The sequence below is a fragment of the Hypanus sabinus genome, chromosome 26 (assembly GCF_030144855.1).
Source record: "Hypanus sabinus isolate sHypSab1 chromosome 26, sHypSab1.hap1, whole genome shotgun sequence".
NCBI lineage: Eukaryota > Metazoa > Chordata > Chondrichthyes > Myliobatiformes > Dasyatidae > Hypanus > Hypanus sabinus.
Window position 1 is genome coordinate 9,032,667 of NC_082731.1, and position 72,089 is coordinate 9,104,755.

Genomic DNA, 72,089 nt, shown 5'->3' on the forward strand with positions numbered 1-72,089 from the left:
ATCAAGCATGATGTCCAGCAACCTGCTAATACCCTCAACATGTGTCGAATATTGGAAGTCCTAGTGGACATGGAGAAGATGTGTTCAATAGTTGAGGAATCTAGGACCAGACAGCACAACCTCAGAATATAAGGACATCCCTTTAAAATGAAGATTAGGAGGAATTTCTTTAGCAAGAGGGTGGCAAATCTGTGGAATTCATGCCAAGTCATTGGGTATATTTAAAGTGGAGGTCGATATGTTCCATATCAAAAGTTAAAGGTTACAGGGAAAAGGCAGAAGAATGAGGTTGGGAGATAAAATAAATCCATGATGATTGAATGGTATCACAGACTCAATGGGCTTGAATGGCCTAATTCTGCTCCGATGTCTTGTAGTTCTATGGTATGGATCCCTCAGCACTATGAAGACATAGATAATCCAAAAACATAAGGAGCTATGCCATTGAGAGCCAAAGCAAAACTGAACAGCATAGAGAGAAAGGCCAACATTGCTCACTGGAAGGAGAATTTTGAATAACTCCTTAACCACAATTCCACCTTTGACACTAATGTTCTTGGTTCCATTCCATAGCAAACTATATGTGTTAACATCAGTACAGACTAAGACTATCCATCTCACAATGTGATGTAATCTTTCATTTGCCTAATGTTGCTACATGATAACAATGTGAATTCAAGCAATCTGACCTTATCAGAGCCACCAATGGACCAAGCTGTTCTGAAAGCTACATTAACATCCTAACATTTTCCACAGTCCCTCTTGCATTACTACTGCACCTTGCCTCCAACAGCTGTCCAGCTGCATTGGAACAAAGTAAATAAGACATAGAAAAGTACTCAGACAATTTGCCTCCACAAAGATCAGGAGGGAATAGGGAAAGCTATCACAAATGGAGTTCTGCTCCTCGAAATGGTATCCAACACCAGAATGAATGTCATTGCAATCATGGTTGTCAAGCTGCAATATACAGTTGACATTTGAATATGCACATGTTCTGAGGATAAGCTACAAGCTTCACCAACTTGCTCAGTGAAGCATGTAAGGGACATGTAAATCTCATACTTAAAATCCACAACACAAACATCTGATAAAGTCCCCCACTCTTTAAGAAAAAGCCCAAGACAATAGTAGTCTCTGAAAACTCATTTAAAATGGGATCTTTCCAATTCTTGGTGGGAAGGTAGGTGTTGATGATCATCACTTCCAGGATTAATAGTTATTGTCCATTGGAACAAATGAAATGAGCTCAAATTCTGCTAAAGCTCCTGGTCTAGTGGACAGCAGTGATCCCTATCTCTCTGTATAGAATGAGATTTGGACTGCTTACAATTGGCACCTCTATGCACTTGAAGCAAAAGCAAAGCTGTTGGTACACCCATCTTCACCAGCAGGGTAAGGGAATCAATGCTGGCATCCTCTTCCAGGCCAAAGCGCCAGCACTAAAAGCTCTAATTTCATTAATCCTGCTCCAATGGATAAACCCTAATCAGCATCCCATGGCTCAGTGACCAAAACTACACACAGTCTGCCAAGTGCAGTCTCTTCAGCATCTTTGCAGTTTATTTACTTATTTAGAGATATGGTGCAGAGCAGGTCTTTCTGGCCCCAGTGAACCACATTGCCCAGCAACCAACCTATTTAACATCAGCCTAATCACAGTTTCTGTGGTGTTAACCCTCAAACTGTATTTAAGATTGTAGTATATTGTGAACATAACCTCCTAGGGGAGCTTTAACCACAAGATCTCTTACTAATCCTTCCTGTTTAGTAATTGATAAATTGAAAATAGTTGTTCCTGTGTAGGTTCTGATGCATATTGCTCTAAGAGCAATTCCCGATGTAGTTCATAAGTTCTACTTCTAAAATACACATGGCCAGTTTGGGTTATCCGCTTGGCATGTAGATTAAAATTCCCTTTAAAACTTCCCTTCAAAGATGTACTCAACGGGGCTGGCAAACCTGTGTCATGCACAAAATTTTTTTGGCATATGGCATGGAGTGTTACTGCTTGATTCTTTAAACTCCACCTATAATAATAAGATATATAATAATTATCCATACTGCAAAATGGAGCAGTAAATTTTGTTTTACAACCCGAGAGCAGTGGGATGACATCACAGGAAAATCTCACACCAGCTTGGCATCAGCTAGACATTTGTGAGACGCTTGATATTGGATGAAGCAACTTGAAATCCTTACAGACCTCTTATACACATTACTATTTAGAGAGTAAATGGTTACAATAACAGTACTAATTAGAAATAATGTTATTTTTCAATTGTCTTTTCAAAAGATTAATTCAATAATTTTTACATTTTCCAAAATGTTTCATTTATTTTGTTCTCTTTGCACTATATTTATATTAATATTAAACAATGAATACATGTAAATGAGCAACTGGACATTATTTTACCTTAAAAAAGCTCATAGTTATTGTAACTAATTCATCAATCAATGATAATTTCTGCTCAAAACTATCATTGCATGTGAGAGTGTTTTTTTTAGATTATCACCAGTTGGGCACATGCTCTCTAAAAGGTCTGCCACCTCTGCACTAGATATTTCCTCCATTTACATTCGGCCAAAAGACCATAAGATATAGGAGCAGAAGTAGGCCATTTGCCCCATCGAGTATGCTCCGCCATTTAATCATGGGCTGATCTGATTCTTCCAGTCATCCCCACTTCCCTGTCTTCACCACATACACTTTGATGCCCTGGCTAATCAAGAACCTATCTATTTCTGCCTTAAATGCCCCCAATGACTTGACCTCCACAGCTGCTCGTAGCAAGGAATCCCACAGATTTACCATTCTCTGAATATCAAGAGGTCACTTTGGCAGGCTTTAAACTATTCCAATCTGTACCATTGTTGTACCAGACCATGATGCAACCAGTCAGGATGTCTTCAACAGTAGCTCTGTAGAAATTTATTAGAGCATTTTGTGACATGCCAAACCTCTGCCTTCATAAAGACACTGGTGTATCTTCCTTGAGACTCCACTAGTTGTGTTTGTGTTCCAAGAACCTGAACCCATGTTTTGCACACTAATTTTTGTTTATTTGCATATCTGACCCCATTTAGTATTTGCCAATTTGCATGTTGCTCAGGTAATAATCCAGAAATTATTAGCCTTGTGGTTCTGGTTTTCAATTTTATCCTGATTGCCTAATAACGCTTTCCTGGTGCTACCTATGTCATTAGTGCTTATCTTGATGACAGCAATTAGGTCCCTCTGCTCCCACTTCAGTTCTTCTCAAAGCCAGAAGAGAAGTCCTTAATCCCAGGACTGAACAAATAACAGACCATTTAATACTTCTGCCATTTCCTGCATAGACATACCTCTCTCATCTCCTTATCTGCAGCTTGGTTAAAGTGTCTGTTCTTCTTTTTGATCTGTCTGTAACTAAGAAGGACAAGAGAAAAAAATGGTAATGTCTCTGCTACCTAATTCAGGGATTGAGCAATGCAAAAAACTGTACTTCTGTTCCTTCTCACCACCCGACTGATCTTGGGACAAAACCTGCCTCTTGAATCAGAGAGGAGAACATGGAACACAGTCTCTTTAATAGTTCTAGTCACTGAAAGCTGGCTCCTGTAAGTGGACAGACAGAACAATAACCATATAACCATATAACAATCACAGCATGGAAACAGGCCATCTTGGCCCTCCTAGTCCATGCTGAACCCTTAATCTCACCTAGTCCCACCTACCCGCACTCAGCCCATATCCCTCCACTCCTTTCCTGTCCATATACCTATCCAATTTTACCTTAAATGACACAACTGAACTGGCCTCTACTACTTCTACAGGAAGCTCATTCCACACAGCTATCACTCTTTGAGTAAAGAAATACCCCCACGTGTTTCCCTTAAACTTCTGCCCCCTAACTCTCAAATCATGTCCTCTCGTTTGAATCTCCCCTACTCTCAATGGAAACAGCCTGTTCACGTCAACTCTATCTATCCCTCTCAAAATTTTAAATACCTCGATCAAATCCCCCCTCAACCTTCTACACTCCAATGAATAGAGACCTAACTTGTTCAACCTTTCTCTGTAACTTAATTGCTGAAACCCAGGTAACATCCTAGTAAATCGTCTCTGCACTCTCTCTAATTTATTGATATCTTTCCTATAATTCGGTGACCAGAACTGCACACAATATTCCAAATTTGGTCTTACCAATGCCTTGTACAACTTTAGCATTACATTCCAACTTCTGTACTCAATGCTTTGATTTATAAAGGCCAGCGTTCCAAAAGTCCTCTTCACCACCCTATCTACATGAGACTCCACTCTCAGGGAACTATGCACAGTCATTCCTAGATCTCTCTGTTCCTCTCCATTCCTCAATGACCTACCATTTACTCTGTATGTTCTATTTGGATTATTCCTGCCAAAATGTAGAACCTCACACTTCTCAGCATTAAACTCCATCTGCCAACGTTCAGCCCATTCTTCTAACCAGCATAAATCTCCCTGCAAGCTTTGAAAATCCACCTCATTATCCACAACACCTCCTACCTTAGTATCATCGGCATACTTACTAATCCAATTTACCACCCCATCATCCAGATCATTTATGTATATTACAAACAACATTGGGCCCAAAACAGATCCCTGAGGCACCCCACTAGTCACCGGCCTCCATCCCGATAAACAATTATCCACCACTACTCTCTGGCATCTCCCATCTAGCCACTGTTGAATCCATTTTATTACTCCAGCATTAATACCTAATGACTGAACCTTCTTAACTAACCTTCCATGTGGAACTTTGTCAAAGGCTTTGCTGATGTCCATATAGGCTACATCCACTGCCTTACCCTCGTCAACATTCCTCGTAACTTCTTCAAAAAATTCAATAAGGTTTGTCAAACATGACCGTCCACGCACAAATCCATGCTGGCTACTTCTAATCAGATCCTGTCTATCCAGATAATTATAAATACTATCTCTAAGAATACTTTCCATTTCCATAACTTTTACCAGAATTTGAAGAACTTTAACTATTAACTCAGTGGAAAACAGGGGTTGATGCCAAAATTTACTAACCCTGCTTCATAATAAAATGATGTCTAAATACAAAATAATGGAAACACTAGTCTTATTAAAACTTTTCTTCACAAATTAAAACTTAATGGTGTTACAAGGCTGCAACATCCTTGAAGAAGGAATTGGTTCTCTGCAGCTTCATATTTCTGATCAGTTCCTTGTGGAGCTCCTTGTAAAATGAACGGAGTTGATCTCATTCTCTCTTGAACTTTCCATCCTGGGCGCAAGATCCATGTTCTTAGTTTTACATCCTTACAAAGAAATCCTCCGCTAGCTGTTGCAAAAACAACTGACTTAGTAGGCTCCATTCTCTTCCTCAAAACACTCAGAGTGCAAGGAAATAGGAATTGCCTATGCAGACATTAATCTTTCAATATTCATTCAATATCATCACAAGTCAACTATGACTGCCTCAATATCATTGATGGAAGAAGCAAGCTTTTGATGTTCATTTTGGTTCCTGTTGGAGGGACTCAATCAATTCAACCTCCTCCCTATTCACAAAGTCTTCAAACCTTGCTTCTCCTAGCTGCTGGCCAGTCTAACAATGTCCTGATGTGGTCTCCTCTACATTGGTGAGACCAGATGCAGACTGAGCAACTGCTATGGATACCCAGCAATCCCAGTGGCCAGCCCTTTTAATTCTCCTCCCCATTCCCACACTAGCATGCACATCTTTGGCCTCCTCTTCTGCAAAGATGAGACTAAATGCAAACTAGAGGGATAGGAATTTTGCCTGGGTGGTCAACAACCTGGTGGAATGAACATTGAATTCTCCAACTTATGGTAAACTCCTCCTTTGTCCTCTTTTTCTCTTTCCTGATTCACCTAGTCCTCATTAACTTCCCTTCCCCCAACCTCTCCATCTGCCCTTCACCCACACACTCTCTCACTGGATCACCTTCCCTAATACATCTGCTTGCATTCTTCACCTATGTTCATTGATTCTATATTCCATCTTCCTCATCTTTTAGATTTCATTATCTTTAGTCCTTTCTCACTTCCACCTACCACCTCCCGCTCCGTCTTCTCCCATCTAACATCCCTCGTCACCAGGATCCACAAGCTGAAAAAGGTGGAGGGGATGAAGCAAGACCTGAAACATTGATAGTCCATTATTTTCCATAGACCTTTAACCTGCTGTATTTCTCTGGCATCTTGTGTTGTCTTCCTGAGCTGGTGCCATTTGTCGGTGTGGCCAATATCTCTCTAAAGCTTTCCTATCCATGTACCTGTCTAAATGTCTTTTAAACTTTGTAAATACTATGATCTCCTCTGACAGCTCATTTCATATATCCAGCCCATTCTGTGTCAAAAACGTGCCCTTTAGTTCCCAAGTAAATCTTTCCCCTTTCTCCTTTAAACCCCCATACCTTCTAATTTTACCTTACACTGAGAAAAAGATTGTGAACTATCTTTACCGAATATGATTTTATAGCCTTCTGTCAGATTCCTATGCTTCAGGGAAAAGAATCCAGTCTATATGATCTCTCCTTTTAAGTCAAACAGACTAGTCCTGGAAACATCTTTTCTTCATCTTTTGCATTTTAATAGCAGCCTTTGTATAACTTAATGGGAACTGCACACAATACTCCAAGTGTGGTCTCACCAATATCATGCACAGCTGTAATATGATGTTCCAACTCTTGAACTTAGACCTACTATTGAAGGCACCATGCATGCCACATGCATTCTTCATCACTCTGTCTACTTATGTTGTTACATTTGGACAACTGTACTTGTACCCCACTACAACTCCAGCTCCATCTTACATGTAGTATCCATACCCTGCAATAGTGAATTACCAGTCTTGCCCGGCCCTCAACCATATTTCTGTAACAACTGTAATATCTCAGTCCTCTGTGTCTATCTGCTCTGCATCGCCTTGTTGTTTGCATTCCATCTTCCCGATGCAGTTCTGATGCTGCATGTGATGTCATACACACTACCAGTGCGAGATCCCAGACTCATAACCCAATACATTCATTGCAGTACCGGAAGACTTCAACCATGCTCCTTGCTTGACAACCCTATCCACCTCTGAATAGGCTTTTTAAGTGTCACACAAGACAAAATAAAACATTGGATATCTCCTGTATGCAAATATTAAAGATGTATACATCTCCACAGCTCTCCCCCCACTTGGCAGATCAGATCACACCCTGGTTCCCATCATGCCCTTGTATAAGCCCAAAGTACAAAAACAGCTAGCTGCCACCAAGATAGTAAAGAAATGGCCTCCAAAGGCCATCAAGAGCTTGAAGGACTGCGTTGAAGTTACTAACTGGGATGTCTTTTGTGAACCATATGGGGAGGACATTAAAGGACTTACTGATTGCATCACGGACTACATCAACTTCTATGTGGATACTATAATATCATCAAAGACTGTTTGCTGCTTCCCTGACAACAACAGACAGACAGACAGACAAACTTTATTGATCCCGAAGGAAATTGGGTTTCGTTACAGTCACACCAACCAAGAATAGTGTAGAAATATAGCAATATAAAACCATAAATAATTAAATAATTAAGTAAATTATGCCAAGTGGAAATAAGTCCAGGGCCCCAGTGCTGCTAACTACTCTGTCTGACACGCAGTGTTGCAAGCGCACGTACTGTGGTCTGCCAGTCAGGTAATCAATAATCCATGACAGTAGGGAAGCATCCACCTGCATCACTGTCAGCTTCTCACCCAGCAGAGCAGGGTGAATGGTGTTGAACTCACTGGAGAAGTAAAAAAATATGACCCTCACAGTGCTCACCGGCTTGTCCAGGTGGGCATAGACACGGTTCAGCAGGTAGACGATGGCTTCCTGAACTCCTAGTCAGGGCTGGTAGGCGAACTGGAGGGGGTCTAAGTGTGGCCTAACCATAGGCCGGAGCTGCTCCAGAACAAGTCTCTCCAGGGTCTTCATGATGTGGGAGATCAATGCCACTGGTCTATAGTCATTGGAGCCATTGGGGCGCGGCTATGGGTTCACAAGGGATCTAAAGGCTTTTCTCAATCACAAAAAGAGAACCTTTAGATCAGGAGACAGGGAGGAAGTGAAACATGTGCAGAGGGAGCTAAAGAAGGAGATCAAGGTGTCTAAAGAGGAATAGAAGAGAAAGCTGGAAAATAAGCTCGGGCAGAGTAGCACATAGGAAGTGTGGGGAGGCATAGAGGACATCACTGGCTTCAATCAGCCTAGCTGTAGAGCCTCTCAATGGGTTAATGAGATAAACCAATACTTCAATAGCTTTGACAATTGCCCTCCTGTTCACACCCCCCCTCAGCACACCAGTCCAGGTGCCAAGGCAGCCAATGCTCCAACACCAATGCCTCCTTTCCTTCACCCTCCCCCCACAAGTTCAACACGTGGATGAACAACACAGGTTACCACTGTCTACATCCCCTCCTCGCCCTGCACCTACTATCCTCAAATCCGCATAGCAACTGCTATCGCCCCAATCTTCACCTCCCCCAGAACCCACCTCCCACCAACTCACCAGTCTTCCCGGACTCACCTTCACTATGAGCAGGTGAGAAGGGCTCTGGGGAAACTCAGACATGGCAAAGCATTGAGATGGGATGGTGTGAAACCCATTGTCCTCAAGGAGTGTTCTGAGCAGCTGCGTGGAGTTCTCCAGTGCATTTTCAATATGAGTCTCCATTTGAAAAGGGTCACGACTGTTTGGAAATCAACATGTCTGGTCCCAGTACCCAAGAAGAGCCAACCAAAAGTCTTGAATGACTACTGTCCAGTGACCCTGACCTCACACATCATGAAGACCCTAGAGAGGCCGGTCCTGGCTCAATTGTGACCCCCTGGTCAGATCAGCCCTCGATCCCCTGCAGTTTGCCTACCAGGAGCACACAGGAGTCAATTTACCTCTTGTCATCTACCTGCTGAATAAAGCCTGCTGACATTTGGATAAGCAGGGCAGCACTGTGAGGATCATGTTTTTTAATTTCACAAATGCCATCAATACCATACAGCCCCAATTGCTGGGGGGGGGGGGGGTGGGGGAAGCTCAATTCAAAGCAGGTTGGAACTTCCATTGTTTCCTAGTTAATGGACTACCTGACTGGCAGACCATAGTTTGTGCAGCTTCAGAGCTGTGTGTTAGATGTGGCTAAAAGCAACTGGGGACCCACAGAGTTCTGTATTAGCTCCCTTCCTGTTTACCCTGTATACCTCGAAGATTCGATACAACACAGACTCATGTCATCTGCAGAAATTCTCTGATGACTCAGCAAAAGTTGGGTGTATAAAGGGAGGATGGGAGGATGAATACAGGGCCCTGGTGGAGGACTGCTAAATGCTTTAAACTGCATCATCTGCAGCTCAACACAAAGGAGCTGGTGATGGTCTTTAGGAAGACTAAGTCTAACTGTTTCCTGTTACTATTGATGGTGGGGTCGTGGATATGGTGAGGACCTACAAGTGCCTGGGGGTTACACTTGAATGTGTACAACAAAGGCCAGACCCACCTCTACCTCCTGAGGAGACTGAGATCCTTTGGAGTATTTAGGCCTCTCCTTCACATGTTCTTTCAGTCTGTTGTCACCGGTACAATCTTCTATGTGGTGGTGTGCTGGGGCAATGGCATCAATGTGGGTGATGCTAGCAGGCTCAGTAAACTGAAAAGAAAGGCTGGCTCTATGTTAAGAGTTAAACTGGACACACTGGAGGCTGTGGTAGAATAAAGAACCCTATTGGAAATCCTGGCAATTCAGTATTTCTCACCCTCTGCATGCCACCTTGGCCCAACAGAGGAGCAATGTTAGTAACAGACCAAGACAACGGTGCTGCACCAAAGAGTGTTATTTGAGGTCCTTACCCTTGGCCATTAGGCTCTATAATGAGTTAACTTATAGCTGGGAAAGTAATGACCCCCTCCTGTTGGACTGTTTGAGGTAACTTATTTTTTATTCTTTACTTGTCTATTAATATTTGTAAATCTGTGCATTTGTAATGCTGCTGTGACTCTGTAATTTCCTTTGGGATCAATAAAGTATCTAACCATCTGTCAAGCTTTTTGTATTAAAATAAATGCTGTTTAGTCTGGCATACCCTTCTCGCTCCATGTCCTGGACTTGTCTATCCCACCTTCCAGACTTATCTGCTTTAACTACTATATTTGCCTCAACTTTCTCAGCTGCCACTCTATTACTTTGTTTTCCAACCCCTTGCTCAACATATTTAACCCCTTCTCAGTAACTCAAGCAAATTTTCCTGCTAGTATTTTGGTTTCCCTCCTGATCGGCTGGGAAATAAACTATTCCCACAATCTACAGGTGACTTTCCAGGACTCTTCATCTCATGTTCTCAATATTTATTGATTATTTAAATTTTATTATGTTTGTTATGTTTTACTTTTGTATTTGCAATTTGTTGACCTTTGCATACCGGTTGTTTCTTGGTTTGGTTGTGCATGGTTTTTAATTGATTCTACCGTGTATTTACTGTGAATGCCCACAAAAAATAAATCTCAACTTAGTATATGGCAGCAGTAGTAATTTGATAATAAATTTACTTTGAAACTTTTACCGCACCCCTCATTCACAGGTCATCTTAGAGGAGATCCTGCCGGTCCAAGATCATGAATCTCTCTCATGCAGCAGCGGGTTAGTCACACATTTGTTTGCCATTTTTTTCCCTGATTTAAAACTTACTAGTACTGTATATGCCACTGAGAGTAATTGAGGCACCACAGCTCTGTAGGTTCTGCTTTGTCACCTTCTGGCAAACTCCCTTTATTCACTCTGCAGGTCCTGATCCATTTCCATACGAGTGTTGTTGGTACCAATGTGTACAATGACTTCTGGCTGCTCACAATGTCATTGAGAATGTTGTGGAACTGGTTGGAGATATCTCTGAACCTGGAAGCTAGGAGGAAATATAACATTTTGGAGTTCCGTTCGTAGGCAAGAATCTCTTGCCTGTTTCTCTAACTATGGGGTATGGTATCACTACAACTCTCCTTGGCTCCATCCTCCTCTGCAGTGCATCAGAGCCAGTCATGACACAGAACTAGCTACTGCTGCTGCTTTCCTCTGAAAGGCCAACCCTCAACGGTATCAAAATAATATACTTGTTACTGATGAGCATAGCCACAATCCTGCACTTTCTGCCTCCCCCTCTAATCAGCATCACAAATGCCCCTTAGTCAGCATAGCTGCAGCCCCTTCCCCACTTGATGTGATCAGTGAGGAACTACAGCCAGATGCACTTTAATCACCAGGGATACTGGAAATTTTCCTGATCTACAAGAGGAACAGAATTAAATAACACAAAATTATTTAATTAACATCATGCTGGGAGACAAAAACAACATTTAAATTTTGGTATCAGCAATCCTGTATGACCTGGCAGATTGTCCATCAAAAGGAAGACCCTGAAGGAGAGATCCTTTCCCCAAAGGAATTTCTTTTACTTGTCATCCAGCACACAGGTTTTATGTTAAATTTTTAAAATTATATTTGTTTTATTACTGTTAAGATTTTGCAGCTATTTGCAATTCTCTTTGTAATTTTGCGATTTGTTCTATTGGAGCTGGACACAGATGTAAAGCAAATCACTGCTGGCTTAAGATGTTACCAGCCACTTCACACAGTGACAAAGCACAAACACAAATTATTTTAACTAAAACCATATAATTATCTACAACAATCAAAGAGGAATAGATAGAGTGGACAGCCAGCGTCTCTTCCCCAGGGCACCACTGCTCAATACAAGAGGACATGGCTTTTCAGCTAAAGGGTGGAAAGTTCAAGGGGGATATTAGAGGAAGGTTTTTTACTCAGAGAGTGGTTGGTGCATGGAATGTACTGCCTGAGTCAGTGGTGGAGGCAGATACACTAGTGAAATTTAAGACACTTCTGGACAGGTATTTGGAGGAATTTAAGGTGGAGGGTTAGATGAGAGGCAGGGTTTAAGGGTTGGCACAGCATTGTGGGCTGTAGGGCCTGTACTGTGCTGTATTGTTCTATGTACTCTATTTAAAACAATTCAATAATGAATAAGAACAGGAGGAGAGTAATAGTCAGAAATTGTGACGTAGACTCAAAAGTTATTTTGAAGATTACAACCAAATAATACAAAAGACCAAGGGCTGAAGAGTGAACTTTAACAAATGAATAACAACAAATTGAATGAATTTCAAGTCTAAATTTAATTTGAATTGCTTTTGCATTGTTGTTAATTGGCTGCAAGCACAGAACACTAAATATACAAATTTGTAAAAGCTACAAGAAAGGTGGGGTTGATTGCAAGCAGAGATGGGGTGGGGGGAGTGGATGCCTTGGTGACCTACAATCAAGAACACCTTAATAATAGGTAAGCAGGCAATGGAGACATTAAGTAAGAATATGATAAAGAAGACTACAAAATTTAATTATGGGTCCTCTAGTAGAGTCAAAACCTTAGGCTGAACATCTATTGTATAACCATGCATAGTTAATGTTAAGAGGAGCTCTTGACCTGTATTCACTGAAATTTAGTGGAATGGAGAACAGGTTTCTCATTGAAGCTTATCGAATTTTAAAAGGCATAGACAGTGAAAGTGGAGGGGATTTTCCTGTCATGGGGAAGTCTAGAACTGATAGGCACAACCTCAGAATAGAAGGATATCCGTTTATAACAGAGATAAGGAGGAATTTCTTTAACCAGAGGTTGTTGAATATGTGGAATTCACTGCCAAAAAAAGTCTGTGGAGGTCAAGTCATTGAGTATATTTAAAGGAGAAGTTGATAGATTAGTAAAGATGTCATGTCAAAGGTTATGGAGAGAAGGTAGTAAAAGGTTGAGAGGGATAATAAATCAGCCACAATGAAATGGTGGAGCAGACTTAATGGGCCAAATAGCCTAATTCTGCTCCTATGTCCTATGTACTTGGTAGTCAAAGGAAAAGCACTGCTTTTCAGATGAAGGATGAAACTCATAAATAGAATCTTAAATATTGAAGAAGATATGTAGTCCAATAAGATTTAAAAATGTATGTTTATCAGAAATATTAAGAGCCTGTTATGTACACACAACAGTTTAAATAAACCAGCAGCATAGACCATGCCTGGAGTCTGGTTTTGATGCTAAAAACCACTATTTATTAGTAACTACTTAATATAGTAACTTAAACCAGGTAAATCAAAAGTTAGCAGTGTTATGCCTATATATGTGTGTGTAAATGTAATTCCCAAACTCGTTTAAGTTTGGGTGGCAAGGTTTAAAGTCTTATGATGGTAATGTGAGAAAGTTCAGTTCAATGCACGGAGTTGGTGGGGAGAGAAGAGAGGGGTATCTGTAAGCCAAGGTGAAATCCACAATAGGAAAAGAACGAATAACAGGTGCCGTCGGTCTTCCGTTGTCAGACTCTGAATCCACTCGAGTTAACCAAACATAGCTTATCACAAAGGGTACTGTCTTCAAGGGAAGACTACCACCTAGGCAAGGGTAAACACACCGGTAGCCTCCAGAGGGTCTGCCCTTCTACACACCGTGGTAGCTACTGATCGATCCTCAACCCATCCTTGTGGGCAGTCGAAAGTTTCATCCAGTGATTCTTCTGTCACTGGTGTCCTTCCACGGTCGATTCCAGCTGTGTGTCCATGAGAGTCATCTGACCTTGATTAATTAAACACGTCGCGAAGCAACTGTAAACATCAACTGTCATATTGTCATAACTCCACCTCTCTCTCACCATAGCAACCCAGAAGCAAGCAGTAGTATTGTAGTCAGTGTCTCTCTCACTCTTTTTTAAAAGCCCAGTCATTGCCCAAGATTGCAGAAAACTCCTGGAGTATCAAAAATTGAAACTGAAGGAAGTTGTGATGACTAGAAAGAGGGAGGAAGTGAGAAAAGGAGGAAATAATGGAGACAGACAATTATTTTTTACTTGTTCTTGGCCACATTGAGACTGTCAAGGGGAAGGGTACGAAGCTAGGTGTTTTCCACATCAGCACCAATAACAGGGAAACAAAAGAAATGGAGATCCCACAAAGTGAATACACCAAGTTAGGAAGATTAAAAAGCGGGATCTCAAGGGCTTTATCACTGGGTTACTCCTGGTATTATGAACTACTGGGGATAGGAATAGAGAACAGGGCAGATTAATGTGTAATAGAGCTAGCGCAGGAGAAAGGGTTTCAGGTTCTTGAACACTGGGATCTTTTTTTGGAGCAGAGGTGATCTGTAAGAGAGGTTTACACTGGGGCTGGAGGGGCACCAATTACCTGCCAGGGAGAATTACAAGACATACAAAAAAGCTGGATAAACTCAGCAGGTTGGGCAGCATATGTTGAAAGAAGCAGTCAACGTTTCGGGTCGAGACCCTTCATCAGGACTAAAGGAGGGGGCAGGGGCCCTATAAAGAAGGTGGGGGGAGGGTGGAAAACCAATCAGAGGAAAGATCAAGGGGTGGGGGAGGGGAAGCAGGGAGGGGATAGGCAGGACAGGTGTAGAAGGAATGTAAGGGGAAAGCACTATGGATAGTAGAAGGCAGACTCATGAGAGGTGTTAGGCAGCTAGAAGAGGAGACAGAGTGAAGGTGGGACAGGGGAAAGGAGTGGGAGGGAATTACCGTAAGTTGGAGAATTCGATGTTCATATCAAGGGGCTGGAGACTACTGAGATGGTATATGAGATGTTGTTACTCCAACCGAAGTTTGGCCTCATCATGGCAGTAGAGGAGGCCATGTATTGGCATATCCGAATGGGAATGTGAAGGAGAGTCGAAGTGAATGGCAACCGGGAGATCCTGTCTGTTGTGGCAGACTGAGCATAGGTGCTCGACGAAGAGGTCCCCCAATCTGCGTCGGGTCTCGCCGATGTAGAGGAGGCCGCATCGGATGCAATAGATTACCCCAACAGACTCACAAGTGAAGTGTTGCTTCACCTGGAAGGACTGTTTAGGGCCCTGAATGGTGGTAAGAGAGGTGGTGTAGGGACAGGTGTAGCACTTGCGCTTGCAGGGATAAGTGTCAGGTGGGAGATCTGTGGGGAGGGATGTGTGGACCAGGCAGTCATGGAGGGAACAATCCCTACAAAAAGCAGAGAGGGGTAGAGAGGGAAAGATGTCCTTAGTGGTGGGGTCCTGTGGAAGGTGGCGGAAGTTGCGGAGGATAATATGCTGGATCCGGAGGATGGTGGGGTGATATGTGAGGACAAGGAGGACACAGTCCCTGTTGTGGTGACGAAAGAATGGGGTGAAGTGTGAGAAATGGAGGAGATGTGGGTGAGGGCATCATTGATGATGGCAGAAGGGAAAACACGATTCTTAAAGAAAGAGGACATTTGGGATGTTCTGTAATGGAAAGCGTCATCCTTGGAGCAGATGTGGCGGAGACAGAGGAACTGAGAATAGGGAATAGAATTTTTGCATTTGGCAGGGTGGGAAGAGGCATAATCAAGGTAGTTATGGGAGTCAGTGGGTTTATAGAAGATGTCAGTGGACAGTCTATCTCCAGAGATGAAGACAGAAAGATCGAGAAAGGGGAGAGAAGTGTCCGAGATGGACCAAGTGAATTTGAGGGCTGGGTGAAAGTTAGCGGCAAAGTCGATGAAATTGACGAGCTCAGCATGGGTGCAGGAAGCAGCACCAATGTAGTTGTCAATGTATCGAAGTAAAAGTTGGGGAGCAGTACCAGTATAGATTTGGAGCATAGACTGTTGCACATAACCCACGAAGAGGCAGGCATAGCTAGGGCCCATGCGAGTGCCCATAGCTAGTGGGAAGAGCCGAAAGAGAAGTTATTAATTGTGAGTACCAGTTCTGCCAACCTGAGGAGTGTGGTGGTATTGAACTGGTGAGGTCTGTTGTTCAGAAAGTAGCGGAGGGCTTTGAGGCCTTCTTGATGGGGAATTACAAGATACTGAGGAGGGTTTTGACTAGTCTTGTAGAGGGGTGGGGCCCAAAGCAGTAGATTGACAGGTGAAGAAGTTGAGAGGAATATAGACATTAAACCAAACAAGTTCAGTTGGCAGGAACAGGACATGGAGAATGGACGGTCTGATAAGCTAAACTGCATAAGTTTATTGCAATGAGTCTGACAGCTAAGACAGTTGAACTTGGGATATGTACACGGGACAGGGGTGTTATAGCTATCACAGAAACATGGTTGATGAAATGGCAGAACCAGCACTGCAATTCTTCAGGTAAGAGATGCTACCAGTAGAAGTGAGGGTAAGAGAAGAGGGAGAGTTGGTTATTATTGTCCAGAATTCTTCTGTTTCTGAATGGCCCATATTAATTGGAGTGTGGCAATTGTAATGTTGGAAAGTTGGGTCTCTGGCACTGAGTCCACCTCGGTGACTCAGAAAGGAAGGGGCAGCGGGAGAGAAGGCACATTGTGGTAATAGGGAATTTGTTAGTTAGGGGAATGGACAAAAAGTTCTGTGGGCAAGAATGAGATTCCTGTATGGTACATTGCCTTCCAGGTGCCAAGGCCTGGGACAACTCGGATCGAAGACTCAACATTCATAAGTGGGAGGGTGAACAGCCAGAGGTCGTGGTTCATGGAGGTGGCAGTGACATGGGGAGGATGACTGATGAAGGACTTATGTGCTAAGTTAAAGGGCAAGACCAGGGTCATGATCTCTGGATTGCTAATATACTAACAGGAAGGTTTGTTAATACTGCATGGCGGGGTTTCAACTAGAGTTGCAGGGAGATGGGACCCAAAATCCCAGACCGGTTAGAGTACAGGTTGTGGAGGCAGATGTTGGTAATACCTCAGACAAATTTAAGGAATCAAAAGATTGAGCATGGATTGAGGATGTTTTCTGTGGTGGGAGAGTCTAAGACCAGAGGATATAGCCTCAGAATAGAGGGGTGTCCTTTTAGAATAGAGATGAGGAGGAATTTCTTTAGCTAGATTGGTGAAATAGTGGAATTCTTTGCCACGGGCAGCTGTGGACGCCAAGTCTTTATGTATATTTTAGGCAGAGGTTGATAGATTCTTCATTGTCAGGACATGATGAGATACAGGGAGAAAGTAGGAGATTAGAGCCGAGATAGGCCTAATGGCCTAATTCTACTCCTATATATTTTATTAGACTGAACACAAATGAAGATTGCTCCAAAGTCAATTAACTTCTATGAAAATAGGAAAGGGTAACATTAGTTTACATGGATTTGAGCAAGGTTTTGACCACATCCTCTATGATAGGTTGGTGAGGTGGTTAGGCACACGGGGTCTAAGTTGTCATGCTATAAAATGGTTCTGACTAAGCTACAGGACACAGAATAGGTTTACAAGGATGCTGCTGTGACTGTGGGGCTGAATTGTGAAAGACTGAAGAGGTGGGACTGTTTTCTCTACTGTCAAGGTTGCTGAGGCGTTACCTGAGGTTTATAAAATCATAAGGTCAATGACCACACTCTTTTTCCCAGGTTAGGGGATTTCTCAAACTAGAGGTGAGGTTTAAGTTGAAAGGGAAAAGATTTAATGGGGAACCAAGGGGAAGGTTATTCGAATAATGGGTGCTGGACATACGGAATGAGCTGCTCAAGGAAGTGCTCGAAGCAGCGAGAATTATAGCAATGATATTTGAACAGGTCCATGGATAAGAGGGATGTGGAACAAATGCAGGCAAATGAAATTAGCACAGGTAAGCACCTTGGTCAACAAGGACAAATTGGACCAAAGTGCTAGTTTCCAATGCCGTGAAACTTTATGAAATCTTAATGTTTACTGATGTTGTATTATATCCATGCTAAACAAAATGCTCCATCCAAGCTAGCCCAGTGATTTAACCCTGCAGACATGGGTAGTGCTACACCTGCCCCTACACCGCCTCATTCACCACCACTTACAGCCCCAAACAATCCTTGGCAGGTGAGGCAACGCTTCACCTATCTACCAAAATCATCTATTGTATACAGCGTAGTCTTTTTTACATCAGAGAAATGCAGATTTTGGGACAGCTTTGCTGAGAATCTTTGCCCTCTCTGCTGCAAAAGACAAGATCTCCCTGTGGCTACCCATTTCAATTCAACTTCCCATTCTGGATATTCTCCAACTTAATAGAACACACATCGAGTTTTCCAATTTTTGGTAATTTCTCCCAATCCCCTATCCATTCTAATTATCCTCTCACCCCTTCTCTTATCAGTCCATTACTGCCCTCTGGTTCTCCCCTCCTGCCCTTTCGTCCACTGTCCTCTCCTTATTAGATTCCCTCTTTTTTAGCCCTATTCCCCCTTCCCCACCCACCTTGCCGCTTACCTGGTCACCTGCCAACTTGTACTTCCTCTCCCCCACCTTATTATTTTGGCTTTGCATAGCCCCCCCCCCCCACTTTCCTTTTCAGCCCTGATGAACGAGACGTTGACTGTCTATTCCCGGCATAAATACTGCCTGATTTGCTGAGTTCTTCCGCTATTTCCTGCGTGTTGCCTATACTTAGAGTTTCACCGGTCATTTTTTTTTTCTCCATACTCTTCCGATCTTTCTGTGGCACAACACTCTTGTCAGCTGACGTACAATTCCCATTCCCTGTCCTCTGCACCCCGCCGTCAGTTCTCGTAGTTTTCTTTATGGATGTATGAGTCTCTTTAAATGCTTCCCGATATTTAGTCGTTACTTTCTCTCACATCTGCATCATTTTGTGTCGCAACAACTCGCCTCTCCGGCGCTGGACACCGTCCTGCCACGGCAACCCACGCCGGCAGCCCAGCGGCTCGGGACCCACGCCCGCCCTCACACCCGATTGGCGCAGAGGGCAGGGGCCGCTGGGTCGGCTGACGCCAAGCGGGCTCCCCATTGGTTCTCGCCCGAGTGACATCGGGCGGCGGCGCGCAGGCCCCGAGACGGTTGACGGTTCGCTGGCGGAGCGAGCTGCCTCCGTTTCCGGTCGGTGGCCCAGGGCAGCAAGGAGCCGGAGGGGGGCGGGGTGCGATCGCAGGGCGGGGCCAGGGCGCAGGCGCGAGGCGCGGTCCGCTGTCGGAAGTCAGCGTCGGACAAAGAAAGCGGTGCTGCGGGACCGCCACCGAACAGGTAACGAAGACCTGCGGGGCACGCTCGAACCGTCTGGCTGTTATCCGTATCGTCTGCGAGGTTTCGGATTTCCAGCTGGCTGCAGGCGATGGCGGCTGGTAGTTTGGAATGTGGGAATAGACGGGTTCTGGGGGATGGGGGGGGCAACTTAGTCGCCATGTTTGAGCAGGACGGGCGGCAAGCAGCACGGGGCATGCGCATCGCCATCTTACTCCGGTCACAATGAGAGGCGTGACTTCTGGTGACGTCAGAAATCCCGCCTCCCTCACAACTTTCTCATGGTTACTGGGCAACTAGAGCAATTAACTCAAGGACCGTCCAAAAAGCACAGGAGCAGACTGCTCTGCCTTCACTGTCAGAAACTGGAGAGGATTGTGGACAAACTTAGCACATCCATGCAAGTCTGTATGGAACAGTACAGTCTATACAGTAACTACAGTTCTCAATGCCTCAGCAATGAAGTTCAAGTTTAAAGTACATACCACTGGGCTGCAAGACAGTTTCCATTTCACAGTTGTAAAGCCATTGATAGGTTCCTGAGTATGTTAAGTATTTTTGACCTCACAATCTACCTCATTGTGACGTTGCACTTTATTGTCTGCTTTGCTCAGCAGTTTATCTTTAACTTTATTCTGCATTCTATTCTTGATTTCCCTTGTATCAGCTGTATGGATGGCACGTGACAATAATAAGCTAGTATACCAATTGGCTCCTGGCCTGCCCGAGCACTGAGTGTGATCATGGCCGGTCTCTGCTGGCCTCAGTTCCTGTTGTTCAAAGTAAATTTGGTCAAACTGCATATATGTCACCGTGCACAACCCTGAGGTTCATTTTCTTGCAGGTATACTCAATAAATCCATAATGAAAGAATAGCCATAATAGAATCAGTGTAAGACCACTCCAACTTAGGTGTTCAATGTGTGCAAAAGACAACAAAAAGAAAGAAATAGTAATAACTATTGAGAACATGACGAAGAATTTTTGAAAGTGAGTCCATTGTGGGAGCATTTCAGTGATGATGATGTGATGAAAGTTGAAGAAACTTGACGTCCTTTGGTTCAAAAGCCTGATGGTTGAGGGTAATAGCTGTTGCTGAACCTGGTGTTGTGAGTCCTGACACTCCTGGACCACCTGATGGTAGTTGCGAGAAGAGTGCATGTCTTGGGTGGTGGGAGTCCCTGATAATGGATGCCGCTTTCCTGAGACAACGTTTTGTAAGGATGTGCTCAATGGTGGGGAGGACGTTACCCATGATGGATTGGGCTGCTCTATCAAAGACTCTAAATATATCTGGTTATCTGGCCTCCACGACCCTCAGGCATACTACTCTCCCAGGAAAGGAGTTTCTGCAACCTTCAGTTTTAAATTACTAATCTCTTCTCCAGGGCCCTGAACAGCCCTTCTTGCTGAGACAAGCCTACACCTAGGTCTTGCTTATTGCATCTGGTGTGGCCTCCTCTAAATTACTGACACCAGGTGATTGCTCAGCACTTGCTTCATGCACCGTGGCCACCCAGGTCTCCCACTTGCCAGCCAATTTAATTTTCCTCATTTTGACATGGACATGTCTGTCCTTGGCCAGTTCCATTGCCAGGATGAAGCTATATACAAACTGGAGGAACAACGTGTCTTGTTTTGTGTGGGTAGTCTGCAACACAATGGCATAAACATAAAATTCTCCAGTTTTAAGTAACTGGCTCCCCCTTGTCTCTCTCCTCCTGATCTACCCAGTTTTACCTACACATTCCCCATTCGTCCAGCACCCTGTTCTTTTTCCCCTCTTCCACCAACTCCATTGGCCCATCACCCATATGCATCAGGTTTTCAGCATCTGCAGATTTATTTAGTCTCTTTTTTACTATTTGGATACTGTTTCATATCTAGTTGAATGGAATTGATTTCACTGGGAGCTTGTTGTAGGTCAGCTGCCTTTCCAGGGTGCTTAGAGTGAGATGCATAATGTTACTTGATTTGTAACTGCTGAAGTAACCTGGGAATTGAAGAGTTTCAGTTGTAATGTCATTCCACATCATCTAATTTTACTCTTTTGCAGAATTCTTCTAACATTTTTTTTGTTTTCTGATCTCAAAGTCACATTAAGTGTTTTTGCATTGATAACATTTGCTACTTAAGTTCGTTTTCTTACCTTACAAGTATATGTATGCACAGATGCAATGAAAAACAATTTGGCATCAGCATCACAAACACATAGCATCAAATAAGTAGCATTCGTAAGAAAAACTGATGTAAATTATACACAAATTTTGCAAGGAAGAACAAAATTAGAAGAACATCCAATCGAAAGTGATCAAAATGGCCGTAGTGTTGCTGTGCTGAGATAGTAATTGAATTGTAAAAGTTGGTTCAAGATGGCATTCTTTTATCATCAAGTGCAAGTGTTTTTTATTGCCGTAAAGTACTGCTGATAGGGTTTGGATATGGGTCCATGTATGATAGCTTGGTGAGTGGCATTTTATCCAATGTATCTGTGCCATTGTTTTGAAAGAACTTTTACACTGGTCTTACTTGTGTGCTCTTCCCTACAGTGCTAGAGAGTTATTCTCCTTTTGCACTGTTTAAACCACCTTTTTCACCCAATGCATTTAAGTTTAACTTGCATTTTTACCTGAGGTGTCTGCTTTCAGCTTTAACTTGCTTCTTTGACTTTAACTTACTAATTTGCAGATGTGTTTTCTCATCCTTGTTGTTTTGGTAATTTACATGCCTTAAGTACTGAGCACTTTTCAGAACTACATTCAGACTTGGACTTAATATTCCAGTTATAGCAAAGATTTATAAAGATTTTGTATAAGATACGTCTTTACAGTTTGTGCCTCTGTATATGAAGTCAAAGATTCTATGTAAACATTACCATTTTGTGTTTCTGGTGTTAGTGTATGAGTATCAACAGGTTTCTGATGTCCTGTCTTTGGAATGAGTTCAGACTTGTACAGAGCTTGGGTTTAGGACTTTGTGCTGCAAACGTGATTGTAGGATGCTTTGATGTCTCATGTTCAAAGTTACAAGATGCAAGACATTCTGGAGGGTGAAGGTAAACAACCACAGTCCATGTTACATATAGAAATTAAGGTTGTGTATTGCAGGTAGACTTTAGAAAACCGATTAATAAGCAGAGCCTGATCTGTGAATACCTGCCATTACTTGCCAAAGATTAAAGAAATAGAAGAATTCAATAAATATTCTGATAATCCACCCCAGCTGTTTCAAAATCAAAATGATTTTTGCATCTAGATCACTACTGATAGTTCCTCCTCTCCACTTTGTGCTCCACACCCTGAGCTCGCATGGTTGAATTAGTGTATTAATTTGTAATAACCTCCAGTAGTCCAGAATGTCTTCCAATCCAGCATCTTCATAATCCTGACTGTGCCAGATAAGTGAGTTTTTACTGATGCATAAATGTATGGGTGACTGGAGAGATGTACTAGGATGGAAAGCTTTAGATTCCTGCCATCGGGACCTGTACTGGGGAAGGTGGGATATGTACAGACAGGTGCATGGCACTTCAAAAGAACTGGAACCAAGATTCTACTAAGCAAGTTTAATAGTTTGTTAATGCTTTGAGAAGAGCTTCAACTTCATTAATGCAGATGCTGAGCAAAGACTTTGGGGAAATTGAAACAGAAAACAAAGAAAAGTTAATGACAGCATTGCGTGGCTTAGTAATGTAGCTTGTTGAGTGTGGCTTTGCATCTCTGGTGGCCTGAGCTACCAGTGTAAAAATCTTCTCATTCTCCCTTTGACTGAAAGAGCTTCCTCAGGGTTTTATGATTTCCTCCCACATCCCAAATACAGTGGTTGTAGTTTAATTGACTACTTGAAAATACCCTTCTTATAGGGGAGTGTTGATGGGAATATGGGGAGAATAAAATGGGATTAGTGCTGATTGATGCTTATCATTCTGTGTGAACTCAGTTGGCCTTATGGCCTCTTTCCACAATGTATAATTCGGGTAATTTAAAGACTTGGCAGTCAAAGGAGCTTGTGAGCAGTATAGAGAACAGGTAGAGGAATTGAGGGTACTTGTGGAATTTTAAATCCCGGATGGCAGGATTTTTGGATGAGGTAGAGAGGGATATAAATAGAGGTGGTGGTGGCATCATAGGTTGAAGAAGCAAACATGCACAACATGGAAACAGGCCCTTTGACTTCACTCATTCGTACTGACTAATTTCCCTAACTAAGCCAGTCTTATTTGCCTCCATTTGGCTAAAATACCCTCTCGATCCTTCATATCCATATACCTGACCAAATACCTTTTTGAATGTCATAATTATACCTGTCCTGACAACTTTCTCAGATAGCTTATTCCATATACTCACCAGCCTCTGTGTGAAAAATGTTGCCCCTTATGTTCCTTTTAATTATTTCCCCTCTCACTTTAAACCTTGTCCCTCTGGTTTCGGATTCCATGGGGAGTAAGATTTGGTTGTGAGCAGGAATGATAGTTTAGTAGGATCATCCTGAAGAAGGGTCTTTGTCCAAAACGTTGACTGTTCATTTCCATGGATGCTGCCTGATCTGCAAAGTTCCTTCAGCTTTTTGTCTATGTTGCGTTGGATTTCCAGTATCTGCAGAATTTCTGTCTTTATCAAATATCTGTGTTGACTGGATTGGAAGACAGCAAACTGGGCAATCATAGTGGAAGGTGTTTCCTATAAATTTCTGAACAGTCCAACAGTGATTGAAGAACCAAACTGTAAGCAAATGTACGGCATGTGTGTGTTTATATAAAAAAAACAAAAAAAACCATGAATTGAAACATTTCTGTGTATCAGGCTCAACATGGTTGGTGGATGCAGAATATAGTTTTATGGATATGTAATAGCTGACAGTTCCTCTTTGTTATTGAAGGCTGTTTCCAAAAGGATTCCTAAAAGCTTAAAACTTGGTCTCATACTTCATGTAGCATATACAAAATGAATATAGGAGGAATGATAAAAGTTTGCAAATGACAGCATTGTCTCGATAGAAAAAACAATTACAATAATTGCAAACATGAGGAAATCTGCAGATGCTGGAAATTCAAACAACAACACACACAAAATGCTGGTGGAACAAAGCAGGCCAGGCAGCATCTATAGGTAGAAGTACTGTTGACGTTTTGGGCCGAGACCCTTCGTCCGGACTATCCGAAAGGAAAGATAGTAAGAGATTTGAAAGTAGTGAGGGCAGAGGGAAATGCAAAATGATAGGAGAAGACTGGAGGAGGTGGATGAAGCTAAGAGCTGGAAAGGTGATTGGCGAAAGTGATACAGAGCTGCAGAAGGGAAAGGATAATGGGACGGGAGGCCTCAGGAGAGAGGAAGGGGGGGAGCACCAGAGGGAGATGGAGAACAGGCAAATAACTAAATATGTCAGGGATGTGGTAAGAAGGGGAGGAGGGGCATTAACAGAAGTTAGAGAAGTCAATGTTCATGCCATCAGTTTGGAGGCTGCCCAGCCGGTATATAAGGTGTTGTTCCTCCAACCTGAGTTTGGATTCATTTTGACAATAGAGGAGGCCATGGATAGACGTATCAGAATGGAAATGGGACGTGGAATTAAAATGTGTGGCCACTGGGAGATCCTGCTTTTTCTGGTGGACCGAGCGTAGGTGTTCAGCGAAACAGTCTCCCAGTCTGCATCGGGTCTCGCCAATATATAAAAGGCCACACCAGCGTCGCCTCACCTGGAAGGTCTGTCTGGGGCCCTGAATGGTGGTGAGGGAGGAATTGTAAGGGCAGGTGTAGCACTTGTTCCGTTTACAAGGATAAGTGCCAGGAGGGAGAATTTCAAATCTCTTACTATCTTTCCTTTTGGTTAGTCCTGACGAAGGGTCTCGGCCCGAAACATCAACAGCGCTTCCACCTATAGATGCTGCCTGGCTTGCTGTGTTCCAGCAGCATTTTGTGTGTGTTGTTATTACAATAATTGATCTGGATAGAAAGTGCTGACATTGTAGTTGATTTCTGGAAATGTCTATATTGCATTTAAGTGATATGTGCAGGAATGCATTTTGGCTCTGATGTAGGTCAGGATCCAGATGTGACCTTGACTGAGCACAGACCCTTAAACTATGCCATGATTTGTTGGTCAGGGTTCATAGTTTTATGTGTAAATGATCGAAAATTCTCAACTGTTGTTTCCTGCAAGATGTCTGAATAGATTTCCTACGTGAGACATAAACATATAAATCAGATATTCTAGATAAAGAAAGCCCTTATTACAACATCTTTGCTACTTTCGCAAAGTGTGACAGAGGAGAGGAGCCTGCGAGTTGCAGTCAACGAGTGCGAGAGGGGTGAAGGGAGGGAGCTGCTATTCCTTCTGACAATATCAGCTATTAACACTCCTGAGAGGAGTACAAAACACAGCTAATGTAACTGTTTCCATTTTCTTCCTTTGATCGAGGTAGAATTTCAGCTGAGGGAGGCAGAGTGAAACAATGGATCCTGAAAGGCCACCTGAAACTGTCGGTTTGAACACCAGAGAGAGTGAAGAAGATCCAAAGAAGCCTGCAGGTTCTAAGGAGTTACCGCCAGCACCGGCAGAGTCTGAGTCAGAGCCTGCCGATATCAAAAAAGATGAGGAGGGACAGAAGAGTGCAAAGGAAGATGAAAGACAACCATCGCAGCCGCAGACCAAGTAAGCAGCTGCTGTTGGTGTTTATCAGCACTTTGAATGTTATGATTCTGCAAGTGGTTGTTGGGGAAGCAGTATGTATTCAAGTTTAAGTTTAATTATAATTCAACCACATATGAATGTAGCCAAGCAAAACAGCGTTCCTCTGGGGCCCAAGTGCAAAGCACATTACCAGCAGCACGTAGCTCAATGCAAATAGCACATTTGTCTTTTGGATTTTAGAAAAATACACAGCCATTTAAAAAAACAACACAAATATAGCCCAAGCCCCTTAGTGGCATAACTATAAGTTAATGGTTCTCAGTGTGGGCCATGTGGTCCACTCGGGACCATGCCAGATTTTGTAGGAGCCACAAGTTTAAAAAAAAGAAATTAGAGAGTTTCTGAATGGGCCATAAGTTGACTGTTTTAATAAAATGTTAATATATAAATTAAAAAATGAATATATGTCATTTAATTGGAACTCTATATAAAATGAGTGGGAAAACATACTAGATAATGCAAATGAGGCAGCAATATAACTTGCTTGTGTGGGGGTTGCAGCACATCAGTCATTATCTCTGTTTCTGCCTGATCATGTACAGTTCACCGTTCATACCTATAGGGTAACCTGTGCACCCTGCTCCACATCCACTCCCAAGTTACCATTATAGAGTGAGCAGGTGGGCATGAGCCACCAGGATGTTCTTCACCAGCTAGTGATTATAATTACTTTTTGTGTGGGAACCATCCACATTTAATTTCAACTGAAAGACTGTCAGAAGCTGCCAGGTTGTACATATCCAAACCCTTATCAGAAGGAGATTACTATGGAAAGTCTGGCATGGACAGTCTTCTAGTAATCTAATTATAACAGTTATAGGTATTATGAACAAATTGAATGTTGGGTGGACTGTTGGCAGCAAGGCCAATCAGAGAATATGCAGCAGGAGGCTGATTCTGCCTTCCACTAACCTGTGCATGTTATAATACTTACAAAACGTACCACTACAACTTTCCTTAAATCCCCGATATTTTGAAAGGAAATTCAATTCGCTTTCCTTGGTGAGTACGCACTCTTTATTGCCGCACAGAATTTCCATTATAATTACATTTTTAAAAGAAATATTTATGACATGTATCTAAGAATTGCCTAAAGAGTTTATTTCACTTTTACATGTATATTCAATCAATTTGGAGGACAAACTTCTTATCTTGCTGTTGTGCAGCTAGTTGTCTTTCCATATCATCTGGCATTTCATGAGTACTCATTAATACAATTAGTATTAAAAGCTCAAGGGGATGGCTTGAACAGTTTTATATACACTGATTCATAGAAATTATTGCAGAAACTGCAGACAGAAAGTATTATGGCTTGTGCCAACTGATGGTTCTGCATCAATGATAGGAAGATACAGAGTATTCCTTGCTCATTTTTTAAAAATGCTGTACCTGACATTTTTTGCATACACTGTGTCATCCATGGTCAGCATTCAATTGCAAAAAAAATTGGGAGGACGTTTGCATAACACCCTGCTGCTCTAATAATGGCTGTCAATTTCGTTAAATCAATTGCATTTCGAGATTGCCTTTTTTCAACCACTGCGAAGAAATCGAAGAAGACTTTGAACAGCTACTAATGCATACAGATTCGATGGTTGTCAAAAGGTAATTGTCTTTGTTGCTTTCTTTCACTTTGGGATAGTAAGTGATGAACAGTTTGGAGAATAAATTGTCACTGACATATTTTACCTGTCACATATATTTGAAAAACTGAATTTATTAAACAGCTACAAGGAAAAAACTGCGATCTCATATCATGCAAAGAGGCTGTTACTGCTTTTCTTGGAAAACTTCAACTTTTCAGCAGCAATGTTGGACATCGTGAATTTAAGACCACGTGATGTAGAAGCAGAATGAGACCATTTTGCCCATCGGGTCTTCACTGCCACTTCATGACTGATTCATTTTCCCCCTCAACCCCAATCTCCTACCTTCTCCCATATCCCTTCATGACCTGACTAATCAAGAATATATCAACCTCTGCCTTAAATATACTCAATGCTTCCACAGCTGCTGCGGCAACAAATTCCACAGATTCACCAGTCTCTGCCTAAAGAAGTTCCTCGTCATCTGTGTTCTAAGAGGATGACCCTCTATTCTGAGGCTGTGTCGTCTGATCTTAGACTCACTCGTCATAGGAAACATCCTTTTCACATCTACTCTGTGCCTTTCAACATTTGATAGGTATCAAAGAGGTCACCCCTTGTTCTTCTGAATTCCAGTGAGTAGAGCCCAAGAGCTCTTCATATGTCAAGCCTTTTCAATCCTAGGATCATTGTCATGAATCTCCTTTGAACCCTCTCCAATGTCAGCACATACTTTCTGAGTCAAGGGGCCCAAAACTGCTGACAATACTCCATATGAGACCTCACCAGTGCTTTATAAAGCCTTAATCTTTTTTTTACTCTAGACCTCTTGAAATGAATGTAAACATCACAGTTGTTTTCCTTGCCACTCACTCAACCTGCAAATGAACCTTCAGGGACTCCTGCACAAGGTCCCTTTGCTTCTCAGTTTTTTGTCATTTCTCCCCATTTTGGAGAGTCTAATACAATTTCTTTCTCTGGCCACTCTTAGAATAGAATTGCAAGGTGATGATCTGAAAGTATACCATTATCATTTGAAACAACTGCACACTGATAAGGAATTTCGGTTCCGAGACTTTCTGGAGATTCCTTTTCCAGATTGGATGGTGGATCCATTTGGAGTGGATGTGAAATATGCAAGAATGTCTTATTGAGTGGTATAACAGCTCAAGTAAAATCAAATGCAGCAATCAGTATTTCTGGATACTAGTGATATTCAAAATAAGTTTTCACAGCTCTGGGAGAAAGCAAAGTTGCTTTTAATTGGATTTCCCACCTCTTATCAGAATTAGGCTTAATATCACTGGCATATGTCATAAAATTACAGCAGAGGTACAGTGAAATAGATGATAAATGTAAAGAAAAACAGCAGCTTTAAATGTATATTTGTGTGTGTGTGTGTATGTCTGTGTGTCTATGTGTTTGTGTGTATAAAAAAAGTGCGTATCTGTGTATGTGTGTGTGCGTGCGTGTCAGAAGGGCAGATGCTGCTCCTGAATTGCAGTGTTTGCCTTCAGGCTTTTGGACCTCCTTTCTGATAGAAGAGGGCCTGTCCTCGGTGATGGGGATCTTTACTGATGGATGCTATCTTCCAAAGAGAGTGCTCCTTGAAATCATCTTGGATACTACAGAGGCCAATACCCATGATAAAGCTGACTAATTTTACAAGTTACTGCATACCATACCAGATGCTGATACAGCCAGTCAGAATGCTCTCCACAGTACATTTGTAGAAGTTCAAAAGAGTTTTAGTTGACAATTCAAATCTCCTCAAACTCCAAATAAAACGTAGCCGCTGTGCTGCCGCCTTTATTGCTGCATCAATATGTTGCATCCAGGTTAGGATCTAGAAAATATTGATACCCAGGAACTTGAAATTGCTCACTCTCTCCTCTTCTCTCATCTCAATTGCTCATCGCTCTGTGAGGATTGGTTTGTGTCCCCTTGTCTTATCCTTTCTGATGTCCACAATCAGCTCTTTGGTCTTACTGGCATTGAGTGTAAGGTCAACTCAACTAACTGGTATACCTCACTCCAGTATGCCCTTGCATCACCTTCTGAGATTTTGCTAACAATGGTTGTATCATCAGCAGATTTATACAGTTAATGAGTTGGCCAACAACACTAAAGTGGGTGGGGTTGTGCATTGTGATGAGGTTGCAGAGGTGTTTCAAGGCTGTTTAAACATTATGAATTGGGGCAAAACTCAGTAAATATAGTATAATTTTATTTTTATTCTACTTATTTAGAGATGCAGAACAGATCAGGTGTTTCCGGTCCAATGAGCAACACTGCCTGGCAACCTACCTATTTAACCTAGTATAATCACAGAACAGTTTACAATGATTGGTTAACCTACAAACCAGTTTTTTGGACTGTGGGAGGAAGCTGGAGCACCCTGAGGAAACACAAATGTTCATGGGGAGAATGTGCAAATGTCTTACAGACAGCGGCCAGAGTTGAAGCTGGGTCACTGGTTCTGAAATAGGTTTAGCTAACTGCTGCCGCCCATGCTGTCCTATTGTGTTTATGTCGATAAATACAAAGTTATTCACTTCAGTAAGGAAAGAAACAAAATGGCAGAATAATATTTAAATGGTGTTTAATTGGGAATTGCAAGTGTACAAAGAGATTTAAGGATTCTTGTACATCAGTCAAGCAAAGGGGAATGTGCATCAAGGCAAATAGTGTACTGACTTTCATAGAAAGAGAATTTAATTGCATGAAAAGATGCATTGCTGCAGTTACTGAGAACTGTGATGGAGTGTTATAGTCTTGCCTGAGAAGGGATATACTTGTGGAGAGGAATGCTACAGAAGTTGGTAAATTGGTTTATTATTGTCAGATGTACCAATTTAAAGTGAAAAACATGTTTTGCATGCCATTAATACAGGTCATGCCATTAATACAGGTCATTCCATTACAACATGAGGTAGTACAATAGAAACAATAACAGAATGCAGAATAAAGAGTTACAGTTACAGTGAACATGCAGGGCAAGTAGACAATAAGATGCAAGTCTACAATGAGGTAGGTTGTGAGTTCAAGAGTCCTTATATGAGGGAACTGTTCAATTGTTTTATAATAGTGTAATGACATAGGCAATTAACATTTTTATAATCTAATTAATTATTTAAATAAACAAGGATGTTTAATTAAACAATGTAAATACTCGATATAGATTACTCAAACATAATTGAATATTAAGGAAACAACATTCCTCCCTGCTTAGCTATAAACTCCAACACAGTATAGAATGCAACTCAACTGTATACACAATATACCATTCAATACAACTACTATATACATAAATCCACAGCATAGTAAATTTTTAATTGTCCCAGTCAGGCTTAAAGATTCAATCGCTGTGGAGGATTTCTTCCTCTTGTGGGATAATGCCTTTCCTGACAAGGGAGGTCAATCTGCTTGGCAGATGCAGCTGTGAAACAATCTCAGATTCTGGGGCCTGTTCTGTGGTGGTTGCAGGAGTTGACTCTGAGGCTGCAGGAAGTGGTTCTGATAGTGGTAGCCACATTACTATTTCCATTTTCTTCTTAAAGTTTGTGTATCTTGATCTTGGGAAGGTGTATTTAGGTCACTGGAGTATTCTCTTATTAGTCTTCCTATTGTTCCTTTTACGATCTGATTTCTCCTTTTGGTTTCCTCATCTACAGCATCATCTGACAAATCCTCTGGTTTTTATATCTCCATCGACCCTAGCTGAGCATCTACTGTTGCAAGCTACTTGAAGTTCATGCAATAACCTTAAAGCACATAGAGTAGATTTGGGTTCTTGGTACTCACAAACGCTGAATGCTTGCAACTTTCTTGAAGCTCCTTGAACTCTCTTCCAGCTTAAAACCAAGTCATTTTTCGCAGTTAACTACTTGATCCAAATGACTTTTCATCACTTTCATGATTCCCTTGAGCAGCATGGTCCTTCCTTGGTCCAATAAGCTTTCCAACCAGAGGCACAGAGACTGTCACCAACACCTGTTTGTCCTCTTTTAGGCAACGTTCATGGTGTTTGACATGGAGACGGCTGTTGCATCATCCAGTACCTTTACTAATTCCCTTTTGTATGGCTTCATGGGAGGGGATGTGGTGTGCAAATGGTGGACGGATCTCCAATTAAGTTTTAGTTTTCCCAGCCAATCATGCCCCCCACAATACTGCTCCTTCTGTTTTTACCACATACAAGCTCAATGTGGCTTGACGGGTGTTGTGTTTCCTGGATGTCATTCCCACAGGAGTTATCTTTTCTCCAGTGTAAGTTCTTAGTTGGATATCTGCTGGGTTCAGTTTAGCACGTTTGAAATGCTGTTTAAACTCGTTTTGAGGAATGAGTGAAAAAGCTGAATCAGTATCCAATTCCACTTTAATTAATTTGCCATTCATTTCTGGTGTAAGCCATATTGCTCATTGGTTGTTAATTTTTACTCTGTTATTTCAAGGCTACACAATCCTGTGTCACTCTCATCATTAACAGATGCTCTTTTTGAAACCGTAATTTGACTTTTTAGTTTTTTCTCTTCACTGAGTGGTGCATTTATTTTTGTCTGCCTACTTTATTGCATTTTCTGCAAGATTCATCTTTAAATCTGCACTTGTTTTGTGTATGTGAGCCCCTGCCACAACAGTAACACAATTTGTTCAGCCAGGCCAGTTTCTGTTGAGATGATGCAACTTTGTTCATACCACTTTCTTTCCTGACTGCAGCACCATTGCGTCTCTGTCAGCGGTTTCTATTGAAACAGCAATTTCCACTGCTCTTTTAAATGTAAGCTGTGCTTTAGTTAGGAGCCACTTTTCAATGCTTTCTTGTACGGTTCCACAAACTAAGCAGTCTCGTAGTACAACATTCAGACAACTACTGAATTGACAATGCCTAGACAATTTCTTCAATTCAGTCACGTACACTGAAATGGACACTCCTTCCTTTTGATTTTGCTTATGAAACCTAAATCGTTCTGCAGTTAACAGTAGCTTTGGTTCAAAATGTCCCTGCATCACATTGACAATATCAGGAAAGCTGATTTTTGCGGGTTTGGCTGGAGAAGTTATGTTTCGAAGCAAACTATGCTTTTAATCCCAATGAACTCAACAAAATTGGCACTTGCTTCTCACTGGCTACTTCATTTGCTTCAGAATACTATTCCAGTAGCTCAGTATGCATGAGCCAATTACTCACTGATCAAACTCGTCAATCTTTGGGATGTAGTCAGCCATGTCTGATTTTTTTAAATGATTATTATTACTTGGTTACTATTTATGAACCTTGGATTCTTCAGTTTGTGTTCTTTTGTTTTTGAACTTGATCATGTCTTCCCTTCCAAGTAACATGTGCTACTCTGCCTTACTGTAACCTTGATAAGTTAGTTTTTATTTTGAACATCTTCCTTGCTTTAACAGGTTGGCAGTTGTCTCAGGTTCTTTTTAAAATTACCTCTTTGCCAGTGTTATGTTTTATAATTTCAAAACATTAAATTAATTCAAAGGACACAGGAATCCAGGAATATAGATTAACTTCATCTTTACTTTAAGTGATGAATGCACATATCACTTTGTAGCATGATGACATATGAAATTAACATTTTTACATATAACCTCTAATTATTTAAATGAACGAAAATGCTTATGATCAAAGAAAATATATACAAGATTACTCAAATATTATTGAAATATTAAATACACAGCATGATAGATATTTCATATTTTATCATGACATAGGAGGCATATTGCCCATTAAGTCTACGCCACATCTCAGAGAATCCCATTGTCCCTTTCCCTCTTTTATTTCATAGAAACATAGAAAACCAACAGCACAATACAGGCCCTTCGGCCCACAAAGCAGTGCCAAACATGTCCTTACCTTAGAAATTACCTAGGGTTACCTGAGGCCCTTTATTTTTCTAAGCTCCATGTACCTGTCCAGGAGCATCTTAAAAGACCCTATTGTATCCAGCTCCACCACCATCACCAGCAGCCCATTCCACACATTCACCACTCTCTGCGTATAAATCTTACCCCTGACATCTCCTCTGTACCTACTTCCATGCATCTTAAAACTGTGCCTCCTCGTGCCGCCCATTTCAGCCCTGGGAAAAAGTCTCTGACTATCCAGGTGATCAGTGCCTCTCATCATCTTATATACCTCTATCAGGTGGTACCTCTATAGGTGATACCTCTATCACCTCTCATCCTCCATCACTCCAAGGAGAAACAGCCGAGTTCACTCAACCTGTTCTCATAAGGCATGCTCCGCAATCCAGGCAACATCCTTGTAAATCTCCTCTGCATCCTTTCTATGGTTTCCACATCCTTCCTGTAATGAGGTGACCAGAACCGAGCACAGTACTCTAAGTGGGGTCTGACCAAAGTTCTATATAGCTGCAACATTACCTCTCGGCTTCTAAACTCAATCCCATGATTAATGAAGGCCAATGCACCATATGCCTTCTTAACCACAGTCAACCTGCGCAGCAGCTTTGAGTGTCTTATGGACTCGGGCCCCATGATCCCTCTGATCCTCCATACTACCAAGAATCTTACTATTAATACTATATTCTGCCATCATATTTGATTGTAAACTCTCTTTGATATAATCTTCAATGCCACATAGATTCTCCTAGCACCCAGCTATAGTGGAAGCAATTTACAGTAGCTAATCTACTTATTGGGCCAGCTGGTGGTGTAGTGGCATCAGCACTGGACTTCAAGGCAAATGGTCCCGAGTTCAAATCTAGTTGGGTCCCAACTTGGGCAGCAGCAGTATCTGCGTGGAAGAAAGGTCTGGCAATCTACTTCTGTATCTTGCCATGAAAACCCTTTGGTCCATGAGGTCAAGAAGAGTTGGACTTGACTAAACGATTGAACAACAACAACAATCTACTTACTACAAATGTTTGGGATGTGGATGAAACAGGTTAATTGAATTATAGTGTGGAAACTGGCCCTTTGACTCACTATGTCCATGCCAACTGTCAAACACTTTTTACACTAATCTATACCAAGCTAATTTATTCTCCCTCATGTTCCGACCAATAATTCCAGATAAATCATTAAATTATGTCACTCATCTACACAGTATAGACAACTGATAATAGTAATACCGTAAATCGGTAATTTATTGGCGTGGCCGAAGATTCTGTAGTGTGCTGTACTGTTCCGTGTAATTTAACTAAATGCTCACAATGTTCTTGAAAATTTATCTAGAGTTAAGATCAGAAAACACAGAGTTACTGGACACGTAGGAAAATTAATTGCTAGATGACTTCAAGAAAGCAGAAAATGGAGCAAGACTTTATTTTATTGTGGAGGTAGGTTGGAAATGGTGTTTCACCACGATCTATGCTGGGATCACTCATTTTCAGAATTTAAAATGCCAATTAAGACTTCGGAATTAAAAACACCATTTCTAAGGTTGTGGATGTGACCAAATTGGGGTGATAGCCAATTCTGACACAACTGCAATAAATTGAAAAATTAACACGGAGAATGGGGAAAAAAGGAAAATGAAGTTCAACAGAAATGAATGCAAGGTAATGTCGTTTGGTGGGAAGAGTGAGGAGGCTATTAATACTTAGAGGATGGGAATCAAATGCGGTAGTTAAAGGAATGAACAAATACACCAATCTCTAAAACTCTTTGTACAGTTCAGCAAAGTAAACCAAGGACAAGGATTTATTTCTGGAGGGACAGAATTGAAAAGCAGCACAAACCTGTATTGAACCATGGATATTGCAGCAAGCCATCTTTATTCATATACAGTGGATTCTGGTTAATTGCGATACATTGGGACCAGTACCAATTATGTGGCTGCCCCAATTAGCCAGAGTTTCACAGAAATATTTAAAAAGATATAAAAAAGACAGCCTACCATGTAACTGAATAACAAATTATGTATTTAAATGTAATACAGAACAAATTAGAATACTGCAAATAGGGTAAAACTTAGTGTTAGTTCTTAATAGTTACTGATGGTACACTGCTATGTCCTTTTTAAATGAACAAAATCAACACTGAAACTGGTGTAGATAATGGACTGCCTTTATTACAATGCGTCCTCTAAATCCTCATGTTCATTGTAACAGACTATGATTGTTCATGCCTTCAAATTCTTCATAGTTCCTAACTTGTTGAAGTTGTGAAATTGTTCCATTTTCACTCCTGGCTGTTTCTGGCATATCAAATCTTAAATGCTTGAAACTGCAGTGAGCAAAATGGAACTGAATTGTCTTGTTGCTCATTTCTTGCCAACTATCAGTGACAAAAATCCCTGCATTTTGAACTAAATACATGCAACTGATAGTATTTAAAAATTGTTCAGTCTAAGCACTGCCACACAACTGCATGTGACTGATGTAAGTTAGAAACTGTCCATCAACAGTCTTTGTCCCAATTGAGAACCAAATAAACGAAGAGAATTCCGGCAATTTTCTTTATTAGTTTTTGTTCTTTAAGGGTTATCCCAAATAAGAGGCTGTCCCGATTAACCGGAATTTAACTGGAATCTACTGTACCTAGATCCTCTTGCTATGAAGAGTAATATACTATTAGCCTTCTTGCTGCATCTAAGTGTTTGCTTTCGGTGGCTTATGAATCTCAGGATTGCATATGGTGACATATGTGTACTTGGATTATAAATTTACTTTGAACTAATATACAAGAACACCTCTGTACAGTAATAATTCTCAAACAAAGTTCAAAGTACTTTTATTGTCCAAGTTTGTATACATTATACATCCTTGAGATTTGCCTCCTAACAGCCATGAAGCAAGAAAACCCAAAAGAAGCTATTTAAAAAAAGCTGTCAAACACCCAATGTGTAGAGACAGACAGAGAAAACAATCATGCAAACAATAAATGCAAGCAGATAGTGTTCTGAACTGAAGTCCACAAATGGCGTCTATCCACAGTCCCTGGGTATAATGTAGAGCAGAGCAGTGACGTGAACCAGCCCGTCCCTGAGCTTTTCAATCTGGTACTAGCGCCTAAATAGTCGTCCAAGTATTGAGTTTGGTTGCTTTGGATATGCTCTGGAGCCTAGACTCCACTGCTTCAATTTGGCCTGGCATTTAAATTGTAAAGCAAACATTGGGTTAAGTAGCTTCAGTATGCCCTGGTGTCTGGAACCTGCTACCTTGATTCAGCCCAAAGTTTAAATTGATCGAACCTTGGGTCTTCCTTGCTCTACGTGACAGGACCGCTGCCTCACCTTGGTTCTGTCACATCGAATTGCCTCCAAGTCCAAAGGGAAGTTATGGACTACTGCTTGTGATGATCGTTTACCAGAACAAGATTGATGAACATTGTATTTAGTTTTCCTTGTTTCATCGGTCACCAGCCAGAAGTTGTTGAGATTCACCAGTGCCACCTTAAACCAGACTATTATCTACTATTGTCAAATTGAAACATATACCATATTTGCCGCTATCTCCTGCTTCTAATTTTATTTGCTGTGGCTCATATCCCATTTGTAGATCCGGAAATGCAGTATTGAAGTTTGTACGTATTGAATTAGACAGAGGTCCTAAATCCATTTTATGAACTTTATTGCCTCATTCCCTTCTATTAATACTGGTAGCTGGAATCCCCCTTGCCTCCCCGAATATTATTTGTGTTTTCTTTATTTATTTCCCCAATCTGTGTGTGTTCTTCTAACTGTATAAATAATACATAATTGTGAGATAAATCCTTTATTCAATCTTTGTAAATATGGATTCTGTCTTACTTTTTTTTCTTTTATTTGATGAAGTGCACTGCAATTCTCCCTCCACTTTATCTCTTACCTGTTTTCCAAATATGTTGTATCCTGTAATGTTTAATATCCTGTCCTGATATTTCTGCAGCCAGATCTCAATTGCCTTCACAATGTCTAGCTCTCCAAATGCAAGAACTCCTCCTGTTCCTGTTTTGCTATGGGCATTGTGCATTATCGTAGAATTTAACTACTTGTTTTTCCAGAGGATTTCCTTTCACCTCATGGTAAACCATCTTTTAAGATTCTTGTTCTAGAACAAGAATTTGCCCTCTTGTCATTAATCATCCTTTGTTCTTTTCTATGATTTCCTCATCTATTTTCTTTTTGTTTTTATTTAAGCTGCTTACATTTCTTATAAAAGGTATCAACAAGGAGTAAGGAATTCTGTTATTTTCAAGATAACTTCCCATTTTTCTGGATTCATGTCCCTGCTTATAATGAAAAGGAATGCTTATTTCTCACAACAATCCTTTAACCACCTGATCTCTTTCATTTATTCCAATTTGAACACACCTTGAACAAGAATATTGAGATCATTTGCCTCAAGGCTCTGGTTTTCTATTGTAACCTGTAGTTTTTGCAGAGTATCTTCTGTGTTATTGGAACTTGTGTTTTTTTTCATTGATTTTAATAATTTTCTCCCTTTGGAAGCTGATTGACAGGGTCTAGAGTAATACAGGACTTTTCTGAGCACAGGTTCAGGAGAACCCAGAATGACTTTGGCAGCCAGTGAAACCAAGCAGTAGCCAACACTGAGATCAAAGATATCACCTTATAGCTATCCTTTCACTCCCCCCATCGTTTTATTCTGTTATTTTCCCCCTTCCTTTCCAATCCTGAAGAAGGGTCTGGGTTCACAACATCATGAGCTTATTCATTTCCATAGATGCTGCTGACCTGCTGAGTTCATCTAGTATTTTGTGTTTGAGATTGAATGTTTGCAGATGTTTCAGACATTGATAAATATACAAAAATAAAAGCACACACATTGTAAACTGTAAAACACGTGCTCTTTTTGAACAGATGGGTTTATTCCTGATGCTCTAATTTCATTTCATTTCATAAAGATGCACAGAGGAGTAGAGGTTAATTGAACCTACTGTACATTGTAGATCCTGACAGTGTGTAGTGATTGTAATGTGAGAATTAAAACAACAAATAGGATAAGTCCAGATAGTTCTTGAGGCTTGACATGGACTCAGTGAGCTACAGGGTCTGTCTGATTCCTTGAGTGTTTTGCAGGAAATCTGCCTAAATGTGTCCACTGGGGTAGAAAAATATCCCTCACCTAATTGTATCCAAGTACCATCTTTTCTTGCGTATGCAATGAAAGTGATGAACTTTTAAATGTTGCGATTATTTCTACCTTTACCATCCTTTCAAGCAGTGAGTTACTGACTCCCACCAATCTGGGTGAAAATATTCTTGCTCATTTTCACTCCAATTCTTTCGCTAATTAAATCTGTGCCTGTTGCATTTGCTAAGCAAATGGCACATTCCTACTTGCTCTATATAGTTCCTTCATAATTTTATATATACCAAAACAACTGTAGCTTGTCAAATATTTCCTTGTCCTGAAATTAGGAAGTCTTGGCAACATCCTTGTGAATACCTCTCCACTCTCTCTGTACTATAATGTGAACGTGCTGTAATTCTGACTCCCCAATGCAATTTTACTCCTATCATACAGTATCTTGGAGGATTTGTGGGCATTGCACATTATTCTGTTTCTCCTCTCATTCACTTTGCATTCCCATGCCTTTTTGAACCCCCCACCCCTCTCAGAGCTTTGTCTGGGTTGAACTTTCATTTGCCATTTTTCCTCTTGTAGTCTACAGCATTTCACTTCACAATCAAACTCAGCTGATTTTGTATCAGGGCTCTGTCTAACCTGGCCCATTGGACTCTATTATGATTTCAACCAGCGTAGTTGTCCTTCACCTCACCTGCACTCAAACGTCCTGAGTTTCAGCCCGGTTTTATTTATTCATCTTTGGATCTAAATGTTGCTACTATTTATTGCCCATTTATGAAGAAAGTAAAGATCTCATAAAAAAGATAATGGGACACCAATTTATTGAAGCATTATCGCCTTTCTTGTGAAGGTAACCCAGCAACCTTTTGTCAGATCACATTTTGAATGTCTATGCGATGCTTTTTTAGAGTAGCTTGAGCTTGTGCTTGAGCCTTCCGGGGAAAGGCTATCTTAGATTGGGTGTTGTGTAACCCAAATCTTATAAGGGAGCTTAACATAAAGGAATCCTGAGAAGGCAGTGATCATAATATGATTGAATTCATTTCTCTTGAGAAGGAGAAGTATCAGTAACACATGGGAATAAAGGGAATTACAGAGGCATGAGAGAGGAGCTTGCCCAGGATTGGAGGAGGATACTAGCGGGGATGATGGCAGAGCAGAAATGGCTGAGTTTCTGGGTATGGTTCACAAGATGTAAGATAGGTTGTTCTCAAATGGCAGAGGTAGGCAACTGTGGCTGACAAGGGAAGTTAAGGACTGCATAAAAGTCAAGGAAAGGGCATATAAGATAGCAAAACTGAGTGGGAAGTTGGATGATGGGGAAGCTTTTAAAATCCATCAAAAGGCAACTAAAAAGTTGTACGAAGGGAAAAGATAAAATATGAAATAGCCAATATTATAAAGCAGGATGCTCACAGTTTTTCTCAGTATTAGAAAGAGTAAAGGGGAGGTGGGAGTTGATATTAGACCACTGGAAAATGATGCTTCTGAGATAGTAATTGGGGACAAAGAAATAGCAGATGAACTGAATGAGTACTTTGCATCAGTCTTCACTGTGGAAGATGCAGTGTGTCAGAGGACCATGAGTGTCAGGGAGCAGGAGTGAATGTCATTGCTACTACAAAGGAAAGAGTGCTAAGCAAACTCAAAGGTCTTAAGGTGGATGTTACCTGGGCCAGATGCATTACGTACCAGAGTCCAGAGAGAGGTTGCTGAAGAGATAACAGATGCATTGGTTGATCTTTTAAGAATCACTTGATTCTGGCATGGTCCTGGAGGACTGGCAAATTGCAAAGGTCACTCTACTTTAAGAAAGGAGGAAGGCAAAAGAAAGAAAATTACAGGTTAGTTGGCCTAACCTCTGGTTGGGAAACTGTTGGAGTCTATGACTAATGGTGAGATTTCGGGGTACTTGGGACTAATGATAAAATAAGTCAAAGTCAGCATGGTTTCTGTAAAGGGGAGTCTTGCCTGAGAGATCTGTTAGAGTACTTCAAGGAAGTAAGAAGCAGGGTGGACAAAGGAGAGGCATTGGATGTCATTCACTTGGATTTTCAGAAGGCATTTGATAAGGTGCCACATATAAGGCTGCTAGCAAGATAAAATCCTATGGCATTACCAAAAAGATACTGGCATGCATAGGGGAATGGCTGATAGGCAGGAGGCCATGAGTGGGAATAAAGGGGGCCTATTCTGGTTGGCTACCATTGACTAGTGATGTTCCTCAGGAGTTATTATTGAGACCACTACTTTTCACATATTCACATGATATGGATATTGGAATTGATGGCTTTGTGAAAGTTTGCAGCTGATGCAAAGGTAGGTGGAGAGCTAGGTAATGATGAGGAAGCATTGCGATTGTAGTAAGACTGAGCCAAATTGGAACAATGGAAGAATGGGCAAAAAATGGCAGATGGAATACAGTGTTGGGAAATGTATGATAATGAATTTCGGTAAAAGGAACAATAGGGCAGACTATTATCTAAAAGGAGAGAAGATTCAAACATCAGAAGTGCAGAGGGACTTTGGACTTCGGACTCTCATAAGGTTAATTCACATATTGAGTCTGTGGTAAAGAAGGCAAATGCAATGTTAGTAGTTATTGCAAGCAGAATAGAATATAAAAACAAGGAGCTAATGTTGAGGCTTTATAAGAAATTAGGGCACACTTGGAGTATTGTGAACAGTTTTGGGCCCCTTATCTTAGAAAGGATGTGTTGTCATTGGAGAGAAAGTCCAGAGGAGGTTCACGAAGATGATTCTAGGAATGAGAGGGTAAACATATGAGTTTTGGCCGATTTGGTCCTGTACTCACTGGAATTTAGAAGAATGTGGGGTGGGGGGGGGGGGGGGGGTCTCATTGAATCCTACCGAATGTTGAAAGGACTAGATAAGGCGGATGTGGAATATGGAGAGGATGTTTCCTATGGTTGTGATATTCAGAACTCAGTCACAAAACTGAGGGATGAGCTTTCAGAAGAGGTAAGGAGATGCTTTTTTAGCCTGAGAGTAGTGGATCTGTGGAATGTTCTGCCATGGACTGCAGTGGAGGCCAAGTCTATGGGTATATTTAAAGTGGAAGTTGATAGTTTCCTGATTTTCAGGGCATTAAAGGATATGATGAGAAAGCAGGTGTATAGGGTGAGTGGGATCTGGAATTAGCCATGATGTAATGGCCAAGCAGACTTGATGTGCTGAATGGCCTGGTTCTTATATGTCTTACAGTCTTATGGTCAATGCTGTTGGCCAGAGGCTACCATGATTTAATGCCAACAGCGCTGAAAGAATGACAGCATACACTCAGTGGCCACATTTTTAGCTACAGGAGGTAGCTAATAAAGTGACCAGTGACTGTTTCCAAGTTGGGATAGTATGGAGTATGGGTATGACTTGTGGTCAGTGGCATTTCTATGTGCCCTACCTCATTCCTCTTGTGACTGATCAAGAAGGAGAGCGCAGCTGGCCCCAGTGTTCTCAGTAATAAAAATATTACTAACATCATGGAAGAAAATGTCCTAGCAAGACTATCCTCAGCCCTGCCAAAGGGACTGGGCCCGAAATGTCTTCTGTACTTTTTTTCAGTAGATGTTGCCTGGCCTGTGAGTTCCTCCAGCATTTTGTGTGTGTTGCTTGGATTTCCAGCAACTGCAGATTTTCTTCTTTCTTTTTAAGTCTTTTTATTAATTTTAAACAAACATAAATGAAACATGAATACAGAGAGTTTGATAGTACATAATTAATAGGTTAAGTATACATTCATATATAATAACCTCCCAAACTCATAGTAATTATGAAAAAATGGAGTAAATAAGAAGAAAAAATCCCCAAAAAAGAAAAAAAAAACTAACCAACATGGGCCATTGCATTATGTCAAATATACACAGCAGCGTCAATAACTCTGCACCTCCATCCAAATAATTAAGGATAATAGAAGCAGGGTTTAGGAAAAGTCAGTTTAACTGATATGAAAATGTTTGATAAATGGTCTCCAAGTTTCTCCAAATTTAACTGAAGAATCAAAGACAACACTTATAATTTTTTCTAAGCTCAAACAAGAGATAGTTTGAGAAAACCACTGAAATATAGTTGGAGGATTAATTTCTTTCCAGTTCAATAGAATAGATCTTCTAGCCATTAATGTAACAAATGCAATCATCCGTCGAGCTGAGGGGGATAAACAAATATTATCCACCATTGGTAAACCGAAAATTGCAGTAATAGGAGGCAGTTGCAATCTGATACTCAGAACTGTTGAAATAATACCGAAAATATCTTTCCAGTAATTTTACAAACAAGGGCAAGTCAAAACATGTGGGTCAATGAAGCTACTTCAGAATGACATCTGTCTCAGGTTGGATTAACATGAGAGTAAAATCAAGCAAATTTATCCTTGGACATGTGAACCCTATGTACAACCTTAAATTGTATTAGGGCATGTTTAACACAAATAGAAGAGGAATTGACTAATTGTAAAATTTTCTCCCACTGCTCAGTGGGTATAAGACAATGAAGTTCTTTTTCCCATTCCTTCTTAATTTTTTCTTATACTTCTGGCTATATTTTCATGATCATATTATAAATGGTGGCTACTAAACCTTTCTGGCAAGGATTCAGAGCTAAAAATTTTTCTGTAATGTCCATTGGACATAATTTCGGAAAAGACTAACATATTGTTCAAGAAATTTCTAACTTGCAAATATCTAAAAAAATGAGTTTTAGATAAATTATATATTATTAGATAGCTGTTCAAAGGACATAAAACTATTATCTAAAAATAGATCACGAAAACATCTTTTATCTTTTGTTTTCCATAATACAAAGGCTTGATCCATAAAAGACGGTCGAAAAAAAAAGTTAGATGTAATAGGGCTTGATAAGATAAACTTATCCAAGCCAAAAAATTTATGAAATTGAAACCATATTCGCAATGTATGTTTAACTATGGGATTAGTTATTTGTTTATTCAATTTAGATAAAGAAGAAGGAAGTGAAGATCCTAAAATTGAAAACAATGAAAAGTCTTGTACAGATTTACATTCCAAATTTACCCATTGCGGGCAAGATGCTATAATCAATTCTTGTGTCCGAAATATTAAGTATCGAATATTGACTGCCCAATAGTAAAATCTCAGGTTTGGCAAAGCCAAACCACCCTCCTCCTTGGGCTTCTGTAAATATTTTTTGCTTAGTCTAGGATTTTTATTCTGCCACAGATACGAAGATATTTTAGAGTCAATAATATCAAAAAAAAGATTTAGGAGTAAAAATTGGTAGTGCTTGGAATAAATATAAAATTTTGGGTAACACTATTATCTTAATAGCATTAATTCGACCAACCAATGACAAAGATAATGGGGACCACCTGGTAACAAGTTGCTTAATTTAGTCAATTCAAGGTAAAAAATTAACTTTAAATAAATCCTTATGTTTCTTGGTAATTTCAATACCCAAATAAGTAAAATGATCTGTGACAACTTTAAATGGTAAGTGTTTATAAACTGGAACTTGCATATTTAATGGAAATAATTCACTCTTATTAAAATTCAGTTTGTAATCAGAAAAGCTACTAAACTGAGCAAGCAAGGACAAGATAGTAGGAATAGATCTCTCAGGGTCAGATATGTATAGTAACAAATCGTCAGCATATAATACCCAAAATATTAGGAGAGCCACGAATGGCGATAGCTAAAGGTTCCAAAATAATGTCAAGTAGTAAAGGACTTAAAGGACAGCCTTGTCTCGTGCCATGGAATAACTGGAAAAAAAGGAGATCTTTGATTATTGGTGAAAACCAAAACCAAAGCCAAAGGTTTATAATATATTAACTTAATCCATGATATAAATTTCAAATTAAAATTAAAATGCTGCAACATATTAAATAAATATGGCCATTCAACTCTATCAAATGCTTTTTCAGCACCTAAAGAAATGACACATTCTGGTATTTTGGATGAAGGAGTATAAATAATATTAATCAATTTTCTGATGTTAAAAGATGAATAACGATTTTTAATAAATCCAGTCTGATCTTCAGAGATAATTCGAGGTAATATATTTTCTAATCTAGTGGCCAAAATTTTACTAAAAATCTTAAAGTCCGTATTCAGCAAAGATATAGGCCGATAGGATGCACATTCAGTGGGGTCTTTATCTTTTTTAAGAATTAGAGAAATAGAGGCATCATAAAAAGATTGTGGCAATTTACTTACAGTTAACACATCTTTAAAAATTTTAATAAAGCCAAGGAGAAAAGGATTTAAAAAATTCTGCAGTATAACCATCCGGACTAGGGGCTTTACCTGAATTCATTGAAAAAATTTTGGCTTTTTTTTTGGTTTCCGTAATAGGTGCGTCTAGAAGTACACTATCTTCCGTAGTTAATTTTGGGATATTCAATTTTCTTAAAAATTCATCCATTATAGAAGAATCCTCAACAAATTCTGATTGATATAAAGAATTATAAAAAATCTTGAAAGGCTTTATTTTTCTCTTTATGATCAATCGTCAAAGCGCCATCTCGCTTACGAATCTTAGTAATTTGTTGTTTAGCCGAAGCAATTTTCAACTGATTAGCTAGTAATTTGCCAGATTTATCTCCATGTACATAAAACTGGGTTCTAAATTTAATTAACTTATTTTCTTTTTTTTACATTTTTTTATTAGTTTTTCAAAACATTTTACAAATTAAAAACCCCAAATCCCAATGAGGAATATTAGAACAGTGCAAAATTAAGCATACAATAACAATATGCTACAAAGGAAGATAATTTAGCAAAAAAAAAGCACCTAAATTAAAGACAAGTAAGCTTAGTGTCCTCCCCAAGCCCCACAACACAAGAAAAAACAACAACAACTCCAGACCAACCACAACACAATATAGAGAGTATAAGTCAGGACAGCCAAGCTCCCAGACTGTGAATACACTCAGCAACAGAGGATAATAATGCCTTCTACCAGGGAAAAAAAGGAGCTGAAAGCAAGGGACCAAAGAGAAAAAAAAAAACCCTAGTGTAGAGGAAGGTTATGAAAGTACTTGATAAAAGGTCCCCAGACCTTATGGAACTTTAGATCCGAATTGACAACTGAATAATGAATTTTTTCGAGGTCCAAACAGGCCATGATGTAAACTTATTTTCAATCGAAGAGGATAATAACAAACTATGCTCCATTTGAAGTTCAACTCTTTCTTTATAAAGTTCTTTGCTAGGGATCACTGAATAAATCTTTATCAATTGCTTTAATTTTATCAACCAATGTTAATATTTCTGAATTAGTTTGTTTCCTAACTCCAGCAGAGTATGAAATAATCTGTCCACGAATAAATGCTTTAAAGGTGTCCCATAATGTTCCACTAGAGATCTCTTCTGTAAAATTTGTTGAGAAAAACAAATCAATTTGTTGTTTAATAAAATTAAGAAAGTCTGGGTCCTGCAATAAAATAGAGTTGAACCTCCAAGATTTAGCAAAAGAAGATGAATCCATTGTCTTAATAGATAGCTTCAAAGGTGCATGATCAGAAATGGTAATAGAATCATATTTACAATCAATAACATCTGTAAGTAAATGATGATCAATAAAGAAGTAGTCAATTCTTGAAAATTATGATAAACATGGGAAAAGTATGAAAATTCTTTGTCATTGGGGTGTAAAAAAAGTCAAATTTTGGAGATTCCAGAATCAACCAGAAAGGAATTAATAAGAGAGGCCGATTTATTCGGAAGAGCTTGGGTGGGCTTAGATCTATCCATCGAAGGGTTTAAGCAACAGTTAAAATCCCCACGCATTATCAGCATGTACTGATTAAAATTAGGAAAGGATGTAAATAAACACTTAAAAAATTCAAGACAATCAGTATTCGGAGCATAAACATTAACAAACAACTTTTTGATTAAAAAGTGAACCAGTAATAAGCAAAAATCGAACTTGTGGGTCCGAAATTGTTTCATAGTGTATAAAAGAGGTTGAAGAATCTATAAAAATGTAAACGCCTCTTACTTTGGCTTGGGAATTTGAGTGATACTGTTGGTCTTTCCAAAACCTAAAAAAATGTTCCTCACATGAGTCTCTTGTACAAAGATAGTATTAGCATTCATTCCGTGGAATACTTTGAATACTTTTTTCCGTTTGATCGGATGATTTAAACCATTAGTATTCCAAGAAACAAAATTAATAATCTTATCCGTATTGTCAATATTTATTACAATTAACATATAAGGTTAAACAAAAGATGACCTCATGAATCCGGAAGAGGGAAGTAAGTTCAAGGAGGAACCGGAAGTCATGACACTGCAACCATTTCTGTAGTTTTAAGTCAGCCCATGAAATAAAACCAAGCGTGAAGCAAGCAAAAAGAAAAGTCCCCTTCCCTCCACCCTCAAAACCCCAGGAAAAAAACCAAAAAGTGGCAAGCAGGCAATCTAAAACTAATTTTAGCCCCAGGTCTCAAGACGGCAACTCAAACAAAAAAGTAAAAAAAAACAGATACAAATCACCCATATTTTAAGAAATGGTTAAACTATAAAATTAGTGGTATACATATATAAAACAAAAGGGTTAAAAGGAAAAAACTAAAACATTAAAACCCGTAAATGGATAATATTGTATTAGTATTTTAAAAGAAAGTCCTTAAACTTATTCAGACACATCCAAACGGCTGTGACATATCCAAGCACTAAGGTCTTTTGGGGAAAAGAAACGACATCGTAGAAAAGTTTTCTATTTTTAAAAAACCTTAATATTTAAGCATTAAAAATATTTTAAAAAATGTATATGAACTTAAAAGAAGAACCTAATGAGTTACTTTCAAAATTAACAAAATAATAATATAAAAAGAACAAACTCAGGATAAACCAAAAAAAATGGACCTTTTCCGTGTGTAAGAAATAGACTATTAGCCATCACACAAAAATCATCAAATTATAAAAGATCCAAATCTATAGGCTAATTGTTAGCATGAAGAAAAGAAAATTTAATACAAATAGTAAAATTACAATACATTAGTCAGCTCGTAGTAAAAAAAAGTACTATTCTTCATGGAATCTTTGAGCATCCACTGGAGATTTGAACAGCCGATAAGTCCCATCTTGGAGAGTAACTCAATTGTGCTAGAAATAACAGCACTTCTTTGTAGCCTTTCTGATGAATTTCTGACATAACCGATTTAAAAGCCATTCTTGCCCTTATAACTTTGGGACTATAGTCTTTCAGAATACGAAATTTAAAATTTTTAAAGCTGATCATACCCTTTTTCCGGGCACCCCGAATCAAACGTTCTTTGGTATGAGGATAATGAATCCGGAGGATCACTGGTCGTGGTTTCGTACCTGAAGCTGGTTGAAAACGAGAAATGCGATGTGCACGGTCGATTATTAGAGGGGTATCCAGTACTTCTGAGCCGAAGACGTCCATTAAAAATTTAGAGAAAAATACAGTCAGATCACCATTCTCAAAATTTTCTGGAAGCCCAATTATCCGGAGATTTTGTCTTCGAGACCGATTTTCAAGATCAGTGATTTTAGATTTATAACGATCCAGCAGTTGAGCAGTTGAAACTTGCTGTTGTTGCAGAGTTTCAATTTTGCGATCTCTCTGGCGAGCGGCATCTTCAAGAACTAAAATTCTTGCTGCTTGTTGTTGTAAATCCAGTGCAAGTGATTGAAGTTTTGCATCGACTGTCTTTAAAATTTCATCAAGCGCAGGAAGCTTTGGGGTTAATTTATTTCTAGTTTTTCAAGTCTGTCGTCCATAAGTTTTGCCATTGCTTCCAAAGTTAACGGTTCTTTCGTCTGTTTCGATTCCTTAGGTTCTCGTGGTTTAGACATTTTAGCGAGTTGAAAATGATTCAAACAGTTGAAAAAGATTTCATAAGTATGAACCCCTTTAGAATAGGTATAAACAGGTCAATTAGGGAGTGTTTGTAGGTAGAAAAAAGTAAAAGGATTGGAGCGAAGCCTAAAACTCCATAAGCGTCCTCTTGAGACCTCGATTTTCTTTTTTGTGATATGAAATTAGGACGAGCTTACATGGCCACTCTGGCTTGGCATGGATGGGTTGGACCAAAGAGCTTGCTTTCATTACTCTGATTCTATGAGGGGTGATATCAGAGTAGCTTTGGCAAGTAACTGCAGTGCATTTTCTACGTGGATGAGGTGCATCATGTCAAGCCTAAGGCGGTTAGTTTGCTGTCATCCAGCAAATTATCTTGTTGCCCTTTTTATTTGTAGACTAAGGGAATTCTGGATTATTAAGGAGGTGCATGGTGTAGAATACCATGCCTCTGATCTATTTTTGCAGCCTCATTTTTATCGTTTGTAAGAGTTTCTGATTAGGGGTGACTGTCCTATTGAAATGCTCAGGGTACTGCAATAGCAATGACAATAACTATCAGAAGAGCATCTTAAGACTTTGTCATATTGGAAGTGTTCATTGTAAGCACTCTGCTTGCTTTTACGTTGATTCACTGCGAGTTTTATTTTGAAGGACGTTAATGAATTTGTCAAACAGTAAGCTGTTAATAACATCAAGTTGACTCTGAATTATGATTTTTCTAACTGTCCAGTTACTGCTGGCTTATTCTGTACACAATTGAGATAATAACCCAGAAATGATTACTCATTTTGATTTTGCTTGTTAACTTAGTCTCTAATTCTCACAGAAACTTTTTCACTGTTTCATGGTCTGTGATGCTCAGATCCTTCTCCTCTTGAGGGTCATAGAATAGCAGAAAAATAAAGCGCAGGAACAGTCCCATCAACCCATCTAGTCTATGCCTAACTGCCCAGTCCCATCGACCTGCACTGGGACCATAGCCCTCAATGTTTCTATCATCCATATACCTTTTCAAACTTCTCTTAAATGGGGTGAAATCGAGCTTGCATTCTCCAGCTGTGCTGGAAACTCATTTCACAATCTCACAACCCTCTGAGTGAAGGAGTTACCCCTCATTTTTTTCTTAAACTTTTCACCTTTCACCCTTAACCCATGACCTCTGGTTGTAGTCCCACTCAACCTTTGTGGTAAAAGCCTGCTTGCATTTACCCTATCTACCCCTCATAATTTTGTACACCTTTATCAAATTTCCTTTTCTTCTGCGTTCCAAGAAATAAAATCCTAACCTATTCAGTCTTAACTTATAACTCAGGTCCTCCAGTCCCAGCAACATCCTTGTAAATTTTCCCTGTACTCTTTCAACCTTATTTACATCTTTGCTGTAGTTAGATGACTGAAACTGCACATAATAGTCCAATATTCCAAATTGGTGAGGCCTAAATAATTTCAACATAACATCCTATCTCCCCTACTCAGTACTTTGATTTATGAAGGCCAATGTGCCAAAAGCTTTCTTTATGATGTTATCTACCGGTGATGCCACTTTCAACAAATTATAGACCTGTACTGTATTCCCAGATCCCTTTGTTCTACCACACTTCTTGGTGCCTTACTGTTTACTGTATGAGACCTACCATGGTTGATCCTATTACAGTGCAACACCTCACATTTGGCTGCCATTAAATTCCATTTACCATTTCTCAGCCCATTTTTCCAGCAGGTCCAGATCCCAATCCAAGTATGATGGCCTTCCTTAGTGTACACTACACCATAAATCTTGGTATCATCTGCAAATTTGCTGATCCAGTTAACCAAATTTATCATCCAGCTCATTGATACAGGTGAGAAACAACAGTGGACACAGCTCTGATCCCTGTGGCACTGCACTCGTCACAGGCCTCCAGTCAAAGATGCAACCATCTACTACCACTCAGATTACTGTCTCAAAGCCCAAGTCTAATACAGTTTACTACCTTACCTTGAATGCAGAGTGACTGAACTTTCTTGACCAACCTCCTATGCAGTTGTCCTTGTTAAATGCCTTACTAAAGTCCATATAGACAATATCCATAGTCTTGCCTTCATCAACTTCCCTGATAACTTTCTCAAAGAATTCTTGAGATTGGGTAAGACATGACTTGCCGTGCACAAGACCATGCTGACTGTCCTTAATCAGTCCATGTCTATCCAAATAGTTATTATTTTGGTCCCTCAGACACATTACCCCAGGCATTATGCATCCAACACTAACTTTATGGTTTATGATCTCTGCTGCAAATGAAAATAACTGTTTCCCTAACTAACAACAGCAACCAATCTACTAGAGGAATTCAGTGGGTTGAGCAGGATCTGTGGGCGGAAAGGAATTGTTGACATTTTGATGAGTATCCTTGCATTAGGACTTCTTTTTCTTGGGCAATGAGATGAGAGGAAGATGGAGTGAGGGGAATGAGAAGGTTGGAGAATCTGCCCCTAACTATACTGTTAAATACACTATTTTCCCTCCTTTGCTGAGTTAAATGTCCCTATACTACGTGCTTAAGTCATCGTCCCTGCAAGCTGCTCTCTTATCCACACTCGCTATAGTATCCTAGTGCTGTTTGGAGAACAGCATGTTCCAAAACTCCTGGGGGGAGAAACGTGACCAGTAACTTTCTTTCTCCAGAATATCGTGAAACCTGCAACACAGACTCTGGTCCAACAATTTACTTTGAAAGTTAGTCAAGTTCTAGGCACCTGTTACAGAATATAAAAGCAAGGAGATAATGCTGTGCTCCTGCTCACCAAATGCTTAGTTTTGTACTGTGCAGAAGCTGCTCTCTACAAGTACTCTTGTTAATGTGTTGTCATAGTGACGTGATCACGTGCAATGGAATCAGACAATACGGCAGAGAAACATGTGCTGCTGCCCACTGAATCCAAGACAACCATCCATTTACAGTAACTCTACAATAAACCTATTTTTTTTTATTCTCCTCACATTTTTAATCAACTCTTTTCAATTCTTCCTTTCTTTACATACTAGGGGCAACTTGTAATAGTCAGATAACCTACCACTCCACAATACTTTATGGGAGGAAACCAGAGAACCCGGAGGAAATGGACACAGTCAGGGAAGATCCGAACAAATATAACACTGACAGACTACTGGTCAAGCTAGTGCCTCAGTGTAGTCACTGGGCTTTTATCCTGGGAAGACAGAATTTGGACTACAGTGTCTGCCAGCTCTTACTCCGCTTGGTGCCATTCCTCTATTTAATCCCCACATGTCCATAGATTATTTATGTTTAATCAATACTCTTGAAACTACTGCATCTTATCATGCCTATTGAATCCCAGGTCCTTATTCTAAGATTTAACAGTCCCTACATCTCGCTTGTTGCTTATGCATAGAATATAAAAATCTGTGTCTCTTGGCTTTTGAATTGCTGCTCAAGGGATTAATATCTTTTTGTGTAACAAGTGTACATCTAGATCGTCAGCATCAAATCCCCTCCTTTTTTCATCAGAGAGTGAGCCCTTTTTCCAGTGTAACTATGTTGCAGGAGTTCCTCACTCCTATTGCTTTCCTGCATCCTTGGTAGAGCCTTCATATTGTTCTTAAGTGTGCCAACCAGATCTGGGCACAATGTATTTTGAGGTTCAGCACAACCTCCCTGCTTTTATACCCTATGCCTCTGTTTATGAATCCTTAATCCAACATAATTTACTGGCTACTCTTTTCATATGTCTAACAGCTTTTGAGGATATTTGTACATGTGCGTCAAGAGAAGGCCTGAGAGTGCACGCTATTGAAATATACAATTTATTCCCTTTAGTATCTCTTGATTCTTTTGTCCAAGGTACATCTCTTTATGAAATCTAGACTGCCCATTCATCACACATTTTTGGAATTCCCTGCTATCTCATTGTGACCTCTAACCTGTGTCATTTTCAAAAATTTTACTCCGTACACCCATGTCTTATGTATTTGCATATATTAATACAACAAAAAGTATTAAACTTATCAAGATATAACACAGAAACAGACACTTGGCTGCACAAATCTGTGATGATTGTGAGCCACCTGTTTACACTAATCCTACAGTAATAGTTCATTTTATTCTCCCCACTGTCTCATCAATTCCCCCAGATTCTACTAGTCACTTACACACCAAGGAAAATTTACCATGGCCAATATATCAACTAACCTCTGTGTGTTTGTGATGTAGATGGAAACTAGAGCAGCCTACAGAGTTACAGGGAAAATATTCAATCTCGGCAGACAATGCTCGGATCACAGTGTTACCAAAAACGTATTGGTCATTCATGACTAGTATGAAAAGAAATTTCTTCACCCAGAGTTCTCCACCCAAGAGCACTTTGCGGACTCAGTCACTTAAGTATGTTCAAGACAGATTGATAGGTCTTTAGGTATGAAGGAAATTAAGAGATATGTGGGACTAAGCTTAGAAATCTGTCATGATTTGTCACATGGCAAAGAACACAAAAAGGAACAATCGGCATACTGCTGCTATTTGTTATGTTCTTGGTGACTAGGACCTCGCTTGCTCCATGAACCTGATACAGTAATGTACGCTTTCTTAGTTAACTTACTGCCCATTATGCCGCTCGTGTTTCGGACAGCAATACAAGTCTGTAATATCCTTCATAGTTTTCTCTTATAGCTAGCTTAATCAACTTTAATACCAGAATCATTCAGATGTATGTGAACTCTGCCTCCTCCAAAGCCAGAATGCCATAATACATGTCTCCAGATAGGGTTCAACCATATCTTTGCATGACAAGAATTCAGTACCTTCTCATTAGGTCTATTTTCCCAGCAGAGGACAAAATATTGAGCAGTTCTGCCACTTCCTGTTGGAAGGAAACAAGAGTGGAATGGAACTCAGCTAAAGTTAGAACTACAAGAAAGGGAAAAGTCAGGAGAAAACTCATTGGTATCTCAGCAATAAATAAGAATTTTCTTGTTCATTTCTCAGGGTGGAATAGGTCTCAGAACAAAAATAGATAGACTGTTTTTAATTTTTGTCCTGCACTTACTGACAAGATTTGGAAAATCTTTTCATAGGACATTGGAAGAGAATTTCCAGACAGGAGACTCCAATGAATCATCGCATCAAGATCCACCTGAGTCGCTTGATTCTTCAGGCCAAGAATGTCATCGTCCATTGAACACGGAAGGAGAAATGTTTGTCTGCTCTGTATGTGGGAAGCGATTTAAAACATTAGTATGGATGGAAAAGCACCGAGACACACACACAAGAGGAAGAGTGTTCCAGTGCTCTGACTGTGGGAAGAGTTTTAATCAGTTACATAGCCTGAGAAATCACTGCAACATTCACAGCCACGAAAAACCGTACACGTGTTCTATATGTGATCGGACCTTCAGTGGGTCAGACAGCTTGATGATGCACAAGTGCAATGACACAGGAGAGCAGCCCTATAAATGTGGCGTCTGTGGGAAGGGGTTCAGTTACCCATCCAAGCTGGAGACTCACTGGCGCAGTCACACAGGAGAAAGGCCCTTCAGCTGCTCAGTGTGTGGAAAGAGGTTCACTCAGACTTCCAACCTTCTGACTCACCAGCGCATTCACTCTGGGGAAAGACCATTCACCTGTTCAGTGTGTGGAAAGGGATTCACTGGTTCATCCAACCTGCAGATACACCAGCGCACTCACACAGGGGAGAGGCCATTCAATTGCTCTCTGTGTGGGAAGGAATTCACTCAAGCATCCAGTTTACTTACCCACCAGCGTATTCACACTGGGGAGAGGCCATTCACCTGCTCCATGTGTGGGAAGGGATTCACTCGGTCCTCACATCTACTGACTCACCAGCGCATTCACACTGGGGAGAGGCCTTTCACCTGCTCTGTGTGCGGGAAGGGGTTCACTCGGTCCTCGCACCTGGTGACACACAGGCGGGTTCACACTGATGACCGACCCTTTAAATGCTCTGAGTGTGGAAAGACATTTAAAGGCTCTGAAGAACTTATGAAACATCAACGTATTCACACTGACGAAAGGCCATGTGGTTGTACCCTCTGTGGGAAGAGGTTCAGGCAGTTGTCTCATTTGCTTACTCACCAGCGAGTTCACACTGGGGAGAGACCATTCAGCTGTTCTATATGTGGGAAAGAATTTACTCAGTCCTCCCATCTTCTAAGGCATCAACGACTTCACAGTGGGGAGAGGCCTTTTATCTGCTCCACATGTGGCAAGGACTTCACCCAGTGGGCTGACTTGCTGACACATCAGTGTACAGCGAACAATCAGGCACAGGCAAACACAGAACCATTGGTCTTCCTTCAGTTCCAGGTATAACTTCATTAATTATCAGAATGGAGTCAACATTTTCTAAGAACCCAGAGGTGCTGAAAGTCGCCATATGAATGCAGCTTTCTTGTTCAGATTCAACAAGTTGTATTTCTGCAGTGCCTCTGATGTTTAATCAAAGATCCCAAGGTCCTTATAGTTAACAAGTACTGAATAATTAGGAGAAAGAGAGTAGGCCTGAATAGGGACACATGTTTTGAGAAGGGTTTTGTTTAGGAAGAGAATTCTCAAATGTAGGACCCACATGTGTAAAGAGCAGGCCCCAGTCATGAAGCAGAGGAAGGTGGCAACCATAAGAGGGCAGAATCGGGAATGGGGCATCTGTAGGAAAGTTGGACTGGAGGTGTAGCTAGCACTGAGGATTTGAAATGTTTTGGTTTGGGAAGCCAGTGGAAGTCAATAATAAATGGGAGAAAGGAAATCTTTTCTGTCTGCATAATGTGAATACAATTGAGACTGAATCCACATCAAAAAAATGTGAATAGAAGGAAAAATGGGAAGTACAGGCAAATGTTATTAAATGGTGAGGCACCTCGTGGAATGTAAACATCAGCCAGACCAAATGGCCTTTTTGTAATACATTGTGGGTAAAAACAAAAAATACCCAGTGAATGAGTTCACATGAGGTTGATCCTATTTTTGTTCTTGCATGCGCCTCTTTGAGGCACATCAGGACAGTTTTCCTCCATTATTGGCACAATAGAAATGCAAATTTCTTAAGTTCCTGATGCAATTTCTTCAAGGAAGTGATTCTGATATCTGTACAAACAGTGTACCTTGACTTCCAGGTTTTTGTCAAAGGCATTATGTAAAGAACAAAACTGGGAATTTCAAGGCTGGATAAGAATCTGACTGATTGGAGGAGTTGTCACGTTGTGAGAAGTTCTAAATGGATTCTACAAGGGCTTCAAATTGGAACGATTGTTATTGCTAATTTCCATTGATGACTTGGATTCAAAATGTCAGTGCAACAATTTGGAATTACAGATGTGATGATCAGTGAACTCCAAGACGCCAGGTGAGAAATGGCCGTAGGTGTAGGCTGCAAAACATAGATAACTATGTAAGTAGAGTTCTGAGGTGGAGGGATTTGAGGAAGACAAGTAACTCGGGAATGTAGATGTTATGGAAGATTGCAGAAAATAATGGTACAGATGAAAGACTAAAAATTAAACTCAAATTTGTCCAACATATGTAGAACAGATACCTGTAAGATGTAGGACAAGTGAGTGATCTTGTCATACCACACCTTTAGTGTTGTGATTAGTTTAAAACATGATCAAGAGTTCAGTGCTGCCGTACTGTCAGGTGGTTGAGCTGGAAGGAAATCAGTTTGGGATATGGTGTTTCCAATGTGTCCTTATTGCTGTTTATCAATTAGGAAGGAATAGAGGCTCTAAATTGACTGTTACTTTAAATGGAAACTAGGACATAGATTTACAGGATTTAAAATATTTTTAGTAAGGCAGGGTTTAGGATTCTTTCAGGTGGAATAACTGACACACTGAACAAACCACCCAAATGAAATAAGAGGTGAAAACATGCAATGGCTTGAGGTACTTGTGGCCTCCATTGCCTGAAATTGTCTCAACTTTAGCAGCTAGTGTTTACTGTTGGACTAAACAATTTTCATTCTGGAATTTGGGAATAGTTTTGGCTGAGGCACAAACCCGTATAACTGGGCTGGAGATTCACATATTGGGTATAAAGCAAATAAACCAATTTTTTTTTAATATAATTTTCTGGTCCTCTGTCTCTGAAGTAAAACAGAGGTAACAACAAGAGAAATGGAGGGTCAGAGACTGCAGGGCAGTGTATAATATATGCAGCTTATCAGGGGTAAAGGATATTGTGGAGAAGTTACTACTGTAAAGGAGGCAGTGTGGAAACTAATATGGGCCATTACTCATGTGAAAGCTGGCCAGTACACATATCAGTACTAACATCTGTGTTATGAATGTATTTGTGTCACAGGGTAACACAATGTAGATTAGGTGAAAGCTCAAAGGAGTCATCGGTTTAATGCAGTTAAAGAAGGATCAATGTTAACAATAACAGCCTAGTATGGGAGCATTGTGCCTGGAAAAAGTGTGAATGTTTATTATTGTGCAAGTTTCTTCTTGTCTACTGGTAAGACATGAAATCTATTACTTTCTAGTGATGCTGTCATTTATGCTGTACCTTGCTGCCACCTGGTGCAGTAACAAAAGGATCACATGACAATAATCTTGGGATTGGCATGTTCAGACCATGCCACCTAACATTGCATTGAAACTATTTGTAAATATGAACTGTTTTCAGTAGTTTTGTATTCAATGCTGACAGCTCGCTTGACATTGAAGTTTACATGCTCCTGTTTGTAATTATATAGGCATATAGAATGCTTGTACTTTGTCTATTCAATAAACCAAGTTGATTTAATTTTGGTGTTAAAACTTCTACAATTTGTGTTACTCAGCTCACCTGATTTGTTGGAGGACATGATATGAAATCGGCAGAGAGAATTGAGACACTGCATGGCGCTGTAAGGATGGGAACGAAGAAAAAGCTGTTTGGAGAAAGATAGCAAACTGTCCACATTACAGGGAGGGAACACATACTCAGTAATATTTTTTGTGTGGAAAAGATCTTCAATATCATTATAAGTTTGTATCCAAACTCAATGGTAGGAGTGAGTGGTTTACGATTCTAAGTACTTCATTGAACACAACAGATCAATAATCAGAGGAATGCAGATAGAGGAATATGTGATATTGTCATTAAGTTGGGTGTAAAAATTCCAGTCTGTTCAACACAAGAAGCCCTGCAGGATCTAGAATTGCGATGCACTGTCACAGTACAGACCAAGACACCAAGGAGAAGGCAACAGTTCAAGAAGATGAGGAACTGAAGTAGGTTAAGAACGCAATTAGAAAATATGGCTAATGCATCTCAGCACAATTTCATGTGCTATCCAGGGTATGTAAGGAAAGTTGAAAATTATTGCCCAAAGCATGGCTCCATGCACAGGTGTTTGGTAAAATAGAAACCAAGCAAAGTAGACCATAGATTAAGCTTAGGACACAATATAGTAAGTGTAACAGGATGGACATAATTCTTATCAAGTATCATAAGACCATAAGATATAGGAGCAGAATTAGGCCATTTACCCCATCGAGTGTGCTCCGCCATCCAATCATGACAGATCCTTTTTTCCCCCTCCTCAACCCCACTCCCTGGCCTTCTCCCTGTAACCCTTGATGCTGTGACCAATCAAGCATCTGTCTAACTCTGTCTGACCTGGCAACCAAAGGTGCCTGTGTTAATAAATTCCACAAATTCTCCATCCCTTTGCTAGTAGAAATTCCTCCACATCTATGTTTTAAATGCCTCACCAGTGTCTTATAAAGCCTCAGCATCACATCTCTGCTCTTATGTTCTGGACCTCTTGAAATGAATGCTAACGTTGCATTTGCCATCCTCACCACTGACTGTACCTGCAAGTTAACGTTTAGGGTGTTCTGCCCAAGGACTCCCAAGTCCCTTTGCCTCTCAGATATTTGTATTTCCTCCCCATCTAGAAAGTCGGCTGCACATTTATTTCTACTACCAAAATGCATGACTGTGCATTTTCCAACATTGTATTTCATTTGACACTTCCTTGCACATTCTCCTAATCTGTCTAAGTCCTTCTGCAGCCTACCTGTTTCCTCAATACTGCCCCTCTACCAATCTTCATATCATCTGCAAACTTGGCAACAAAGCCATCTATTCCAACATCTAATTCATTGATATACAGCATAAAAAGAAGCCTCCCCATTCAGACCCTGCAGAATACCACTAGTCACTGCAAGCCAACCAGGAAAGGATCTTTTATTTCCTCCTGCTGCCTCCTACCAGACAGCCAATGCTCTAACCATGGCAGAAACACTCCTGTAGTACCATGGGCTCTTGGTAAGCAGCCTCATGTATGGAATCTTGTCAGGCCTTCAGAAAGTCCAAATATACAACATCTACTGCATCCCTTTTACCTATCCTACTTGTAATCTCCTCAGGCAGGATTTTACTTTAAGGAAACCATGTGGACTTTGTATTATCTTGTCCTGTGTCACCAAGTGCTCCAGAACCTCATCCTTAACAATTAACTCCAACATCTTCACAAACACTGATCTATAATTTCCTTGCTGCTGCCTTCCTCCTTTCTTAAGAGTGGAGTGACATTTGCAATTTTCCTGTCCTCTGGCACCATGCCAGCGGCCAGTGATTTTAAGGATTATTAATAATGTCTCCGCAATCTACCGCTACCTCTTTCAGAACCCGAGGGTGTAGTTCATCTGGTTCAGGTGACTTAAGTACCCTTGGGTCTTCTGGTTTTTGAGTACCTTCTCCCTTGTAATAGTAACTGCACTCACTTCTCTTCCCTCGCAGCCTTCAACATCTGGCACACTGCTAGTATCTTCCACAGTGAAGGCTGATGCTAAATATTCATTTAGCTTGTATGCCATCTCTTTGTCCCCTGTTATTATTTCTCCAGCCTTATTTTGTAGCAGTCGTATATCCACTCTCACCTCTTATTATTTTACAAACTTGAAAAAGCTTTTAAAAAGGGTTAAGAGGAGATCAGATCGGGACATTGGGGAATGGATTAAGGGGAGATCAGATTGTGACGTAGGGGACAGATGAGCGGGGATCAGATCGGGATGTTGAGGAACAGATTAAGGGGCATCTGATTGAGACATTGGGGAATGGATTAAGGAAAGATCTGATCAGGATGGAAGGGATGGGTTAAAGGGTATCAGATTGGGACGTTGAGGATGGGTGAAGGAGGATCTTGGACATTGGGGAGGGGACTAAGGGGAGATCAGGCTGGCACATCGATTAATGCATTAAGGAGGATCAGATTGAGACTGGGGAACTGGTGATGGGGGGATCTGATCAGGATGTTGGGGAACAGGTTAAGGGGAGATCAGATTAGGATGTTGGGGAACAGGTTAAGAAGGATCATATGGGTGTGTTGGGGAATGGTTTAAGGGAGATCAAGCTGGCTCATTGGGTAATGCTTTAAGGAGGATCAGATTGGGACTTTGGGGAACGGGTTAAAGGGATCAGATTGGGACATTGGGAACTGATTGAGAGGAATCAGATTGGGACTTTGGGGAAAGGATTCGGGGGAATTGCGATGTTGGGAAAAAGGCTCGGGATCAGAGCGGGGTCTTGGTGAACCGGTTAAGGGAGATCAGATCAGGACAATGGGGAACAGATTAAGTAGAATCTAACCAAGACGTTGGGAATGGATTAAAGGGAAATCAGTTTGGGAAGTTGGGTAACTGGTTAAGAGGGATCAGATTGAGACTTTGGGGAACAGGCTAAGGGGGATCAGATTGGGACCTTGTGGAATGGGTTAAGGGGATATCAGTTTGGGACATTGTTAAGTTAAGGGGTTCAGTTCTGTCCACTGGGGTACAATTCAAGGGGAGAAAGGATCTAGACTTTGCTGAACTGGTTCTTGGAAATCAGAACTGTATGTTGGGTGTTAGGAGTATCGTTATGGGGGAATCAATTGGGACATTGGGGAAAGGGTTAAGGGGACATCAGATAGAGACATTCGTGAACGGATTCAGAGGAGAATAGTTTGGGACATTGGGTAACGGGTTAAGGATCAGATTGGGACTTTGTGAAACAAGTGAGGGCGGATCAGATTGGTGTGTTGAGAGAAGGGTTAAGGGGGGGATCAGATTGGAACATTGGGAACAGGTTATGGCTGATCAGATTGGGACATTGTGAAGGGGTTAGGGGGATCATGGGACTTTGGGGAAAGGGTTAAGGAGATCAGTTTGTGATCTTGGGGAATGTGTAAAGGGGGCATGTAATAGATTGGTGGAGAACAGATTAAAGGAATCAGGTCTGGACTTTGGGTAATGACTTGAGAAAAAAATTGGGTAGTTGGGAATGGATTAAGAGGGATCAGGTTGGAAAGTTGTGGTATCAGTAAAGGGGATGAAATTGCACATTGGGAAACTTGGAGGGTTCAGATTTGGACTTTGGGCAATGGGTTGAAGTGGATTAGATCGGGACTTTGAGGAACCTTTTAATGAGAATTTGATCAGGACATTTGGGGAACAGCTTAATGGGGATTAGGTTGGGACATTGGGGAACAAATTAAGGGGGATTTGATCAGGATGTTGGGGAATGGGTAAAGGGGAGATCAGATTGGGACATTAGGAAATAGGTAAGGGTAGATGGGACATTGGGGAACAGACTAAGGAGATTAGATTGGGATGTTTGGAACCCGTGAAGGGAGGCATCAGATTGGTATGTTGGGGAATGTGTTAAGACCATAAGAGAGGAGCAGAATTAGGTAATTAGGCCCATGGTGTCTGCTCCACCATTCAATCATGGCTGATCCTTTTTTCCCCTCCTCAGCCCCTCTCCCAAGCCTTCTTCCTGTAACATTTGATGTTAATTACTTCGCATCTCTGTTTTAAATGGATGGCCCTCCATCCTGAAGTTGTGCCCCCTTGACCTGGACTCCCCCACCAGGGGAAACATCTTTCCACATCTACTCTGTCTAGGCCTTTCAAAATTCGAAAGGTTTCAATGAGATCCCCCCCCCCCCTTATTTTAGACATAAATTGGGGAAGGTGAATGTGTAGCAACATTGCTAAACTTAAACTAAAAGCTTTAATGAATTAACAAGCAGCACAGAAAAACAGGAATAAAAAGATGCAAACCTATTCTAAGTATTTTCTAGAGTGCACTTTGACTCTTTGGTGCAAGTCTCAACTCTTCTCAAATCTTCCCCTCACCATTCAACTGTTTCCCTATTTGTTTCACTACACCTTTAACTGTCTAGCGCAGGGGTTCCTACCTAGGTCTATGGACACCTTGGTTAATGGTAGGGATTGTTATCATATCTTTTTGTGCTTTGTGGCATTTTGGGCAGCATTTTTGCCATTTCCATAGCATTTCACTCCTCATTTTGAGGCCCAGTTGCTAGCTCAACACTCAACCCAGCACAATGGAAAGTGTTCAAGGAGCCGGCTGGATTTGAACTCAGGACCTTTTATTTCAAATCCGGTGCTGATATCACTACCAGCCAGCTAAGCGAGCCATGGCATAAAAAAGGATGAGAACCCCTGATCTGCAATAGCACATTCTTGAATGTAATGAACTTTGCCTCCATCGCTGTCTTAGATAGAGAATTTTAAAGGTTAACAATTTTCTCAGAATAAATTTTTCATTTTATTCTTAAATATGAGATTACTTATTCAGAAACAATGCTCCCTTACTCTAGATATCCTCAACAGAGAAAAATTTGATCGCATCTGTCTGAAATTACTTTCCGGTTGGATATTTGTCATTCTAGGCTTTATTGGCCTTATCTTCCAAATCTGTGATGCTTATCAATATGGAGAAGGGAAGCAGAACCACTGTCTTGAAGTTCTCATCCAAGTCAAGCACCATTCCATATAAAAATGCTTCATTTTTTTTTAATCATCACATGGTATAAATTTTGGAACATTGTCACCAAAAACCTGGTAGGAGAGTTAACAAATGGCAACTGATCTAGTGGCTCCAATTAAAATAAAAGGCCAGCAATAAATATCGGTGATACTGGTGATACCCTTATCATATAAAAAGAGTACAATAAAAATTCACTAGACAAATCTTTTTCTTTACTAACCCCCTTCAACCAACTAACCAAATCTAGTTACAATAATTATTCCAGTAGAACTGCACTTGAAAGTGTGTATATCCTTTCTCAAATAAAGTCAGATCTGTTCATAATGCTTTAAGAGTGATTTCAAAGGTCTCTGCAGTTGTATGACGATCTCCATACTTTACCATGAACAGTATACCCCGTGGAATAAAGTTTATGTAATTAGATATACAATGGCATGAACACTTATTTGAGCACCAAATTTTAGTAGTTGCACCTCAGCTGCAATTCTCAGGACCTCTGAGACATTAGGAAAGATCAGGGGAAGAAACGATCTGGACAGGATCTAAACAAAACAATAGCCAATATCTTTGTGGATACAGACCCTTCAGCCCAAACTTTTAACCTACTCTAAGATCTATTCTAGCCCTACCTCCTGAAAACCCCATGAGATTCTGCAGATACTGGAAATCCAGAGTAACACATACAAAATGCTGAAAGAACACAGGATTAATGAATGCTCTTGGCCCCAAACATTGACTTATTCTGAAATTGCCTTCCATTTTTTTGTCAGTATGCCTAAACACTTAATAAATGCCCTCTACCACCATTCCTGGCTGTGTGTTCCACATGCTCGCCACTCTCTATGTAAAGAGTCAATAATCAGCTCCTTAGTCTTGCTGACATTCAGTAACGAGTCTATTGTTTTGGCGCCACTCAGCAGATTTTCAATCTCCTTCCTAAATGCTAATGCTTCACCACTTTTGATCTGGCTTACAACTGTGGTGTTGACAGCAAATTTAAATATGGCTATGGAGCTGTGGTTAGCCAGTCAGAAGTGTAAAGCGGGTTGAGCTTGGGGGCTAAACACACAGCATTGTGGTGCACCTGTGCTGATGGAGATTGTGGAGATAAGCAAGATTTTTAAAAGAGATTGCAGAATATAAAAGGAAGTGGGATTGGCTCGCAAAATTGGGTGAAACTACAAAGACAGCTGTGAGAACACATGATATGTTAGTATCATCAAATGCAGTTTTACAGGACTGAGAAGTGAGTTGACAAAAGGAGACTGGAAACAACTATTTAAAGTACAGCTTTCAGAGTAATGAGAGGCAACAAAGGAGTCTTGGGGGATGCAGGGTAAAATTTTCCATCAGAAGAAGGGTGGGACTACAAAGTTAACATGGACATCTATCAACTTGGACAAGAAAATCAGGCTCATCGCTGTACTGCCATCTTGTGGTCCTCATTCAAGTAGCACCATTCCATGTGAAAGGGTATCTTTTTTTTCCACTATCATGTGGTATAAATGTCAGAACATTGCACCCAATAACTGAGAGGAGACCTAAGAAATGATAACTGTTTAAGCAGCTCAGTTTTACCCCTTCAAGGGCAATAAACTGAAGTGATAGTAATGATACCCACATCCTATAAAAAAGAGTAAAATACAGAAAAACTTTCAACATTTTTCTCATAAGACAACTCAATTTCTTCACATCCCCCACCACAACCAACTAAACTTGATCACAAGAATCAGTCCAGTGGACCTGTATTTAAGGTATGTATGAAAGACTCTATCACATTATCCAAACAGTCTGAGCAAGATTTAACTACCAAATTTGTAAGCAAATATCTGGCAAGTTGAAAAGCATGGGGGCAGTAATAGCATATTTCAATCATTATGCAGTATATTATATAGTATATATTATCATTATTATGCGGTCATATAAATATATGAAGGGCATAGAATTTCTAAAATATATTGAGAATGCTTATAGCCAATATGTTCAAAGCCCAACCGGAAGATTCGGGCAAGTTTCAATTTAGTTTGAGAGAGGCTGGGAAGAATATTAATGAGGGAGCATTGTGTGGTATTTGTCACCATTTTTGGACAGAACAGTAATAGAAAAAGTATAAAGGAACAAAGCAAAGGTTCAAATCTGAAGGCCAGTTTTACTAGATTGAGGAGTGATTTGACAAATGTACTTCTATTTGTATTTAAAGTACAGCTTTCTTAGAGTAATGAGAAGGGAATGCAGGGTAAAAATACCTCTCATAATACCTCAGAGGATCACCCCTTATTATCACAACCTACTCAACCTCTTTCCAGAATTCAGGCCTTCAAGTCTTTACAGCATCCTTGTAAATCTCCTCTGCATCCTTTCCAGTTTAATGGCACCTTTTCTTTAGAAATGTGATGAAAACAGAATCCAATACTCTAAGTGTGGCCTCAGTAAGAGTTTATACATTTGCAACATTACATTTAAATAACTAAACTTAGTGTCTTGACTGATGAAGGCCAGCTTGCAAAAGCATTCTTCATCACCTGCCTACCTGTGGTGCTACTTTCAGGAACCATGTCTTTTCTCCTTGGTCCCTCTATTCCATAACATTACCCAGAATATTCCTATTCACTGTGAAAGTTCTAGCCTGATTTGCATTCCCAAATTGCAATAAAATATTAATTAAATGAGAGGAAGAGTTCTTGGAAATGAGTCCATAGGTTGAGGGAACAGTTACATGATGGGGCAAGTGAAATTGAGTGAAGCTATCCCCTCTGGTACAAGAGCCTATCGTCAAGGTGTAATGACTGTTCCTGAACCTGGTGGTGTAAGTTCTGAGGCACCAATACCTTCTTCCTGGTGGCAGCAGTGAGAAAAGAGCATGACTGGGTGGTTGGGGGTTTGGGGTTCCTGATGATGGATGCTGCTTTTCTGCAACAACACTCAGTAAAGATGTGCTCAATGGTGGGGAGGGCTTTACTCATAATAAACTATGTCATATCCTCTACTTTCTGTAGGATTTTATGTTCAAGGGCATTGGTGCCTCTGTACCAGGCTGTGATACAGCCAGTCAATATACTCTCCATCACACATCTATAGAGGCTTATTAGAAAAAGGGTAGGACTACCAAACCTAGAGCCACTTGCCAGCATTATGTGCAGAGGGTAGGAAAAGGCAAATAAAGTTGAACTGTAAATGACAAAAGCAAAAATCATCAGAAAGCCCAGAAAATGCAGAAGAGAAAATTTTATGGGGAAATTGGAAGGCAAAAAAGGTGCTAGAAATATTTGCTTGTAAAGTCAAACAATTCAGAGAATGCATTTCCAATATGTAAGGAGCAAATGGATGACTGGGGTATGAGTAGACAGGATAGACCAAAATGGTAGGCTGTTTGTGGAGGAAGGCATTTATGGACTGAGATTCAGACAACACAGGTACAGGCCTCTTGGCCCACCCTGTCCATATTAACTATTGTACCCAAAACTATACTAGTTCTATTTATCTGCATTAGCTCTGTCACATTCTAAGCTCATGATAGCCATCTTCACTGGCACTGTTCCCAACTATTTTAGTGTCACCTTTAAACTAACATACCATGTCTGGAATAGTCTCATCTAAACCATTGATACAAATGACATGGATGGCTAGGACAAATGGGTTAGTAAGTTTGCAAAGCTTGGTGATGCTTTGGATAGTGTACCAGATTGCCAAAGGATATTGTGATATCTATCAGTTCCAGATATAAATGAGGAAATGACAGGTGGAGTTTAAACTAGTAGCATGTGATGTGTGTAAGAGATCAAATGTAAGGCAATGGTATGCAGATTTTTAACTGTGTTGATGTACATAGGGATTTTGGGGTCCAAGTTGTTAGCTCCCAGGAAGTAGCTGCACTAATTCATAGAGTGTAAAGAAGATGTAGCTAAGACACTGACTGAACTCAAGAATCAGGAGGTCCTATTTTTACTTCATCAAATTCTGGTCAGGATAATAGAGTATTATATTCAATTTGGGTTGTCCCACTATAAGAAGTATATAAGAGTTGTGGAGAGAGTACAGAAGAGTATTATGAACTTTAGAAAGACACTACCTGCATTGTAGATCAAGCGCTACAAGGCAGGGCTGGCCAGCTTGGGTTGCTTTCTCTGGAGCCACAGAGCCCAAGAGCAGATGTGATGGATGTTTATAAGATGATGAAAGGCGTAGTGCTGATGGACAGTATCTTTTTCCCAGCGTTGACATGCTGAACACAATTGGGCTTGTATTTCAAGTGAGGTGAATAACTTTCAAGAGATGAACAGGGCATGTTTTAGTTTACATAGAGGATGGTAGTTATCTGGAACGTGGGTGTTAGTGGAGGCAAATGTAATAGAAGTGTTAAAATGTTTCTTGGTCACATGAATGAGCAGAGAATGAGGGATATGCACCTTGAGTTGGCTGAAGGGATTAGTTTTTTTTTCAGCATTTAGTTACTGGTTTAATTAGTTCAACACAACTTTGAGGGTCAATTGACTTATGCAATTACAATTGGTCTCTTCAATAAAAATGATATAGATTGTAAATGCCAGTGGCCTTCAACTAAACATACTTTAACTTGCCCCCAGTCATACTAATGTACTGCCTACTTTTGGCCCCTACTTGGTTCGGTAACCTATTCTCAGAAATCCAAGTTTGAATTTCTATCTGACTTGCTTGTTGCATCTTTAATACATTATGATCTACTTAAACATAACTCTTTTTCTTAGAGCCAAGCTAATTGCCTAAATTGGGTCCCGCAAAACAAAGTATACATACAGTAATATGATTCTGAAATTATGTTACGCTTTCAACCATTTTATCTATTAATAATTGGCAATATTTTCCAGCCATTGATGTTCATTTGCAATTCCTCGTTTCTCATTCTTTTCTTGAATTTCCTGTTCCATAATTACTCTTAGGTATTTTTCACCTTCACTCCGCTCCGCTGTTGCTCCCGCCTTTGTCTCCCTTCTTCACTCACTCTACCCTTTTTGAGTCTTCTCCCTCTCACACTCGTCTTTCTCTCCTTTTCTCCACCTCTTTGACTGTGCATCATTCCCTCACTTTCTGAGCTTTCTTCACTACCGTCTACTTTTTCTCCACTTTCATCCTTCCTGGTGTTGCTACATTCCTCTCCTTGCCAAACCTCGTTTCCCTTTCCAAATCATTTCTGCCCAATTCACAGTCTCCACTTACTGATTTTTTAAAATCTCTCTTCCACCCCGCCCCACATGATTTTACTGAGTCTCCCAAATCTCTTTCTCTTGCTGCTCTTTTCATTCCCCTCGGCGCCGTTGTTTTCTTCCATTCTCACGCTTTCCCGTTGTTGATTGACGGATGATTCCACCTTGTGCTATGGTTTGATTGGTTAGAATGTACGTAGGCGGACCTAATGTCGGCCAGACGGAGCGCGGCTTTGAGAAACGGATGTCCTGCCTCCGATTGTCCTGCACGAAGCGGAGTGGAGGTGAGTTTATGTCGCCGTCCTTAATCACCTCCTCCCGGTTATATCCCAACGAACCGACCACTCCATCCTATGAACTCCTCCATTAGCATCTCCCAGCATCGCTTACTGCTTATCCGGTCACTGCCACCCTGTGGACAGCCGCAACACCAGCTGACCCTCATTCTCATCTCCACATCCCACCACGCCTCCAAAACCTCACATACCCCTAGCAACAACTCTAGCATTATCCCAACGACCCCTCTGCAACCACCATCCCAGCATCAGCGCCCCGTGTGCTATCCCAAATACCCTCACCCCAGGCACATCTCCCACCATCAGCTCTCAGTTCAATGATTCAGTGCTCCCTTAGCGAACCCTTGAATCCATCCTCCAATTTCCACCGGTGCATAACCACCTCTTAATCTCATCACCTTTGCACTTCTTCCCCTGACAATCCCTCAACTCCACGTCCATTTACCCTCATCCTGCGTCCTCAACCGCGGAACATAGAAACTGGCTCATTGACCCTCCTCGTCCATGCTGACCAAGTTGTCTGCATTAGCTGGTCCCATTTGCCTGTACTGAACCGTTTTCTACCGTCTAAATTTCTGCTCAACTTTGCATATGTACCTGTCTCTCTGTTCAACAACACTCCACAGGGACCTATCATTTACTGCATTTGTCCTACCCTGCACATATTTCCCAAAATATTTACTTTGCACTTATCTGGGCTAAATTCTATCCTCCATTCTTCGCCTAATTTCTCAGGAGATGGAGATTGTGTTGTCACCACCTTCACGGTTAATAAACCTTCTGCATGACTTTACCAATCATCCTTTGTTCCTGTTGAATACCATCAAAATTAACCTTGCACCAAGTTAAGACTTTAAATTATAGAGCAGACCTAACATTTTCCTTAACTATACGTATTACAACTATTAGGGTCATACATTTACTGCTTGAGAAATCTTTCCTGGCCACACTGTGCTCTATCCAATCCTTTAGCACAATGGCAGTCCAATTAACTTTAGAAGAATTAAAGTCACCTGGTATCACAACCCTATTATTTCTACAGCTACCTGCAATGTTCTTGGCTATTAACGTTTCCAATTCCCACTTACCATAATTCAACTTCAGAGGGGTCGAAAGTACAATCCCATCTCATTTCTAAGCACATGACCTCACTGGATGTCACCAGTTTTATAGATTTGGCAACTAATCATGCTCTGAAGAACTGATGCAGGGGACAAGGATTCAGCTTATTGGATCATAATATTGACGGGATTCTATAGTCAGGGGGGCGGATAGGAGATTTTGTGGGGAAGATCGGGAGTCGCGGATGGTATGTTGCTCCCCTGGTGCCGGGGTCCGAGACATCTCAGATCGGGTGCAGATTATTCTCGAGAGGGAGGGCAAGAATCCAGATGTTGTGGTTCATGTAGGGACCAATGACGTGGGTAGGATGAGTGAAGAGGTCCTGTGTAGGGAGTTCAGGGAGTTAGGTGCGAAGCTGAAGAGCAGGACCTCCAGGGTAACAATCTCAGGATTGCTACCTGTGCCACGTGCGAGTGAGGCAAGTAACAGAAAGATTATAAAAATTAATACGTGGCTGAGAGGATGGTGCAGGAGGGAGGGCTTCAGGTTTGTAGATAATTGGGCTTTGTTCCAGGGAAGGTGGGATCTGTGCTGAAGGGAAGGTTTACACCTGAACTGGAGCGGTACTAACATTCTTGCAGGGAAGTTTGCTAGTAATTCTTGGGGGGGGGGGGGTTTAAACTAAATTTGCAGGGGGCAGGGATCCAGAATGTGAGAGAGGATAGCGAGAGGAAGAATAAAGGACAGGTGGGGACTACACGGTTCCGGAATATTAAGTGTGTAGTAGAGAAAGGTGAGGCGGAACAAGTGATAAGGAGGACACATGTACAGAGGGATGGTCTGACGGAACATGAAGTTAAATGTGTTGAAAGAATAAGTAAATTTAGGAAGGACAACAAAATTCAAGGGGAGTATAGCCCGATGGGAGTTCAGGGAGCTGGGTTAAGCACAATAGGCAGCAATTCAAACAGAGAGAGGAGAAATTGGTTAAAAATTCTATATCTGAATGCACGAAGTGTCAGAAATAAGGTGCATGAGCTTGAAGCTCAGGTACGAATGGGTAACTATGATGTTGTTGGGATAATGGAGACATGGCTGCAGGGAGATCAGACCTGGGAAATGAATGTACAAGGGTATACGTGCTATCGTAGGGACAGAAATGTGGGCAGAGGGGGTGGGGTGGCCCTATCGGGAGGAATGAGATTCAGTCCTTTGCAAGGGGGGACAGAGGGTCAGGAGAAGTAGAGTCTGTGTGGATAGAACTGAGGAACAGTAAGGGCAAAAGGACCCAAATGGGTGTTATCTACTGGCCACAAAATGGTAGCATGGATATTGGGTGCAAGTTGAATAGGGAGTTAACATTGGCATGTGGCAAAGGTAATGTCGCAGTAGTTATGGGGGATTTTCAACATGCAAGTGAACTGGGAGAATCAGGTTGGTGTTGGACCACAGGATAGGGAGTTTGTAGAGTGCCTATGGGATGCATTCTTGGAACAGCTTGTACGAGAGCCAACCAGGGACAAGACTATTCTGGATTTAGTGTTATGTAATGAACAGGATTTGATAAGCAATCTTGAAGTAAAGGAGCCATTAGGAAGTAGTGATCATAATATGGTCAGTTTTTATCTGCAATTTGAGAAAGATAAGGGCAGCTCGGAGGTGTCAGTGTTGCAGTTGAGCAGGGGAAACTATGGAGCCATGAGGGAGGAGCTGCCCAAAGTTGACTGGACGGATAGCCTAGCAGAAAAGACAGTGGAACAGCAATGGCAGGTATTCTTGGGAATAATGCACAAGGTGCAAAATCAGTTCATCCCCCAGAGAAGGAAGGATTCAAAGGGGGGAAAGGGGTCACAGTGGTTGACAAAGGAAGACAGGGATTGCATAGCATTAAACAAAATGAATTATGACAGAGCTAAGGTGAGTGGGAGGACAGATGATTGGGAAGTTTTTAAGGAACAGCAGAACTTAACTATAAAGGCAATAGGGGGAGAAAAAATTAGGTACGAACGGAAGCTAGCCAGGAATATAAAGCAAGATAGCAAAAGCTTTTTTAGATATGTGAAGAGAAAGAAGATAGTTAAGAACAATGTTGGGCCCTTGAAGAATGAATTGGGTGAAATTGTTATGGGAAACAGAGAAATGGCAGAAGAATTTAATGAGTACTTTAGATCTGTTTTCACTAAGGAAGACCCAAGCAATCTCCCAGATGTATGGATGGGGCAAGGAAATAGGGTACAGAGGAAATGAAACAGATTGCCATTAGGAAGGAACCGGTGATGAGTAGACTGATGGGACTGAAGGCTGACAAATCCCCAGGTCCAGATGGTCTGCATCCTAAGATACTAAAGGAGGTGGCCCTGGAAATTGCAGATGCATTGGTAATCATTTTCCAATGTTCCTTAGATTCAGGATCAGTTCCTGAGGATTGGAGAATAGCTAATGTTATCCCACTTTTTAAGAAAGGAGGGAGGGAGAAAAACGAGAACTATCGACCTGTCAGCCTGACATCGGTGGTGGGGAAGATGCTAGAGTCCATTAATAAGGATTAAATAGTGGCATATCTAGATAGCAGTGATAGGATTGGGCCGAGCCAGCATGGATTTACCAAGGGCAAATCATGCTTGACTAATCTGTTGGAGTTTTTTGAGGATGTAACCAGGAAGGTAGACGGGGGAGATCCAGTGGATGTAGTGTACCTCGATTTTCAGAAGGCATTTGATAAGGTCCCACTTAGGAGATTGGTGGGTAAAATCAGAGCTCATGGCATTGGGGGGAAGATACTGACATGGATCGAAAACTGGTTGGCAGATAGAAAGCAAAGGGTAGCGGTGAATGGGTGTTTCTCAGAATGGCAGGCGGTGACCAGTGGGGTGGCACAGGGCTCGGTATTGGGACCACAGCTGTTTATGATTTCCATCAATGATTTAGATGAAGGCATTGAGAATGATACTAAGCTGGGTGGCAGTGTGACATGTGATGTCAAGGGAATTCAGGATGACTTGGAAAGGCTGAGTGAGTGGGCAGATACTTGGCAGATGACGTTTAATGTGATTAAGTATGAGGTTATCCACTTTGGGAGTAAGAACAGGAAGGCAGATTATTATCTGAATGGTGTAGAGTTGGGTAAGTGAGAAATACAAAGAGATCTAGGAGTCCTTGTTCATCAGTCACTGAAGGTGAATGAGCAAGTGCAGCAGGCAGTGAAGAAGGCTAATGGAATATTGGCCTTTATTACAAAGGGAATTGAGTACAAGAGCAAGGAAATCCTCTTGCATTTGTACAGAGCCTTGGTGAGACCACACCTGGAGTATTGTGTACAGTTTTGGTCTCCAGGGTTAAGGAACGACATCCTGGCTGTAGAGGAAGTACAGCGTAGATTCACAAGGTTAATTCTTGGGATGTCTGGACTGTGTACGCAGAGAGGTTAGAGAGACTGGGCTTGTACTTGCTGGAATTAAGGAGATTTAGAGGGGATCTGATTGAAACATATAAGATTATTAAGGGATTGGACAAGATAGAGGCAGGAAATATGTTCCAGATGCTGGGAGAGTCCAGTACCAGAGGGCATGGTTTGAGAATAAGGGGTGGGTCATTTAGGACAGAGTTAATGAA

General features: G+C 40.8%; 2 protein-coding genes across 4 annotated transcripts in view; both read left to right on the top strand.

Moving 5' to 3' along the window:
- Positions 1–18,370: 18,370 nt before the first annotated feature.
- Positions 18,371–56,009, top strand: LOC132381822 (oocyte zinc finger protein XlCOF6.1-like). 2 transcript variants are annotated; one of them, XM_059951436.1, is made up of 3 exons: positions 18,371–19,039; positions 25,458–25,687; positions 53,230–56,009. In XM_059951436.1, the coding sequence occupies exons 2-3, from the start codon at positions 25,488–25,490 to the stop codon at positions 54,482–54,484; spliced, it is 1,455 nt and encodes a 484-aa protein (XP_059807419.1). In that variant the 5' UTR covers positions 18,371–19,039; positions 25,458–25,487; the 3' UTR covers positions 54,485–56,009. The 2 variants fall into 2 exon arrangements, with proteins under 2 accessions (XP_059807419.1, XP_059807421.1); XM_059951438.1 differs by lacking the exon at positions 18,371–19,039 and adding an exon at positions 34,528–34,631 and having other exon boundaries at positions 25,554–25,687.
- Positions 56,010–66,745: 10,736 nt separating this feature from the next.
- LOC132381823 (zinc finger protein 239-like) overlaps positions 66,746–72,089 on the top strand; it is a 21,236-nt gene continuing 15,892 nt past the window's right edge. For both annotated transcript variants that reach the window (XM_059951440.1, XM_059951441.1), the window contains exon 1: positions 66,746–67,403. The gene's annotated coding sequence lies outside the window, so the exon portion shown is untranslated. The remainder of the gene's footprint in view (positions 67,404–72,089) is intronic.

Bases quoted from the DNA above. Each gene is read 5' to 3' on its own strand.
- LOC132381822 (XM_059951436.1), top strand. From the start codon at position 25,488: ATGGATCCTGAAAGGCCACCTGAAACTGTCGGTTTGAACACCAGAGAG. The intron at 25,688-53,229 runs GTAAGCAGCTGC...ATCTTTTCATAG, and splicing joins CCATCGCAGCCGCAGACCAA to GACATTGGAAGAGAATTTCC.